At 42.9% G+C, this 53898-nt stretch overlaps 2 protein-coding genes across 7 annotated transcripts; one reads left to right on the top strand and one right to left on the bottom strand.

Moving 5' to 3' along the window:
- The first annotated feature begins 17636 nt into the window (after positions 1-17636).
- LOC1272556 (uncharacterized) lies at positions 17637-39529 on the top strand. 6 transcript variants are annotated; one of them, XM_061654421.1, is made up of 9 exons: positions 19265-19499; positions 19581-19729; positions 28270-30128; positions 36593-37035; positions 37130-37739; positions 38138-38248; positions 38326-38565; positions 38632-38740; positions 38816-39529. In XM_061654421.1, exons 3-9 carry the CDS (start codon positions 28626-28628, stop codon positions 39136-39138), a joined length of 3339 nt encoding a protein of 1112 aa, XP_061510405.1. In that variant the 5' UTR covers positions 19265-19499; positions 19581-19729; positions 28270-28625; the 3' UTR covers positions 39139-39529. The 6 variants fall into 6 exon arrangements, with proteins under 6 accessions (XP_061510408.1, XP_061510410.1, XP_061510405.1 ...); XM_061654424.1 differs by lacking the exons at positions 19265-19499; positions 19581-19729 and adding an exon at positions 17637-17752; XM_061654426.1 differs by lacking the exons at positions 19265-19499; positions 19581-19729 and adding an exon at positions 17768-17860.
- A 191-nt stretch (positions 39530-39720) lies between these two features.
- LOC4577685 (tsukushi) lies at positions 39721-44483 on the bottom strand. Its single transcript, XM_061654427.1, has 2 exons — positions 44313-44483; positions 39721-42887 (listed from the first exon to the last, which is right to left on the bottom strand). The coding sequence occupies exons 1-2, from the start codon at positions 44330-44332 to the stop codon at positions 41687-41689; spliced, it is 1221 nt and encodes a 406-aa protein (XP_061510411.1). The 5' UTR covers positions 44333-44483; the 3' UTR covers positions 39721-41686.
- Between the last annotated feature and the right edge of the window lie 9415 nt (positions 44484-53898).

Here is a 53898-nt window from a genome sequence, read left to right as displayed (position 1 = left end):
CCGTTTCGGTGGCCGTTTCGTTAGGGTATGGAATGAAAATTAGTCGTTTCACAGGGCTTCCCTAATGAGCCACGGCCGGGCCGTTTCACTTTCGGGCAAGCGGATAAAGCCATCTTTTAGCAGCCACAATCAGTTCGGCCGTCCTGGGTGGTGTTTTATTTTTTGCGCGAGTAGTTTAGCAAACGACGTGACGCTTGCTATCAACAAGGTAGGTGCCTCGGGGGAAGGGAATAGGATGGGAACACATGACTTTAACAACCATACCACCCGAGCCCCGTGATTAAGACGAGCAAATGCACACTCGCAGCGCAGACAACTTTCGAGCGCACAGGGGGCTACTTGTTTATTCAGTGGAATAGGTGATGAGTAGAAATTTCCGTTACCCTTTCCCGAGGGAAAGTGCGAAGAACAGAGGAGTCGCTGTATGTTGCTGTCTGTATCCTGTCCGGTTGATTTGCATAGATGCAGGAGCATGTTAGAAATATGTGTCAGGGGGAGCTCCGCAAAGGAGAAGGATTATGTGTTTGCACAGATTTCAGGAGCTTCGGTTGTGGTTGTATCTCAAATAACCGGTACATGGTTCCGAACACAGGGCATCGAAAACAAGAGTGTTAAGCCCCGCGTGTCATCATCAGTGCTTTGTGTCATAAAAAATGTGCAGTAAACCCTCTCTTACCTCAAGCACTTTAAAAAGTCACACTCTTTACAACTTTAGCGGCATAGTTTTTGCCGTACTTTGAGGGTTGAGTGCCCTCGTTCATTCGCGGTGCAATTATTCCACAGCGCGGATGAATGCTCACCTTTCAGACACTTGTCAACGGGTGAAGAAAAATGGCATTACGTCAGTGCTCGCGCGCTCGGGTGGGGTAGTGCAAAATACTACACAAATATAAATACAACCCCCTTCGGCTCGGCCGCGGGTTCCAGCACAATTGTGTGCAAACAAAGTCATGTAATGCAAAAAATAAGTCGCGCCCGTAGGCCGGCTGCCTCGCGGCAAGGTAGCGCGGGATCTCCCACTAAGCGCTCGGTGCTGGTGGTGTGTCTGACGCTGTGTGGGGCACACACACCGGACGCTGGCTGACCTTCGCCAAGTGGTGGGGGCCTAGCCGCTAGGGTGGATTTTATTTTTGTTTGTCCCGGCACCGATCGAATGAACTGCTTTAGCTATTTATCTCGTTAGCACGGTGCGCCAACTGGAACTAGATTTAGTACAGTGCAGTGCTCGGTGTGGCAGTTTTTAGGTGGCATTATCGCAACATGCTGTATTTTATGGATTAGAATTTATTGGTTTGGACTTTCAATCTTTCAAAATTACTTTCAATTGTCATTTTTAATGAGTAATTTCCTGTGAATTGCTGCAGGAATCGCTATAGAGCGGGCGCTGCATATTGATATATGTCTCTGTTAAGCGCAACTCTCAACACGAACGATATATGTAGATTTTTTCATTTTGTTAAAACAGTATTTCAAACGGTAGCTAAACAATTTTATAGCGATATCAATCGATTTTAAAAGCCAAGTGATTGTTGAATCAGATAAGAAAGGGTATAAATGGAAATATTAAAGGCTAAGGCCAGAACCTGAAATTGAAGTGTCAAATAATATCATTTTAAGATGTTCTGAAAATCACTAGCTATAAAATAAACCACAATACATGACGCAAGTAAAAACTAAAGTCCGTACCAAAACTTTAGGTTTGTGTTTTTATTGCTTATATATTGCAGCATTTGAAGCGATTCCTTATTTTTGACGCACTTTAGTATGTCGTGCGTGTTCAATATCAACCAAACACAACAACCATCGAATACGTTGGCGATGCTGGCCGGCCAGTAGAGTAGTACCACATTTTAGCGTGTATAACGACCCCATTTTAGGTTTATAATGATAAAAATCGGATTGTGGGGGTCGTTGACACGAGTAGTAACGTTTCGATTACACTTGAGACAATAAATTCGATTATACACAGAGACAGACAATTTGTAAAGACAGAGTATAAGGTAAACTTCATTAAAAACTGTTCCCTTATAACTGCTTTACTGTACTGTTATAAACATAACACTTTCGTGATTTAATCTTCCTAAACGTTTAAGTATTTTTTTCAATTTTACTCCTCTATTCCAGCGGTCGACAGAGTCCAGTCTGCGGGCCAAATGCGGCCTACCGCGACATTCAAACCGGCCCGCGAAAGCAATCGCTAGATTTTGAAAAATGAGAAGAACCTATTAATATACAAATTAGTGAATATCTTTTAGTAAGAGCAAGATTTGATATCGTCAACCTCTTCAAACTATGATTACTAAAATATGGGTTGACGGCCTAATCAATATGGTCATACTTGAGGTTAAATTTCTCGTCTGTATAAATAACATTGCTTTTACTTGATATTGAGATGAATATAATAAAAAAACTGATTGTTTTATATGAGTACGACAATTACATTGCTTGTTACATGTACTGCGATTGTCAAAGCCATTTTGTATTAGGAATCAGCAATCAATTTGTTTAACATGGAATTATTTGTTCGAAAAGCATGTTGATAGTTTCTAAACATACGTTTGTCTCAATGATTTTTCAGCCATCAAGGCTTTTGTACCGTTCGTAAAATATCAGTTATAATTTTTGCTGTTGGGAGGAGAGGTTCATCAATAAGTGATCCCCGCTAATCTTTCTTTGTTGTTTTGACTGATCCTTAACTAATCTTTACAAAAAGCTTTCATAAGTTGAATTACCAATTTCAAACCTCTAATTATATAATTACAGAAAAATAACAATATCGACAATCGAATTGTTTGATATAATAAACCAATTACAGTGGGACGTCATTTATCCGGATAGCTTTTATCTGGCTGTCCGTATATCCGTGTTGTTGAGAAATGATAATTCAATACAATGATGACATTGCGTGCTGAAAAGGATATTCGAAGAAATCGTAATCGGAGCATTATTTCTTTCTTCTTTGGCACAACAACCGATATCGGTCAACCCACTAGTGAAGTGAGCTTGACTTTCAGTGACTTATTGTTACCATTGCAGGATAGTCAGTCCTACGTATGGGAGCACGGTCTATTTGGGGCTTGAACCCATGACGGGCTTGTTATTGAGTCGTTCGAGTTCGGAGCATAGCACATATAAATTTCATGGCAAATTTGTTTACATTGAACAAATTAGAAGTTCATTAAAACTGACTGTATTTTGTTAAAAAATAATACTTTTTTTACAAACTTCAATTTCTGATAAAAAAAATGCTAAGACCGATTATCCGTGTTATTCAAGCATCGGGGTAGAGCATCGGTTTTCGATGAGTCTGGATAACTATTGTTCCATTTTATTTTGTTTCTACAATTTTATAATATGTTAAAATTTAAGCGTGAAAATAAAAAAAAATGACCCGCAACTCTTTGCCATTTCTCAATGTTGTCCCTTTACCTGAACAGTTTGCCGACCGCTGCTCTATTCAAATGATAAAACTGTGAGCTAAAGCAAAGACACCCGTAGAGCATTTGTCACGTACTGTGCGCGACCACCCTTCATCAACTCGGCGATTGATGCTGGGTATTCAGCTGCGCTGCAGTGTCGTAGTCGATTTTGCATCCATTTTTTGAGCTGACTAGGCATTTTCCATTGATTGATGGGCTGATGTGAGGCTTGTATGGCTTTACGTGTCAAATTTCGTACTTCCTCCCATTGCATCACCTCTGTTCGATTCGTTTTAATGAGACAAAGTAAGCAAGCAACGCGCCCCTTTCGTCAGAGTATTTTGTGGCACAAAAACAAAACAAAACACTGTCCCTTTGGTACGGTTTTTACTAACGACGAGAAGCGGAAGTGATCATGGGCGCCACTAGAGTCGCAGATGCACCCCAGTGGGAGAGAAAGAGTTGGGTGTGTGTGTGTGTTAGAGTGAACATGTGGATTTTGTATGTTGATCAGTAGCATGAGCGGTTTGCTAGAACAGGTTGCAGTCATACGGTCGCCGGAGCCCGTGAGATGGAACTAATATTTTTCTTTGCTTGTCTGTAAAAGTGGGACACTTGAGATGAGGCCACTTGGTGCTGGATCTGGATCTGGATGGAGATTGCTGGCGGGTGAAACTAACCGGATGAGTTTCCAGCTTCGCTTAGCGTAAACAGCTTTCTTCTTTGCGTAAACTGGTTTCCTGCTCTTGTATCTTCTCCTGAAGCTGCTCGGTGCTGATTAGCTTGTTTGTGTGAAAATGACTAGTATCGGTGCCTTTTTTTAAACATACAGAGATTAATTGTGCTTAAGTTGTAATGAGCCAAACGAGATGGTCTAAATCATCTTAAATGGTGTAAATAAAGTAAATAACAAAGAAATAAAGTAAACAAAATTTATGTTGGGCATGTCTTGTCACTCTTAAAACAAGAACATTCCGTAAACTCGCGGTGTTTTTTATTCGACTCCATAAAGAAAATGTTAATTTTTTTTTATCGCTGCAACGATGCATCTTCGCCTGAATGTCTGAATTATAAATGTCGGCTTGACCTTAACAGAAAGGAAATCCGGCGTACTCTACGACGGTGTGGTTAGCGGTAGTAGCTTTGCTCGTGTGATATTTCCGCTTTCCGATGACGGAAACCACCGCCATAACCAGCGATGTTGATTCACTTGATATTGAGAAAACTCACATGAAGAAAACGCATTAGTTAATGAAATCGTGCTTCGAACAGCTCACGCCTTATAAAGCAAAGCAGCATCCTTTCCAGGCGAAGGCAGCATTGGCTACAGCGAAACCATAGAAAGACAGCAACAGTTAACAGACAACGAACCTCCGCGGCATCGAAAGAGTGCGTAGGACAAAGCCAAAGGTGTTTTTTGTCAGCTGCATTTGCACTAAAAGCTTGGTATAGTGACACAAAGAAGCAGTAAGCGTATCACCGGGCGTGATGAACTTTGTGCGTGCATAAAAGCAATCCATCGTTGATTGCTCTCCGGTTCGAAGGGCCAAATGCACTGCGGCCAAAGCACATAACTCAGGGAAATATGCTTTCATGTGTTGTCTAGTTCCACGTGCTTTTTTGTATGGCAGCAGTAGGCAACTTCTGTGTGTCGTTCAAAGGGACCATGGCGTTGGTACGTGATTTTATATGCCCACATTAGACCTCCAAAAGGTTTTCGTTGAATAGCTGTATTGTCTGTGCGGTTGTATGCGCCGTTTTATCATACACACACGAATTGTGTGACACGGTACGGGATCACCAAGGGTGGGTTACTACGATGATGAATGTTCGTCCGCTCTATACGCGCGTGGCAGTATCTAATCTAAGTGCAAAAGACATAATGACGGAAGAAAACTCTACCCCCGTACACTTCCTGGTGATGGTTGGCAGGAGTTGGTGACATCTTAAGTGATTCAGTGTGCTTCTTATCATTCCATTTTTTACACACAAAGGATAGTTATGGTGCTAGAGAGAAAGTGGTTTAGATTATTGCTTTCAATGCGGCCCGAGCCAAATGCACACGGATGGAATATTTAAAGACAGTAGATTTATTACACTGTTTGCTAGTACGCGACAGGCGGATTTTGGTATCTTTTGCTTTTTAACCGTGATGGTATTTGTAATTGTAGCTTTAAAAAGGGAATATGTGTCTACTTTTTAAGATGTTGGAAGGAGTTTGGGGTAAACGATACAAACAAATGTTATCGCATTCTAGCACATTGACACATTTGAATAAATTTAAACAGTGTAGCGCTCATACTAGAAAACCAAATAATTTGGCATTTGTTTGTTTTGGTATGTCTTGAAAATTGTCTGCTGCTCAACCTCAAGGATAACATAAAAGCTGCTTTTTCTTTTCATAAATGATATGAAACTTTTAATAACAGTAAATATTGCCTGACATATCTTGTAATCATTTTCAGTTATAACTTGTTATTGTTGTTCTTGTTATTTGTTTTCTAATCGTAAAGCGATATAAGAGAAAATTGCAATTGCAGAGCCTTCTTTTATTCATACCATGATAAGTTTTAGCTACTAACTTACAGCTTGATAAACAAATTCCTTCTAAGTGTGTTATGCCAATAAATAATACTTTGTTTTAGTAGTATTTGAATCTGAAACATCCGTTTAATGAATCGTGCATGCTGAATTAGTAAAGTATCTTGAGCATGAAGTTGTTTGCTGTTGTAATCCGCATTGATATAAAGCCTTACGACTTATTAAATGCGAAACTATTATACATGTTTCTGCATGATATTTCACACAGCCAGAAAGAACGCCAAGGCTATGTTGCTAAAATCTTTTACCTTAAGGAGTGCAAAATTGTGTCTTCTGGTATATGTATTCAGTGCATACCGTTAACAAACCCATGCCAGTCGTTCTTGTGCCACAACAAAACAATGTACTTTTTATTTTGCTTTCAACCCTTAAGCTAATCACACCATGGTAACAAATAACGGTACGTTTTTGCCGCCCCGGCTCAACTCGTCCATGCTTGACCGGCCACAGTCCTGTCCGGTGCTGTGCGGTTCAACAATTTCGGCAAATGAATTTTACATGAAGGTCAGCAAGAGGGTGCGCTTTGGTGTAAGCAGGTCGCCCAAGGAAGCGGCCAAAGCCGTGTGGCAATAAATCAAACCCGCAATCTTAAGGCCGGGCTACATTGATCGTACTCTCTGGTGTAATTTTGATTTTCACTAGCGCTCCTGGCGGCGGCTGACCGAAGCTTTTTGCCAAACAATTTACAGGCGCTTCAGAAAATACGTTATTTTTCCATGTTTTTTACTTTAACTGGACTGAAAAAACTTTGTAATTGATAGATGAATATGTTGTGCAAGTATTTCAGCCATTTTCGCATCAAAAAACGGTGAAAAAACAACTTAAATTTGAAATCCGGCACGACCATTCCCTTGAAGACCAAAAAAAGCTTCCACCAGCCGCCGCCAGATGCGCTAGTGAATATCGAAATTACACTACGGAGTACGATCAATGTAGCCCGGCCTTTAGAATACGAATAAGCGAAACCAAAACCATGGCAAGCGCCTCTCGGTCCGTGAGCCTGGCGCAGACTAGCTTCATTAGGTGAAGGTGAAAAGAGATTCAATGTCTTTTTTAACGCGAGATCATCACTTTTTCTTCTCGCTTACGGTGTGCTTGCGCCGGGTATTGTTTGCGGTTGATTTAGTTTCGTCTGTGTTCATGCGATCAGGCACTACGCTACGCTAAACATTTAATACTGAGCAAATAGAGCGCTCAAAGTGTGCATCAACTCCCCTTCCTACTGCTCTGGCCCCTCTGGGTACGATCAAGTAACGATTTCAGATTTCAGTACCACTTTAATGCATGGGACGTCGATTAAAACGAACGACGAACCTTCATTATGCTGGTGAGTGCGAACGTCCGATCAAAAAAACACTTTCCATTGCACCTTTCTTTGATGATGAAGTAGTAGTTGCTTGGTTGATTTGGTAGCCGACGGGTGAAGCAGTAATGGTGTTGAGGAATAATGCTCACATAACACATTATTTGCTGGTGGCCGGTCGTTTCGGTTTCAAACGTTCGTTAGTATTTTGCGGCCCTCCATCGGTGGAAGGGCTGTATACTAATTCGATCGTATCGTTTCGTTGAGCCGCAGCTAGTGAAGCGCCTTCACCGAGATCTAATTACCATCGTTATGTAAACCGCAGCTAGGGGTGCATTTTCTGTCGCTAGTGTCCCTTTCATCGCCAGCTTGAAGGGCTTGAAGATGACACTTCAACCCGGTGCAGGAAAAACAAAACAAAAGGATCCCGTGTTGTCAAATAAACAATTTCACTCTTCACTTAGATTTGAACCGCTTGAGACATGGTGAGACCGGGCAATTATTATTACTATTTTCCACGACCTCACAATGCTTGCCTGCCCGAGTGGTTGGATGCCCACATAAGATGGTCCAGTATTATGCTCATAAACGCATTTAAAAGGCACCTTTGTTTGGGGCTGTAGTTGGGGGGGGGGGGGGGGGGGGGGGGGGGGGGGGGGGTGGAGCGAGTAAAATACTTCAAATTACAACCATCTTCAATTTTGTGTGATTTAAGCAGCTTTTTCTCGCTGTGTGCGCAATTATATCATCAACTCCCCAGTCCAACTTCCCCAACGCCTCATTCTCCGATGAAGGGTATGCTGCATTGTGCATATCTCATATCGCAAAGTGGGTTGAAGGGGGCAGTTTTTCCGATTCCCAGCGGATATGATAAACCTTCGAGAGAGGGTTTCAATTAGCAGCAATTCGTTGTTTCCTCGTTGTTGAGCGTTTTTTTGTTGCTGTCTGTCTGTATTCGAATCCGAATGATCTGCATCCCCCTGCCTTGTCTCCCTTTTCGACTGCTGCAATCAATTTGGACTTCCTGCTTTATCTGTCGGTGGGCCATACGGTTAAACGAGCCGAAAGCGCTCGAGTGAAGGAATGATTCCGTTCCGCATGCTCGGGATTCTTATGACGCAGATTTCACAGCCATTATTGTGATTCATCTGCGGCGGTGGCCAGTTCAAAGAACTTTCTATGATGCGAGTGGCGCGGGCGAAAGCGATCGTTGATGGGTGGTACAGAAATAGCAGCCACCCATAAACGGTTAGCGTCTAGCCAAAGGCCCAAAAGCACATAAATCGATCGTAGTTGTTGGAGAGATAAAAGAGAATGAGTTTATTTGTGGGTGTGTTTTTTCCTTACTGAAAACCCTGTTTTGTGTGATGTATAGATCGGTTTGAAAACAGAAAATAGAATGGAAAAATGTATGGCGCGGGAATATTGACCGATGGAGCGCTATTAATGAATCGAGCATTTAAAGATAGACGTCAACTTTCCTGTAGAGGCTTTAGTAACTTTCAGTTTATTTTTGTTTGAAATGATACAAAAAGATTTAGTAAACGAGAGTGTTACAACGCACCGCACGGCTGTTGAACGAAAGGTATGCCATTCAATTGAAAATGCACTCTCTACACAAGTGGCTTGCACCGAGGGAGAGAGTAATTTGTATGCAAATGATACGATTGTTTGAATCGGTAGCGGGTTTGAGCCAGCGGTATCTGGCAGCCGCGGAATGCTGAGCCGCAATGAATTGATCGGTAGTGGAAAATCGTGGCACGCACCGCGTTTTCTTCCGTTCAACATTTCACGGCTTTCATACGGCCGCCGGGTGGAACGTCTTTTTTTGTGTTGGTATGCAGCGCGCAACGTAACCGATCGAATATGGGGTGGGTCGTTTTTCTTTGCCCCGAACGTGGCCGCGTTTGAAATGGAACCACAAATAATGTGCACCCGTTTTATGAAAGCCCATTTTAGGTTGTCACAAAAACTGTATATGTGAGTGCGTGTTATTGGTAATGTTTTTTTTTGTACAAAGCATTTTCATGTTGAATGAATAGGGAAAAAATATTATCGTTTTACGATAGCGTTGAGTAAAAATGATAAAATACCTTTTTGTGGATAGCTGTTGTAGTGAGTTCCAAAAACGAACGTTAAAAAAAGGACGGTTAGCTCTCTGTTTACGTGTAAATTAACAAATAATTGTCAGACCTAATATGGGCAAAAATGGACACATTTACACTGATTTCCGCGTCAGTTTCTAATGTTAACGTCATTTTTCAACGGTTGTAAGGTGTTTTTTTCACACAAACAAATATATGACTGATATAGTAAAATTTATCCCATGCTTTAAATAACACGGTTGCCATTGTCAACGACTCGAAAAATAGTGTATAAATCCTTTCGCCGGGCAGCTATTAATACAATACAATAAATCATTTTAATTAATACGTTTTATCTTATTGATATATGAGAGATTTGCTTAAACATTTTACAACAGTTTTTAGAAACCAAAATTTGTCTCTGTGAAAACATTTCTCTCTTATTGTCACTGCTGCTTTGGCAAAACAAAAAAAAATCCCTCGCAGAAGCTTACGAAACTTTTCCATACACCTTTTTCCAGTTTCTGTCACTGATGACATGATCCTCGATTTTATTTTACGTATCTTTTGTTTTGCTTCTCGCATGATTTCCGATTTATGTTACGCTCACCAGCTCGATTGCTTTTCCCGCCAAAGTAGTAACCATTTTCCATCCCGCGTGTTGTGCTGTTAAAATAGAAACACTTTCACTGGCAGTTTAAATTCCAAATTCCCACCGGTACTTCCAGTGTCGTTCCGTTCGTTTAAGATAGACTAGATTTAGGAACCTAAGAATGAACATTGTTATGTATCTAAAATTACATAGATTTTAGCTCACTTATCACATGAAATCGGTTACTAATTTGCATATCGAAACGTTTTTCGAGCTTGCATGGTCCCGCATCAACCGGGCCTGTTACGAAATTGATGAAAGATTTGCTACCGGGTCGGACAGGTTTGAAACGAAACATACGTTTTTCTTACCGAAACGATTGTCCTACTTTATAACGAACAACAACCCAAAAAAACGAGATGAATTGGCTTCATTCGTGAGATCGATGGGCAGGCCAAAATAATAAACGCGGATGAGACGTTACCATTGCTAACCTCTCAAATGGAAAGAAAACAAACGGGCATAGAATTGGAGATCGTTCAACCGTGATACGTGCTACCGACTCGCGATCGATTGTGCCATCGGGCCCAGAAGAAGAACCTTCTGGTCGTTAGACTTAAACGAATGACATATTTCCGGCGGTTTGAAGGTGGGTCGTAAAAAAACAGCGACCGATTCATTACGAAACGTTGCTCTCTTAATGGGTGCGTGGGGGCGTGTAGGAAATTGGTAGAATATTTTTGGTTAATTGTTGCTTTTTATATCCATAAGACGAAATATTCAAGGAAGTCAGTTTACCGGTGGGTTTTAGATTTTAACTCAATAAATACGAGCACGTTGTTGTGTTTGAATTATGCTGAGATTTTGAAATTGAGTAAAAACATTTGAAGTGGTTTTGTACTGCTTTATTTAAGAGAATATTATTCATAAAGAGAAAACTTTAAAATTAAATCTGAATAGAGAGGAGTTCATTTATTTACTACATTAAACGTTATTTATGGCTAGTTTTATATTTTATATTACCATTTGAAATTTTATTTTATATGCGCAATAAAATGCAATAATATTTAAAAAAAATCCTTTAACATCAATCAAAAACACATGAGGTAGTTGTACCCGGGAACGTTATAAATTTAGTAATATGGTAACTTTTTTTTCTAAGACATCGTTGAGATAGTGAAAATATGGCCGAAGTCGTAATAATATTAATTCTAATAAACATCGTTGTCATAATCTTATTATTATATATTATTATATGTTATACATGTCACCGTTATACATCATAATTCCCGATTAGCTTGTCCATCGCAATAAATGTTACACAATATGTTTCATAGCACAAAAGCATTGCACACGCTGTCGTTTCTCAGTAATAATAATTTTAAGAACCAACTCCCTTCACTTTGTGTCCTTTGCATATTTGTTGAATTGTTGGCTGCTGATAAAAGTGTCAAATCATTTAACCTCCTGTACACTAACACACCCACATAAACATCACTGCAACACGTGTACGAACCTGTACAAGACTCGACCCATTCCCCCCCACCGTGGCAAAGTGCACATTAATGGCAATGTTTCTCATATTTGTTTTTCATTTTTTTCATGCTTCCACCACCCCACCCACCCGCCTAACATACACAAAAAAGGTGATGATTTCACGCTCGGAATCGATGCTGAATCTGCTGCCGATCAGCGTTGCAACGAAGGTAAGTGGATGGGTTAAGTAACGTCATAGCACACTCACAAACACACCCGCTCAATCAATCACGCTTTCGTAGTCATCGCTCGAAATGCAGGTTACATTAGATGTGTTCGTTTACTCGTTCTAACTACCTTCCGTTCCGTTCTGGTGTGTAATTTTCCCCGGTGATACGTTTTTTTCTGATTGCGGTGTTCTAGTTTGCTGCAAACCACATGATCGTGAAACGCGTTTGACAAGTTCATTAAGGTCAGACGGTGTGGTAGAATGCAGTTGACGTGCGGTTACCGTTTAACGGTAGTGAAAGGTTAGCACACACAGGAAAGGCTAGCAGGTTGCCTTCTTTTTATTTAATCGCTTCGTAAACGGCTGATGTTAGCGTGTGTTATTTTTTATAAAGAAATAGGATCGATCAATTGTTTCATATTGCATCGTATGATTATTTGATTTTAACATGATAATTACCTGCAATGCTTTAGTAGATGAGTTTCTAAACAAACTTGCAACTCATCAAAAAACGGTAGAAAATCAGTGTCTAAAAATGGTATTTCAATTTGATTTTCTAATTTCCTAAAGATCTCATATGGCATGAAGCAATCCAAAACGCCTAAAACTATGCAATATGCATCTCAAAATAACTTTAAATGTGCGTTTCATTACTCGTTTCAGAATTTACAACACATAATTTTTTGAGTACAAGTATTTTGGCTGACGGCCCTTCTCAAACAAGAAATTCACTTATGGTACACTTGAAACAAGTACTTAACAATAACACCCCCTATAACGCTTGTTAAAGCTGAATGAATTTCCTTGTTGCCTATCGCTCCTACCCCATCTGGCCGGTGATTAGCTCGTGACTAATGTCTAAGCACTTGACGCTGATAGATGATCAATCCGTTTAGCGATCGTTCCGGGGATAAAACGCGAGGAAAATCACTCTCGATCTTGTTTTTTCGCACACGATCGCACAAAAAGAATAACCAGGAAAATCTCCGCTAACAGAGTCAGGGCGGGCAAAACGCTTGCTCAGCTGCATAATGCACACGCAATACGACGTTCAGGGGGAATTCTGGGCGATGTGCATTATCGCTGCATAAAACAAAAAAAGAGCGCACAAAACAAAAACTACAAATAAGTTCATTGTTGGCTGTGTTGCATAATTGCACAAGCAATGGCAACCCCCACGACGGTGCACAGACTGCGTAGACTGCATTGCTGGTATAGGTGGTGGTGCAGTACGCGCGAATGTTTTTATGTAATGTGTCGATGTCGACGTCCTTTGTCTCAGTGTGCGGGATACGCGGGGAGGCAAGGGGGTGTACAGCCCCGGGCAAGGGAGCTGGAGCGATCAAAGTTGAAGGTCTTGCTCGGCTACGAGGCGGGCTCGATTGTTTCTTCTCACCGTTGAGCCCTTCCACGGATGGGCGGCTGACAAAAATGTCGGCAATTCCACGCACTTTCGCTTCTATCCGCCGATACCGCCTTGCTGCGCATTCGCTTTCCCACGGAAGTGTGCGTTGTTCGTCCGATGATGCCGGCGAAATCGGACGAGCCCACCCCGGTGGCTCTGAACCCGATTTGCAACACGGGTAGGAAACGCTGGCAGGAGAGGAGAGGAGTCGTACGTACAGGAAGGGATTGACGGGTGAAGAAAAATTGGCAAAACCCTGTACCGCTAATTATTGAAGATCGAACCGCGGCGCGAATAAAACACACAACAAAAAAGCTTTACACACACCCTCGAGGGCCTGCACGACACTCGTATGTTGTCTGTGGTGTGCGCCTTGTGCTCACTATGCGAGTGTTTATTTTATTTTCGTTTGCCTGTTTTTTCGGGACGTGCACGCAAAATACAACTGGGTCAAGCGCCTTGCAAGGCATACTTGAATAGAGTTAATATATCGATGATGAACTGCAGCTCGCTGAGGAGCTGAGGGGAAGTAGGACGACGAACCTAGCTCATTTGCATTTCGATACTTGCTAAGGGTTCGGGAGAGCGATGGGACACTTGAATAAGGGGACCAACTGTGTTTTTGTATGATTTTACATCCGCTTCAGGAGGAAGGTGATGAGATTGATTTTTTTTATTCTAAATTTAACATGAAATTCATGTTTTTTATTATAAAAGTTACAATTTTTTATAATAACTGATTGGGTTTTTGAAAAACACATCTATTAACAAGTATGCTAGTAAAATATTGAATAGGTAATAGAAGGTTACATAGATTATTATTTTTTGATAATAAAGTATGATTTGCTCAAACATTGCATCAAAATACAAAATAGCACATAATTCAAACAATCCAATAAATTGCTACGGCACGCTGGTCAGATGATCTGCGTCCAACATATGTTTACGCTATTGTTCCATAGATGGCGCTGCACCAGTTGTAGCCAGGGGAGGCTAACTTCACACGGCTGAGCGAATCGCAGTTTCATGTGGTGTAAATATGAAACCGGATTTTGTTAGTTTGAAAGTACAATAAATGTTGTTTTATCATATTTGATTGTATAATTAAAAAAAGTTAAAGAAACCTTATTAGAATAATTTATGCCTAATTTTAAAGTGAATGTCAACATTTTGATATACTTGAACAAATTTGCCTTTTTTTGCTATGAAGTTACTTGTTATTTTTATTTAATAATACTAATTTTTCATGCATTTCAGCTATTATAAAACAATTTTGATATGAAAAAAACCTGTCATTGTAATAAAATAATCGATACAAACCATTTTTAAATAAACTTCAAAATGCATGGACTCTTAAATATGACGAAAGCCCGGAAAAGATGTTATGTTTTTATTATTCAATTTTTTTTATGCCCTAGAATTATGGTTCTATCATATCAGCCTCTACAACTCTTCTAAATTTTTGTATAGCTTATTATTAAATGTTGAGAAGTCATACTAATGTGAAGAATGTAAAACGAATTAACATTTATTGTTTTGTTTTGTTTTTTTACCATTTCAAATACTAGGTATGTACGAAAAACACAATATTAGAGTAACATTTAGTTCAAATTACCGTCGGATATAAATCCAATCTGTTCAAAATATCATCTGTTCAAGGTTAACTGCTGTCCATTACCCCACTACCTTGTCCGCAAATAACAATAAAGAGTAATAAAAAAAGTACTCCACATAGAGCTAGCGAAAAACTAAATCAATCTAATCCGCCGATCGATCGCTCGCACGCGATGTGGGGGTTGCCTGCATAGAGTGAGTGCTTAAAATTAAACGCACCGACCACCAGCCACCATCTCAGTGGTAGATCGGCTCCACTGCCACCCTTTATAGCGAACGTATCTTGTCCCGTTGGTCCACGCAGCGGTGGGAAAATCGATTACACTTTGCTGCCCTTGACGACTTGACGACAAGGTACGAATTTTCCGTGTTACCGAATTACCGTTGCCCCCACGACGGTAAGACGCGACGCAGAGATGCCGTTTAAAATTAGATTAGCGCCAATTTGTCACGCGCCTGAGTGCTACTGCGCTCAAAGTCAGTCTAAAGTCCTACGCACCGGCGTACCGCCGGTTGACCGTGGGAATCGTACGCCGTTTGCCCTTTTTTGGATGCAGTTTGGATGCAGCTCGGGTGCAACAGTGAAGGATAAATGGGGGTGAAAGTTTTAGTAGCGAGTTTTCTCCCCACTCGTGGAAATTCAACGCATGCAGGCCAGCCTTCCTTTTTTTCCCGGAGACTATTCTCGCCCTTGTACACAGGCTGTAGATCGCGCACGGATACAATTTCCAACGCAACTTGTCTGCTACGATCAACGTTCGTGGAAAGTAATTCAATAGGGGAAATTGAAGCCGACAGGTGTGTTTGGTACGGGGAAAAGTGATTTCATTACATCCGAAAATCGATCACGGACCTGTGGGCGCATATGAACGCAGATAGGTTTCAATTCACTGTTTCTATTTAAAATGGAAATCGATCTTGTTAGTGGCCGAGAGGAAAAGTAATCGATGAACAGTAAACAGGAAATTTAAGAAAAATCCATACGATGTTAGGATCAAGCTGTACTTCTTGCGCATGGTAGGATTTATATTTGTGTCGTTTCATACGTTTAATTTTCATTCTTTGGATATTTTAAAACTTTTCAGCATTAAGTTTATACCGGAGTACTCTGGCGTAGTTTTTTCGAAACATATTTAATTTTTTTATGAAGTTAAAAAGTTGAAGATCTCTAAAATATTTAAACATTTTAGGTCATGTTCTTCGAATGAAAATTCGCTAAACATTGACATTGTATAAAGCACATGTTATTAATTTCACACACTGAAGAAAAGCAAGCATTTAGAGATTTGAGAAATAGCTACGATCGCGAAAAATTGTGGAATATTATGCTATCATGTAAGAGGTATTTTTGATTTTTTTTATAGAATGAAATGTTATGTTTGGCTAGAATCTGCCGTAGGCGATGTTTTTGTTCACTAACTTCAGTTTACAGATCACCCTCACGTGTTTATTTGCGTTTGGTTCAAAAGTTTGTTTATCATTTAAATTCAAACCCAAAAAAACTGGTGCACATATACCCGAATTACCGCCCACGCTTTTGCCACAACCGTCAAGAAACACTGACGGACTCCACGCCGGAAGCTTCCATAAAAAAAAAAACCGGCTATAAATAATATTACCCACCCGGGGCACGGGAGTGAAAGTAATCGATCATTGCGATGTTATCCTGCTGCTACTGTGATTTTATGACTCCCGCTATCACCTATCGGTATCTGGCAACATTATCTAAGAAGGTGGTTAGATTTTCAATTTACGAGTCTGCGCGACTGAAGGTACTGTTGGCTTATCTACGGATGGAGCGCGTACGTTGATTGCACGTTGCGAAACTTGAGGAAACAGCGTAATCGCCAATACTAGCGCTGGTTGGTGCAAAAATCAACTCACCACGCAATTGCAATTGCTCCAATAAAACTTACCGAATACTTTGGAGGCAGGTGCAGCTAAAAAAACACCAAGGCTTGTTAAACATTCAACCCATTTTCGGCGAGGCACAGGTTGCTCAAGCAAACGAGCGCGGGAGAAAAGCAAACAGCGATAAATAATGCAGCGAGAGAGGAAAACACCATCGAGGTATCCTCCACATATCGCGCAGTGCCTTACGGGACTCAAGAACCGTGAACGAGCACGTGATCAAAAAGCTCGATCCATTGATCTCATTTCCCTTTGCCGCTTGCTCCCCTCTCGGTGAGATGATCATACGTTACACCGCCACCGAAGTCTCCGATTACTCATTCCGACTGATTTCAAGCGCGGTGTCCGAACGGTTCGAAGTTCGATTGCCGTTCCGGATCTGCTCCAGTTTGATCGGTCGATTCGCTTTTTGCCGTAGCACTTTGTTTGTGGTTTCTCACGTGCAACCCGACGTATTGGGGAAAGATTTTTAATTAAATCACAATCAACCACCCAACCGCACAACGCAACTCGGAGCGGTCCACCATCGATCTCGTTTTTAACCCATCGTGTCAGAAGATTTCGACAATAGAGATTGAGGGATGCGAGAGAGAGAGAAAAAAAAGAGATACTGAGATACATAGAGAGAGACAGAGAGAGAGAGCACCTGATCTACCCATCGCCTGCCGAATGTTGGACACCCCCATGGTCGGTGTTGGGTCGGTATCTCCCCATAATGCACTCGATAGCAGCCACCCCTCTACGCGAGGGTAGATATCCAAAAAAATGTATCAGAAAAAGAGAAAAACCAAGCCGCTCCACACCCCACGTTGTGAGATAGCCGAAAAAGAGCGGCCGCCTCTGTGCGATGAAGGTGTACATGGAGCTGCCCAAAACGGAGCGAGTCGCACCGGCCACGGTACGTTGCGAGTTTCGCGGGTGCGCAGTTAGTTCAGATTCGGAGGGCAGCTGGCCCAGTTGTCGGTGTTGTCGTGTCGAATTGTTCGTAGCCATCGTCCATTGTAACGGTAGCCGTGTTCGGTGTGTCTCGTCGAATGTCAACCGCCGGTTCGCGGTTCGGTCGGTGTGGATACTAATTCATTGTCAAACTCGTGTGTCGTGTCATGTAGTACTATCAGGTTTGCTGTTCTGAGCAGAAGTGCGAGAATTATATCTTTCGTGTGTGCTTGTGTGGCAGCGTGTTAGACACCTGGATAACTACCATCGTAATCAACTAGGCTTTAGTGGTGTGAAGTTTGAGTGACATATCTAATCTAGATAAAATAAATCTTATTCATTGCCCTACCGAGGGTATTATGGACCACCATTCTGGACCTAATCGAAAACAGTTACTCATTAACGCTCACGTGATCGACAGCAGCGTTTAGCTACCTTCGGAGACATGCTATAACTGTCATCTTCCGGCCGAGAAGTGTGTCAGTGAGCGATACACCTCACCGGTGATTACCGAGGGCGATATCTTGAGGCACGGCCCGTGGGTTTGATACCAAGATGCTAACCCACATTCATTGCACTACCAGTTGACTGCACCGGGTACCGCAGAACCAGGCCAGACCATAGCTCTAAGCATAAGCTTGTGAAATTCTGCTAACTGTACGGAAGTCCGGGTGGCTTCCACCGGGGTTGGTAAGCAACGGAATGCGCCAGCTGTTCAGTTGCTTATGTTAGCGCTCGTGAAGAATCAAAACATAGAACCCAAGGGATGGGAGGTAAAAACAGCCAAGAGGACGCATGCCTTTGATACCGACATTCTTGGTCATTGCTGATTGGAGCGCTTTTTAACCTGTTGCGGAAGCGTTGTGAGGTTGTTTGGAGAAAAAATAATGCTTCAGACCTCCTAGAATACATCGGTTCGTATCGTTAGGCCTTATAAAGTGGGAATGTGTTCACGGGAAGTGGGGTTCTCTTTCGCTAGATCAAGAAACAGCACCACACGGGAACGGGGCAAAATTTCACAAAACGTAAACAGAAACCCAAAGTAAAAACCAAACAAAAAAACAACAGCAACATAACCCTTTCACTGGTAGTGTCCAACGAGAGCGGTCGCAAAGCACGTTCGCAAACTGGGTGACGGTCGTCATTCAGTGTTGGCGCGCGCAGCACGAGCAGAACCGAAATTGGATTAAAAGTTGCCGCGTTTGCTTATGCAATCGCAACTGACCAAGTGGGTGTGTGTGTTTATGTTTATGTGGGACTCGTTTGCAGTTCTGCGGAGCGTACGGTTTTCCGACGTGTTTTTCCAACCCTACGCACATTGTGCGTACGGGAATGCTCTTATACCGGTTTCCCGGTTTTGTTCTCTTTCGTCTACTGGACTATGGGAGAAAAGAACATTGAGGATTTTTAGCAGTAAGTCTGCTCTGATTAAATATTCAAATAGTTAGCTTATTAATTTATTAAGCTCATAATTTCAAGGAAGTCTTTTAATTTTGAATATTTTAGGGACATGTATCAACAATGTATGTAATGACAATTGTAAAGTAAAAAAGATGTTTTAAGAACATTTAGAGATATTATTGTGAACTTTTCTACTTGTGTTTTGTAATATAGAGGATTCCTAATTGTTGCAAAGCACATACTTTTTAAAACAAATCCAGAACTGCTGGAACCATTTTTGACCACCTCACGGATCTGCTGTGCGATCGTTTCGTTCTACCCGGCCCCGTTCGCAGTACGCGCAGGATGCGCAGCGTGGCGCCATTCGTACGTTTTCGGCTTTCGGCTAACACGCTCCGGGCCACTAGGTGCTCGGCTCAGTGGTTCATCTTGGCATCATTCACCGCTCGCCTACCGTGTCGACTAGAATCGTACCAAGTGTGTCCGCGTGCGCTCTCGCGCCTGTCTTGCGGTTGTTGCGTGTGTAGTGTACGCTTGTGTTTGTGTGATTGTGTTAGAAATTAAATCCTTCGCAAAAGGAGTCATCTTAATTATCGTCTCTTATCATAGTGCAAACTGACGCAGCAAGGCAGCTGTAGGAATAGCAAAAAAAGAAGAAGAAGAAAGAAACACCTTTATCAGTGATAGCGTATATTGTGGTGGTTGTTTGTTTTATCTTGTGTGCTAGTGGAATGCAAACTGCCGTAGTGTGAGAATTGGTGTGTAAAAGATTTTAATTTCGCTGTCCGGCAAAGTGATTTTGGCGCATCCCCGTCATCCCGTGTCTCGTGGGCCTGGTTGGAGCTGGTCGGAAGAAAATGGAGTGCCGGTTTGCGTCACGCAGACTGTTTCGCTTTATCAAATATCATCAAACTGTTTTGAGTGTGCAATCGGCATACTGCCGCGGCACACTCTTCATTAGCGAAACGGTGTCGTGGATGGGAGTCGTTTTTTTTCTATTTTACTTCGCATAGCAAACGAAACGATCCAGACCGGAGATCATCTATGAACAGGTTTCGGTGTTTTTTTTTTTGGCTGAAGTCTAACGTTGATGTGTTTTTTTTTTTGTATGTTGCTTAATCGTACCACATTCGGTGTCACTTTCGCAAAGTTCCTCTGGAGCAAGATTATCCCAACAATGCTGTCCACGTTTCGATCTTGTGATGTTAAAGAGCATGTATGTATGTGCGTGTGTTACATAAATGCGTACACACCAAATACAATGTAGTCTTTTTTCGTCTGAGCACGTACATATGACGTTAGGACTGGAACGAGACTCTATTCAAAACAATCGGATGGAATGGTTGAAATGTTTCACGCTTTGGTTACAGCTTTCAAGAACAAGACCTAGAACCTTAAGTCGCCAAAAGATAACGCAACCGTTAATGTTACACGGCATGGGTGTGTAATAAATAACACTTTTAAACATTCGCTTTGGCGATGTACATAACGTGCGCTAGTTAACATCGTTTGCTAGTAGGTGTTAGAGCGAAGGACATGTCCAGTGCTAATTTTAACCTTCTCGAAACACCAGTCCGTGTCTAAAGTTTACGTGTATCTGTATACTTCACTTCGGTAGAAACATACAAAGGCAGGAGGCAGACGTTTTATCTCCCTACCAGTACCCTTGAAGTGGTGTTATCTTTTATGTCTCTTTAGCTGGCAAACAAGTATCTTTTGGGGTTGACACTTTGTAGCAGTTACTGTACAAGCAATGACTTTCCGGCATACGTTTAGCGCTGCGGTAGCAAATGAGAAATTAACTGTCATATTAGTGCCTATAGTAAAACTCTTCAGATGGTCATTTCCGGTTTCCATTGTTTTGCACAGGACCCTAAGAATTTGCAGTTTATTCTTATTAGTAGCTCCGACAGTGGACAGTCTTCCGCCCGGTGTCTAATCGAACGTAACCCGGTAGAAGGATTAGTGGCCAGTTCCTTTTCTCGCTAATCAGCTTTCTCGTGTAACGTGCGCCTCCAAGGTAAACCATGCGACCGGAGCCGTGGATCAGCCGTTAAACCGGCCCTATTCTATGACATTCGATGCTCAAAACTACCGGGGCACGACGTCCTCCAGTTGTCTGTAAATTAGATGTCAGACCAAGCGTTCGCCGAAAGCTGAACGGGGGATGGACGATGAAAAGCCTCATCAGTTACGGTCGCGAATTCGATTGGATTGCAGGAGCTTAATGAAAATAGGCGAAATGGGGGGGGGGGTGAGTGAGACAAGGAAAAAGTCGTTAATGTCTAGTATGTGTATGTGTGTGTGTGTATGTGGGTTGTTTTCCCCTCTGCGGTTCCTCCCTTTTCTTTTTTCCTCCTGCCAAGCTCTATTCTATGCTCAAACTTTCGTTAAATTGGTTTCGATTACCTCAGGGGTTAGCGATGAAAATGAAGGAAAAAATGGAATTAGCTATGCCAAAACGATTTCGCGATACACCGTAGCAGTTGTTGTTTTTTTGTAAGAACCGATTTGTCCTCATGCATTAGATTCATTGCAGGGAGGCTAAATTCATGTTATAGCTAATTGCCGAAACGATTGTACCTGATGACCGAGACATCGATATTGGATGGTAGAAAAGTTTGATGGGACTCACCAATAGAGTGTCTTTTATGTGAGATGTGTAGAATGAAAAATGAGTATGTGGAATCTAACTTATTTCTTGGAGAGTACATTTAAGGGTGATCTTCGAGATGTTTTTTTTTTTTAATTCCAGTTATCCAGAAGAAGATGCAAATGGTTCAAATTTCATTGGGCTCCAGGAAGCATAATCTTGCCCTTAAGTTGTGCCCGACTGCTACTTTGTCCAAATTTCCAGGTTTTCATTTAACAATTCTTTTGGAAAGCCCCTGCCAAAATGGAAACATAACAAACGTTACGAAAAACACCTCTTAGTTAATCCACGGTGACTTCGAAACGCCGAGAATTCATTTCACTCCCAATCAGGCTTGACGTGATTGCATTTTTCATTTCAAGCTTCCCGGATATTGATCATTACAATGGCCTCGAACCTCGAAAAGCGGGTTGCTGTGTGTAGTTCTTTGCCACCATTCCACACCACCCAAAAGCGTTCAGAGGTTGCCCGCGATGGGATTCTTGCACGACACCACTCCCGAACGCGGTAAAAGAAGAAATCTCCTCCGGCGGGAAATCGAGAAACGCTTAACCGGCCAACTAATTACTGCTGCCCCCGTTGCCAGTCCTTTGCGGCGGCCCATCATTATCGCATCGGAAATCCGAACGCTTCACAAGGAACGGCAGCGCTCGTCTATCTAATGCTCAGCCCTCGTCGCTTGATGCTTTTTCGCTGTAAACTCTCTATTATGGTTCCCTTTTCGGCTCATCTTATTATTTGGGGCTTATAAATGCGCGTAGGTGCACACAAAGCGGGCCTACGGCTAGACGCCACATCCCGGGAGATGGGTATATGTTGTGCAGGATGATTCGTCGCTTTTTCAGTTTCTCTCGCAAAATCAATAGTATTAAATAGAGAAAAAAAAAGAAAATCTCATCACTCCGATCGAACATGTTTGAATTATTAATCATCTCCCTTTCATCGGGCCTTTATCCGGCCCGGGCCAAATAGAAACGCGATCAAGCTTCCATACACACTTTTTTACACTGTACTTAACTAAATTTACCTTTGATGAGAGCTTTGTTTCACTGTTGTCTGTGTGGATTCGTTGGCAAACTTTGGGGCATCCAAGTGGGAGGTTTATTTTTCCAAAGCCCCTGCCGCCCATTAATTCGAACCGTTTCGAGGCCAAACTCTCACCTGCTCCGTGGAGGTTGGATTTTTGGGTGCCAAGGTTGTGTGTGTTTTTGATGTTGGAACCCGATCGATCTTTCGAAGATTTAAAGTCTGATGGGTTTTGGCACAATGGTCGGTGTGACGGGGTTTGCGGAGTTACCGAAGCCTAGCATTAAATGCAGTTTAGCATCAGTCCCAAGCGTTTCAGCCTGTTAATGTACCTGTTGATGCTGTAGTAAATAGTGAAAATAGCATTTAATAATACCCGTGACCTTCTTTGACAGAGGTTTGGTATGAGTATGATTTCATTTGCAGCTATTTTTAGGTGTATCCGCCCGTACGCAAATCCTCTTCTCCCCGTCCGCAAGCTTTCAAACTAATTTGCAATTATGTAGAGTAACTGCATGAAACTCATTGCTTTGTGGTGTAATGCATTTGTTATGAAGCTGAATGAAAGTGGATTTAGCACACTTTTTCGAAGAAGCAGAATCAATAGAACATTAGCCAGAGGAAGCGATGAAGCGCAGCCGCTAACGGCAAACGAAAGCATCACTCAGCAAAGTGTTTCCAATTGCACCCCCTACGAACTGCCCATAAACGAAAAAAAGAAAAAAACACTTACTTTTTGTTTTTGAATTGTACCAAATCAACCTACTGTTCGTAGAGAAATTACTTACAGTACATTATATATGCTGTATGGTACACGAATGACGCATTTCTGGGCAGCAGCTCCCGGAACTCGGAAAATCGTCCCAAACAACCAAGCAGCAAAAAAAATCAGTGCTAGAACGACAAAGAAAAAAGAAAAACTATTTAATTTTTACCACCCGACCAGATGTTTTTGAGCGTATCTGCGCGAATCCATCCCTAAAGCCGTCGGTTATGCGTGTGTTTTCATACCGCACTGTAGCATTCGTACTTTTGCCGATCGTGTTGCGTTCCCACACACAGGGAAATCGTTCGGGAACCGTTCCCATCCAGCTCCGGGATGAGCGTTGGGAAAGCACAGCTGAAAATCAGGGATCGACCAATGCTTAGACATTGCATCATTAGTTGGGTGTTAGGGGGTAGGGATGCGTCGTAGAGTGTAATTGAACCGCTGGCATCTCATCACCGACCGTGCTTTGCTTTCATTCGTTTATTATGAGCACCGTAATGCGTCAACATGATTGTTTAATAATAACCGAACGAATTGCGGCCACGAGTGGTGGGGTTGGGTTTTCAATTTCACATTCCGCTACCAGGCAGTCTGAGGCAGTTCATTAATTTCTGAGCTCCGAAACCTTCAATGTACTGAATGTGTGAATGATGGTCTGTTTGCATTAGATTTTGGTAATTCTTGAAGAAAATACTGGTTAAGCAACTTAACTTAATTTTCAGTTAGTCGAATACTTAGTTTTCATTGGGAAGAATTTAATCTGAAAGATACAAGAACATATGCAGAATCTTTGCAGTAAAAAAACCTCAAAACTATCTCATTGCCATTCCATGTGTGTGTGTTATAACTATCCTTGTATAACATTGAACTTTTACACGAAACAAATTTGCGACGCTCCATATCACCGTCACGAAACGTTACTAACGCAAGTGATTCAAATTAAGATCACGGATCAATACACCCTATCTTTGGCAGCATGAGCTACCCTACGAATGCGGCTCAATCTCATCGATGCGAGGCCACACCAAACACAGGTGCATCATGTCAACGGAAACAAACCCAACCCAATCATTCAATGGAAGAATGGAATTTGGACGGAATTTCTGATACGCCCGCTGAGTCTGATGATGCGCCACCAGTTACGAATGCTGAAGAATTAATCATGCGGCTAGACACGTGGGGGATAACTAATGTATAGCGTTAACTTAAAAGCAGGTTCGCTTTTTTGTTGCCGAACATTAAGATGGATGGTTGGTTTAGACATATTTACGCAACCTCGAAACATTTGGTGAACTCTAAGCGATTGTGAGCGCTTTTGTAAACTGATGATCTGATTTCGTGTCTTCCAAACGATCGGGGACGGAGTAAAAACGGATCATCATCATAATCATGATGACGCGTAGAGAAATAAACATTGATCGATGTTATTCGCACCAAAAAAGGGAAAAGAACGCCAAACATCGTACGAATGTGACTTGAGCACCATCAACCAGATAAGAGCGTAATGTTGAGTGTTTCAACGATGATTCAATTGGATTTGTCGTCGTGTACATCCATCATCACTTGAATCATGCTACGACACACATCGGTGGTGCCGTTATGGAAAAACATTCTCCATGTCGTATTTTTAATTTTTTCGATGACTCGCATCTTACGGAACGGTACCAGGCAGTCACTGGACTAAATTGGAAAAATGGAAAAACTCTTTCAAGCAGGTCTATGAACACGCTAAAACCACTTTACTCACACTCCAACTCACAACCTTTTGAAGTAGAAGCACTTTTTTAAAGGGGTGGGCAAAGGAAAGCTAGAATAGTGATATTTTGTGACTAAAATGAATAAAACCTGTATTCTTGTTTTTTCTCTCTCTTCTTCCCGCACTTTAAAACTCGTGAACATTCACGCCATAGCACTTTCACAGGAGCGCCAGCGAACCGAATGCAGGGCAGAAGGTAAATGAAGCCGAACCGGGCGGGTTCTCCCGATGAGATATGCATACCATAAATCTGAAGATTTAAATCGCTGTTGAATACCCCCGGTTCCGTTTTCTGTTGCTCAATGCTAGGTTTTGTTCCTAGCAATACTAGCTTTGATGCGTTTCGTTAGCGCTAAAGTAGAGGAGAAAGCGATCATTCGTTATGTTCTAACGTGCAGAGCTGATTTCTATAAACAAAAAAAAAACTTGGTAACACGAATGGAGCACGATTCTTCGTTTTCATGAGAACGAAGATCGCTGTACGACCGTGTTCCGCGTTTAAGCCGGATGATCTCCTGCTGTCAGACGCGGTGCATTCTTCGGTTGCTAGTGTTGTCAGCGACGATCTCACGCTATGCCCCAGTGCGAGACGAACCCATCAAACCTCACGTATTATCCCGATTTCTGAGAGTGTACATCGTCGGGGAGGTCGTACGACTCTCCCGCTCTGCGTAATTTGACATTCAGATTTAGCAGGCGCATTAGAATCACCCAACGCTCTGAGGAAACTCTGATTTTGGGAAGACATTAGACACACGCTCCACCAGTATTCAACTGGTGGTGGAGTGTGTGCGACGTCGCGTTCTCGATTCGTTCAGCTTCGTTAACCGATATTCTGTACTTGCCGGAACGCATCCCCTAAACCACCGTACCAATGGGTTATCAGCTAGAAATCATCCACATCTTGCTCTGTGTGGCGTTTGAAGTGTTCACGTACTGTGTGTTGTGCTTCAACCTGATACGCCACTACATTCAGCAGGGCCAGATACAGTACCAACTTCAACAGCAGCTCCAGAATCAGCTCCAGCTGAACGCTAACTGACCGGTGATCCATCATTATCCCGTACGTGGAGTTGCCTGTTTAGCTGTAGTAGCAGGGTCGAGTGCCTTCAAACGTAGCGGAGCACAGTTGGTTCTTTTTGAAACGTTCAGCTAGTGAGTGCTGTGCCAATGACTGAGTATAGGCGTCTTCTGATATTACCTAAGAGGTTACTTGGATGATCGTTAAGCATCTCAGCAACCACAGGAACATTCCACCCCGTGTTACGATAAGATCATTAGCGAGCGCACACCACCAGTGGCCATAATTATGGAATTTCAAACATTCCTCACCTGCAACGGTGGGGGCAGATTCGACTATATGAATTGTGGTTCAGTTTGGATGGAAATGAAAGGGGGCTTGTGAAAAGGGCGCTACAAACCCAGCATCGTTCACTCTTACGGTGGGGCAAGTGTTTTTTTCTCTAGTTGTTTCTTTTGACGAACCAAATTGAGTGTCAGCACTGGCAGCCAAAAATAACAGTTTTATTCGTGTGGCGGGAACCTCCAAGCAGTACCATTTTCATGCTGCTATTTTCGTGGGACTCTTTGACCGGCGGATGAGTGAGACCTGTCCCACCCGCAGCCAGACCGCCCCAAAACCTGGTGTGCGTTATGGTGTGTAACGTGCTCTCGCCCTTGCGCACAAGTGACCCTCCGGTTGGAGCGTGCGCAGAAACAAAATAGTCCATCACGGCTTTATTCTCGACGCCGTGGCATTGCGCCCGACCGCCGACCGACACGGGACACAAATGTGTGAAACTATTGGCAGATTGTTGCGGATGGAGGTCACGCGGGTGGCATTTTGTGACAGTTTTACGGTACGCTACATTGCCGCCGTCCGGTACTGGCTAATTGGTAGTGGTCGGTGCTTTACAGTGTCCATTTTTCCACTCGATAGGATAGCGATCTGTTGCCGAATTCTCTGGCGGCTGTGAAGCAATAGTGCGATCGTGGATTATAATCGTGAGAAGATTAACGTTATGGTTTTTTTTGCGCGGTTGGCGCTGTTTTGATTGTGTTTGATGGGTTGCAGTAGATCTGCAAGAATTGATCATTCTTTAGCACTTTACACCTTGAAAGCTAATTATTTGTTTGTACTGTTGGGAACTGCTGGCCACAGTAAAATCCACGGTACCGCCTAGACATCATTGTACGAGATAGTGCTCCACCTTCAGATTGCCAAACTTACTGCCACAAACAATTTCACTTTCGTTTCATCAATCTTTTTCAACTGCTCTTTTAACTGCTGTGCCTCCCCTTTGAAATGTGTTTCATTTTCACAGACTTCCGTTGCGAAAATGAGACAAGGTGTGGGTATCGTTTATAATTTCGCTTTCATCTAGCGATGGATTATATCTTGTTATATTTTTTCGGTTATGCCAACGGTTTACAGCCGGCCCCTTTATTATATCTCCCCGGCAAGCGAGCAAAAGTCAACATCACCAAAGCTTACCGGCTGTCAGCATTATCAGTGAGGCAAATTATCGTACCTCGGCCCGACTGCGCAGCCTATGTATGTGCTAAATTAATCCATGGATCAGATACTTTCCATCTTTCAAAGTCGCAGTCGAACTACAACGCCTCAGTGCTTCGCCTGTTGTTGCTGTCTATTTTGCAGTTGACGATAAATCATTCGCAAATTTTACATTTTTTCCGACGATTGTTGGTGCCTGCGTGTGTCGTGTGGCCGAACATGTGCATCCAAAATCATTATCACACACTCGGAGTTTCGTATGTTGATTTTGTTCCTAATGGACAGGTCGGACTCATTGTTGATGCATCGCTGAGTTCTACTGCGTTGCGCATATATTTGCGAACGTGTTGCTGGGATTTGGAAGCAACCGGTGAGACATGCCATTTTGCGCGTTTTTGTAGGATTTTTGTCTGCTTCTCTGCGTGTGTGATTCCGGCCGTTTTATTAGCACCCATCGTAATCCGACCCTCCAATCGAGCCCGACTGCTGCCGGGCGATTACGGGCCGACCACGTTTTCTAAAATAAAAACAGTGTGCTAGACGGATAAATAAAAGTGAAATTATTTCTTTAATTGATAGCCACTATCGCACCACAAACCGAGGAAGAAAACGTGCCAACGTGAACGGTACCTAAAGTTGGAAGAAAAATCTCTAGAAGAAAGAAGAAAAAGTGCGACAGAAAATGTGAAAAGCGGCACCGATCGCTGGTGGTATCTCCGCAAAGCTGCTCGAGCAGCGGTAGTGTCGGCGGTGTGGAAAACGAGCAGCAAGCAGTAGTGATAAGCGAACAAGTAGCGTATAGGAAAAGCAGTGAAAATGACGACGTTGTGAAAACGAACCCCCGCCTCCAATCCGTTTACTAGTGGAAGCGCGAAGTGAAAAGGAGCTTCCTTCACCTTTATATGCGTGTGTGTTTGTGAAGATCGGTTGTGAAGATGATGAAACGAAACTACGATGTGCAGCACGTGGCTGCGGCTGGCAGCCTGGCCGGCAGCAAGCACGGCAAGTCGTCGTCCAATCTGTTCGACAAGCTGAGCAAGCGCTACTCGGGCGTGATCGGTGCCCGGTTCCTGCGCAAAACGCCCGGCCGCAAGGGCGGCGTGGCGGAACCGCTGTCCGATAGCTACGACATGTGCGGCAACCGGTCGGATGACTTCCGGCCCGAGATCGGCGCACCGGTGCTTATCTCCAAGACGATGAAGTTCGATTTCGATACGGACTCGGAGGTGGAGCAGCTACCGCTGCCCAGTGTGCCAACGATCGGGGGGCGCGTGCGCTCGGTAGCGACACCGTCCACGTCAGAAGATAGCGAGAACGATGTGTTTGTGGATGCGAACAGCTCGCTGCCGAACTTTGGCGAGATCAAGTTTACCTTTCTGCCGGAAAGCAACAACAACTGTCGCAGCTTTCAGGACGAAAACGTGCGGCACAGCGGTGGTGGCCACATGCTGGAGAAGAGTCGTTCCAAGTCGGCGCACAACCTGCATCTGCATCATGCCGGGTCGGAGATGCGGCTTTCGCTTGCGAAGGCACCATCGTTGAATATATCGGCCAGCACGGCCAACGGTGCCATCGTAACACCACTGTCCGTACCGAACAGTCCGGCGGTGGAGAGTATTTACGACTTTCCGCGTAGCACCCGGTCGGACGGGATCCGGAAGCCGCACGGTGATTCGTCGTACGATCTGACGCGCTCCCATCACGTGCTGAACGAGATCAGTCTGTCGCTGGTGAGCGATGACAGCCACCTGTACCAAAACCTGCCCAGCCCGGCCGATGCCCGGTACGATGTGCCACCGGCGTCGTCCGGGCGTCGGCGTCGCGATTCGTCCGCCTCTTCCAGCAACTCGACGCAGGAGGAGGAGTTCGATCTGAAGTCGGCCAGCTTTCAAAGCTTGGCAGATGCTGGCCCCGGTGCCAATCAGCTAGCGGTATCGATGGACGAGCTGGACGAGCTGACGCGCCAGATCAATCAGTCGACGGTGGGGCTGGGCACGCCGCTTCCGGACAGTGATGAGTACTGCGAGCATCGGAAGCAGCTACATCCGTCCGAGCGGCGGCTGACGCTGATGAAGAACCGAAGCGTGTCCGGCAAGCACCTGATCGACTTTGACCGGCGGAAGGCAAAGATCACAAAGAAGTGGAGCGGCTTCAAGAGCTGGATCGGGGAGGAGCAGGGCCGCATACGCGAGGTGGTGCAGAAGCATGCCGCTATGCAGCGGGTCGGCGTGGAGTCGTCCGGTACGGGCGGTAAGGCGGTGAAGCGCGCTAACAGCGATCTCACCGCGAGCGATCAAGATTCGCGGCAGGATGTCGAGGGGACGGTGGTGACGACACCGGAATCGAGTGTCGTGCAGCGGGATCGCACGCTATCGTCGGAGGACCGGGAAGGTGCACGGACGATGCACCGGAAGAGTGCCAACGCAGAGATACTGGAGGTAATGTTCGTGTCTTTGCATGCAGTTGTTACTGAGATTGTTGCTACGCAGGTGCACCATAATTCTTGGAATCGCGTGACGGCCTAAAATGGTGCTATCAGATAATGGTTTTTTTTTATTATTTTTATCTATTATTTTGATATTCTGATAAAATCTTAATTCCGTGATCATGCTTTATTTTATTGATAACGAGTTTGCACACTTTGGGAAGTATATGGAATTCAAATTTCTTTGTAAGAAAACATGCTTCGAAGACCTACAACTTCAATGGGGAAATCAATACGCTTTATTGAATTATTTTTGCAGCGTTTTGTTTTGTTCACAAAAGCGTATATTCCATCCATGTGAATAATGATGATTGATCGTCTGCATTATGTACATTAACACCTATCATCAGCAGCCTGCCCATATCCGCACTGTAGCGATCCCTTTAATTGCCAATGTTCACGCTTCTTTGCTCAGTAAAATCAAATCAATTAGTGAACCTACCGAAGAGCGACCCACTGTTGATCAACGACCGAAGATGATCGGTTTCAAACTGAAATTCCATTTTGCAACAGTTTTCACAACAGCCAACACCCCACCGTGTTCGACCGGTTCGGGCAGCAGGGGCAGATGAATCGATAGGATGATAAATTAATGATGTGTGTTTGTTAGAAAACCCGTTCCTTGAGCATACATCGACTGATCTGTTTACGGCGAAAGCAAGACCTTTGAGCATGAGGATGTATTCGCAATAGATAGTAAAATGTGTGTCACTGGTTCGGTTGACTTTTTGGAATATGATATGCACTCGTTTCTGTTATATTTCTGTTATATAGTATGCATAACTTGATTAAGTTTCCTGAATGATTGACATAGTTTTAGAAGTTTGTTGTGGTATTTGAAAAGTTAAAAAAAAATCGCTCAACTGGAATACAAGTCGTAGAATGAAAAAGCATTAGTTTGTCCGATATAAGACATTTTTGTTCGTATGTGATACTACTCGAAAATACAGGAATTATACAGGATTATTAAATTTATCAAGTTGCGAGTTGCGGATAGACAATCTTTGCTACGGGGGACCGATTCGAAAGGGAGTCATATTCGTCCGAATTTTGTAGGAGATTTATATGTTGCTCAATTAAGCTTATTTTGAAAATATTTTATACCATTTAGATTAATAGTAATAAGTTGCTGAAGGTTAGTTGGTCCAATAGACATTTCATACAAAAATCTGCAAATTGTTTGAATATGATCTGTTTGCACTTGCAAATTAAATTTTTTATGTCATGTTTTCAATTATTTTGTTATGTTCAATTAAATGTTTCATTTCCACAATAATAATTCAAATATATTTTTTCAATACATCCAGCAAACTGAGGAAGAATGAACTTTAAATATTTATAATTCCTTTTTTATCGACGTATGGGACTAAAATGTCATGTTATTAGACCTACAAACAAAAATATTGATTGATTATTATTTATTTTATTATTATTTTAGCTCCACCAGCAATAAGCAACAGTTGATTTATAAAGAATCGGCTCAAACATCTTGTTTCAGTTTACATTCCATTAAGTTTACATTGTAAGGTAGATGTTATTAAGAGCTTATTAAGCGCTATTTATTGCACCCTATCGCAATGCTTGTTCCTGAGATTTCATAATACGTTTACAAGCCGGGAAGAAAAAAAAAAGAAAGTTTTTTTTTCTCGTACCTATTTACACCAGCAAACCGGCAAAACGTCTCCCGCTCTGGGGCGTCCTTGAATCCGATACGGCTTAAGGTGCGCTTACCGGTTTGCTTCTTTCCGCGTTCGCCGGGACGAACGGGATTGGAGCGACGAGATAAATGTTGGTTGCTGGTCGGGCACTCAGCTCAGGAAAGTTGTCCCGGCACGCACGCACGCGGCAACTTTCGATCGAGGCGCGACATTTGGCGGATTCGTCCTGAAACGGGAACGGGGAAGCGAACAGCGAAACAGCTCGGATCAAGGCCATAAAACGACGGTGCAGCAGGTTTCATGGTTGGTTAGACTGTGTGTGAATTTGTTTTTTTCCTTGCTCCACTCTTAAACGATCATTCGCACCGGAAAAAAGGTACTGTAGTGCGACGTTGTAGGGCCTTACGAGGGGGAAGTACCACGAATGTCACTCGGTGTGCGTGAGGATAGTGGTAGCTCTTGGTCGGTGAAATTCGTTCGTCCTATTTAAAACTGCTAACCTCAAAACCTTGTACGCGCGCGCGCTGAATGGGTTTAATTTTATTCTCGGTGTATATTGGACGCATATTTCTTGCTATAATTTGTCATTTCAAGCTCACCTCACACCTGTTGTGTGTTTGTTGCACCCCGTTCGACAAAACTGCATCTCTGACGTCATCGCTTTCGCTGACTTGTAAATATACGATCGTGCTCGATTTTTATATGAATAATTGGTGGATTGTTGCCCATGAAAGGAAAGTCAGTGATGTTTAAAGTATGTCAACCACAGCTTGTTTATACAATGCAGTAAATACTTAAATTATTAAATCAAAGTACACAAAGCTAGTATTTGTTTGTAAAATTAAAAATTTAAAAGAATGACTTAAATAGTAAATGCAAAATTAACCGATTGTTTAAATTAATCAAAACCGCACAACATCAAAATCGCACAATCGAAATAAAAATGCATTGTTTGAATTGCAATGCAACCGGTTCTTGACAAAATTAACAGCTTCTTTTTTAGTTCCAATGTTAAGAGAACAGAACGCATGTTGAGCAAATCGAATCAGAACCGTTATGTTAATAGCTCCTTTTTCTCTTTTACCAACTGCCATACCAAGCTTAGCATCTCGATCGTGAGCAAAAAAAAAAAAAATCATTGTTTATACTGCTTAACCCCTTTCTTTCGGTAATATTTAAGAAAACGATCGTTCATATTGTATATTATCCTCACAAATAAGATAACTGTAATTGTTTGCTGTGTTTTGCCGCTAATATCTTCTCTATTTGCTTTGGAGCAGGTTGGTCCGGTTCAAAATTCATCTATAATAGATGGCTTAGAAAAATATTAACTATAATTATACGTTGTGTAGATAATGTCTTAATGGTTAAGAATTCAGCTGAAATCCAATCGGACCCAAACCAATCCAAATTGAGTCATGAAACGAAACCTTTTCCCTCCACAATCGAAACCGAAACGTATCACGTCGGATCGAATGTCGAAGTAATTTGTTTATCCCGTGCTACCGTCTAACGATGGCAATTTGTTATTTGTCTCACACACGCACTGGATGCACGTGCCGCCGTATTTGTGCTTAAAGATCACCAACCTTTGGAGCTGCGCGGCTTTCCACCCATGCCCATGGCTTGGCATTTGCCGTGTGCTGTATTCACATGTTTGTTTGACTTGTAATTGGTGGGACGGACTACACGGTTGTATCTTACTATCTGATTGTAAGAGGAGGGCGCATAATTTGTTACCGAGCGGAACAGGCCACCGGGAACGTCACAGGTTAAGTTATGATTTTCTTGCGATAGTTAATCGTTAGTATGTTACGGAGGCAATAACATATATTTGATCATTTGCCTTTATCGGAGTTTTTACATATTGTGATTTATTTTAAATTTCTAGACTAGTGTATTGCTGTGGGGCATAGAATTATGATTATGAAAAATATGATTTTTTATTGACTTATTGAAGTTATCGCTTGGTTTGTAGCCCACCGCCACGCTTTATTCCATAATTTATATTACATTTATGCAAAATCCCAATATTATCAAAATGACATTACCCTACACCATCGACAATAGTGTACTACGAAAATCAACATATACAGCGCATTAAATATGTGTTCATAATTTGAAGCAAAACTTGAAGTGTACACAAGAACACACATTTTAGCTTGTATGGATTTTGTACTCCTTGGTGTGACTGTTGGTTCATCATTACAATATTCTTCAATTTATTCATTATTGTTATTTATTTGTTTATTCAATATAACAGCTTTTAGCCATATTACTACCACTTATCACGTAAATAAAGTTTGATATTGCAATATATTTCTTTCTAGCTAAATTATCTGATGCCAGGCGTTATTTTTGTTAATTTATTGTTTAACCACTAGTTCAAATATTTTTTTATTTACTTAACATAAATCATTTTTCAAGTAATATAGCTGAAGCCATTTCTCTTGATAGGGTACAGTCGCGAACTCGAACGACTCAATAACATGCCCGTCATGGGTTCAAGCCTAGAATGGACCGTTCCCCCGTAGCAAGGATTGACTATCCGACTGCGTGGTAATTAATTAAGTCTCGAAAGCATGTTTAGGCCGTAAAAGTTTCAAGTTTTACGTTTTTTTTTTTTAATATAAAGTTTTTAACTAATGTAACCTATGTTTTATACATAACAACAACAACACCAACAACATTGTGGAAAACAGAGAAATTGAACTAATTTTTACAACAGATCGGAATTAGTTATAAACTAAACGTCCACCTTAAGCGGCATTAATCTCCGCTTGCAATCACGAACCGATCGCCTTTAATTACCTCACAACCACCCCTGCTTGTGACGGTTTTCATCACATCGTTTCTCAACCTTTATCACCACGATGAAGGAAGTTTCACCGGGGCACGCCTGCAAGACAGGAAGTACGCTCGATCGGCTACACAAGTCGTCAATGCTCCGGCTACACATTTTCCCATTAGCGCGTTTCGATCGTGAAGGGAATTGTTATTATTAGTATTTGGTCGCTGATCAATTGGGTTCGATGTCTACCGCAGAGCATCGGCGTACGCGCTTGGAATGTAATGCAGCACACAAAGTGTCTCTTAAAGACCTCACCCAACTTGGAAACAGGAAGTCCAAAAACGCAAACCCAACGTATCAAGTATTGTGTGTTACGCTTTTCTACGCCACCGTCAGCTACAAATTCAATTTACCTGAGATGCGAAAGTATTCTCCTAATTAAAACGTTCGTTGCGGACGCTGTTCGGCGCGTCTCTCGTATCGAGTGTACACAGGAGGTAATTCGTGCAAACGGCGCCGGGAAGTGGTTCAATCTATACCCAACGCATTTGTAATCCGTCATCTTGTGAGCTTGTTATTGATTGTCGATAAAGCAACTCCAAACAAAAAGAAACAGACCCTCGCAACAAATCAGTCCCGGTAAAACATGTGCTTGAAAACGTGTTTCAGCGCATTCCACTAGCGTTTGCTGTGTTGCAGTGGCAGGAAATGAGCCTAATGAAAACCGAGCGATCGGTGACGATCCACTGCGCTGCTGGATAGATACTATCGGACGGCTAACGCGTGTAAGATGAAGCGACGAAGAGTCGCAGTCAAAACAAACTGTTACTACTTTCTTTCGCACAGGCATTTCTTTATCATTTCCTGATTTGATGGAAAAACATATCCATCCTTAATGGGTAAGGAAAAACCAGACTGGTTACATTCACGTATTTATTTACAACCCTTCAAACACCAGAGAGAAGATTAGATTGAATGGACCCACTGTCACCCTACGGACGCTGCAAACAAATCTGGTAATATGCCACTTATTAATGGCCGTAAACAACAGTCTCTGCAAAAACGAACCCTCCGAAACGTCATTTCGAGCCACCAGGATGCACTATGGTGCTGTGTGGAAGTGTGCAACTCTTCCACCGAGCCGGAAGCATCCGTTAATGGGAAAACATTGTCCAATTGCCGTCAACGCGGCGTTATTTAGGAGTGATTGAAACGGGACTTGTTTGGAGCTGCACAACCGGGGTTAATTTGAACGGAACCGAGTTCAGTTGCGGTGCACACTATTGACGACCCGGTTGCCGGCGGTGACATTATTTGTCGGCTGGTAGTGCTTCTTTGGGTCTCCGCCATCAGCGTTACCAGTTTGATGCTACAGTGCTGCTCGTTTCGTACAGCCAGTGGTGCAATGGAAACCGGGTGCAAATATTACACGCTGTATCTGCGAGCGAAGGGTGTCTGGAGAGGGAGGAGGGATGTGTTGCATAACAATAAATGGCGACAAATTGTACAACTTGCTATGAAGAGGGCATTGGCTTAAAATGAACGCTTGAAATGGTTGGAATTATCATTAGAATGGATCTTAATTGTATCGGGGGTGTTTTTTCAACAGCTATTGTGGATGATTTTTTTGCTCTTGCCATTTAATATGCATCTTTTTATTTTATAATAAAATATGGTAACAAGTTTAGAACATCTAATCTGGTACTTCTCTTTAAAAAGTATATTTAGAAAAGCATGAATTAAAAAAGACCAAAGTAATGAATAAATCAATATATGAAACCCAGTAACAGAATGGCGAAACAAAATAAACTAAACAACAGAAAGTAATCAAATCAAGTGAATTAGATATTGGTTGACATTAGATATTAGTGAAAAATAGATATTGGTTTATTGTTGGGGTTTGTTGTATTACACAAATAATATTAAAATAACTAATTTAAACTTTTTTTTTAAATAATTTTCTTACAGGGACAAAATGGCTTCGAGGAAGTGCGCCGCTTCGTCAAGCAGGGTGGTGACTTTGGTAAGGATCTGGTAGCAATCCTGCACGAGCGCACCGAGATCGAGCAGCTGTACGCCAAATCCCTGTCCAAGATTGCCAACAAGCTGAACAAAGCGTGTCGCGACCTGCCCGGCACGATAGCCGAATCTTGGCGCTCCGTTTCGACCGAGCTGGAGGGGCGCAGTGAAGTGCACCGGCAGTTCTCCAACTCGCTGGCGGAGGAGGTGGTCAAACCGCTGAAGACAGTGATCGAAAATCAGCACAAAGCGCGCAAAACGATCGAAACCAACGTGGACAAATCGGCCCGCATACTGGCGGAGTGGCGGACGGCTGAGATAAAGGCGAAGAAGAACTCACACGGCGCGGCGCGCGAAAATGAGAAGCTGCAGGACGCTATGCTCGATGTGAAGTGAGTAGCGATTTGCGCCTTATTTATCAAGGGATTTATGTACATTTCATCAACCTAAAATTCGCGGTAAACTTTTTTCCCACTCTTCCAACAGGCTTCAGCGAACTCCCTCGATCGGACTGCTCCACAAGACAAGCGAGAAGGACGTGAAAGTGTCAGAGAAAGACAGCAGCAAGCTGGAGGGAAAGCGAAAGAAGGCCGAGGAGGCGGTCAAGAAGGCGGATGTAGAATATTACACGCTCTGCATCCGGGCAGAAAGGGCGCGTGTCGACTGGGAGATGTCTGTGCTGCGCGGCTCCTCCATGCTGCAAACGCTCGAAAGCCAACGGTTGGCCCAGTTCAAGACGTACGTCACCGATTACCTCAAGCTGTCGGCCGAGATGAGCCCGCTGCTGACGAAAACGATCGACCGGCTCAGCCCGCAGGTCGCCATGTGTAGCGTGGCCAAGGATCTGGACGTGCTGAAGAACATCCGGCGGGCGACGGAAGGACCGAGTGAGCAGCTGCTGCCCGACTTCTACTGTGAACACACGACCCTCGCCATGAACCGGGAGCGACGAAAACAGTCGCTGGTGAAGCTGCTCCAGCTGATCCGGCAAGATTTGGACCGGGAGCGACGCTCGCGCAATGGGCTGAAGGGTTTCTCCCAGACGCTGGACAAGAACGGTGAAAGCAATCAGAACATTGCCGACAAGCTCTATCACGTAAGTGTGTTCAAGAAGGAGATTTAATTTGATTTGAAGGAGACTATTATCCAGTAATTACGAAACGTCAAAAATGAGAAATTTTGACTCCATTTTCCCCTAATGGGTCAAAATTTAACGCTGCAAGAGATATGCTTTTATTAATTACCAGACGGTTGAGCTCCCCCCAAACCATTATGTTATTTCTCGGTTTTGTTGGTTTTGCAAAACCAATATTTTATATCAATTATAGATTTATTCTAGTTTTGTGTTCCGTAATCAGATTTCAAACTTCATTCCTACTTCCTTCTTAAGCTAGAAGGAACTCGTTATCCCCATGAGAGTTACGTAATAAATGGATGTGCCCCTAACTACGTTTATGTGTGATTAACCTTTTCTTTTTGCTTTGTTTTGCACAGATTCGATCGATGCTCACATATCTAGAAGGTGCGCGATATAAACTACAGTCAGCTCTTCTCGAACTCGATCACAAGCCACGTTCGAGCCATCCCTTAGCACAGCACATACAGGTAAGAGGCGTAGCTCTCAAACTTATTTCGAAGGTACACTAGATGTTAATGTCTTTCTTTTCTTCACACAATTGTAGATCACGCGAGATCGCACCGGCCTGCAAACAAGCGTACTGAAGGTTCCGTTATGGCTAAAGCACGAACAGGACGACCAAGAGGGTACGCAAGAGCCTGTAACAGCCAACGGCCAAACGACAATTCTCAGTTCCGACGACAGCTCTGATCAGGGATGTTTGGACATTAAAAACGATACGCTCATCAAACACATCGTGCACAAGTACGCACGGAATGGATGCAACGGGGACGAAGGACAATATGTAAGTAATGCTGGAACTGGTATACAAATATGAAGAGGTCCTTAATGCATTCTTGAACAATTTTAGACAACAACTAAGGCTGGCAAATCGGTACATCAGGACGATCATCATCACGGTCCGGCCTGGGATCGAGGCGTTGCCGATGGAGTCTCCAACCAACCCGACTCCGATTTTGGTAAGTTTTGTAGAAATTCCACGCAGCAATAGTAGCACACCCGTTACACTTAATCTCACTCTCGCTCACTTGTAGATGAGTTCTCCTCCCAAGACGAAGACGAAGATCGTTGCTCGGTGGCACCGAAACAGATGCTCGAAAACGGTTGCCATCCGGCACTGGCGAACGGGGCGAGCCCAGCGTCCGTTGACCATCCGGACGCTGTTGCCGGCCAGCCGGTCATATTGGGCCGCTGCCGAGCCTTATTTAACTACACACCAAAGCTTTACGACGAGCTGGAGCTGCAGCCGGGCGATATTCTCGAAGTGCACATCAAGCAGGAGGACGGCTGGTGGCTCGGAGCGCTTCGCGGCCAGATTGGCATCTTTCCGGCAACGTACGTGGAGGAGATACCGTAGCGACATGCAGGTTGGTGCGGTGTAAATAGCTCGTGTTGTATTTGTAAAAGTGAAGCAGGAAAGCAGAGAACGCAATACGCATTATTGATTTTAACGAAGGCAGCGCAGTATGTGTACCATAGAGAAAGAATAGCTAATGTAGTACTATCGAAAGCAATCTCTCCTACTAGGAATATGGTTTGAGGGCGCAACCTGGTAACAGACTGGAGTGAGTAAAATATCTATCGAAGTGCGTGAATGGATCGAATGTACATAAGCGCAGGTTGTGGATAGAATGTTTCGAGATATGACGAAAAGCAAAGAAAACTATCAAACGCACACGGTTTCGCGAAGTACACGATAGGATGTTGAGAGGAAGCGAATAAAGTGAGTAAAAGATTTATATTTAAAATTCGGAAAAATATTATACTACTAAGTTGATAATATCATAAATTAATTATTAATTTCATAACATTTAAACATACATAAGAATTAGAGAATGTATTAGATTTCAGTTTCATCATGTGATACTTACCCATAACTATAACCGTCAATAGCTTTCTCAATTTCATTTATCTCCATTCAAACATCCTTACGGTGATGTAAGATTTTAAAACGATTTACTTCTACCACGATAAAGCATGAGAGTACAGTGAATATTGGGAATACTGCCTGAAATAGAACGGCACTAGAAATGGTAGCAATTGCGCGTACGGATTCAGCTCGCTAGCACCAATAATACGCAATATAATCACAAAAATGGCCATAATGTGCTGAAGGATCTGAATGGCCCTGCCATGGCACAAGCAGCTCTGCAGCTTACCTACAAAAGCGTTAGTGATCTTCCTTCTTTCTTTTTTGTTTAAAGACGGATTCTTGCAGAACGTGACAGTGGTTCAAAGTGTTCGAAAAGCGATCGAGCGCGTGCTTCTAGCTATATAGGATGACAGTTTGTTTTGCTCCAACACTTGTTCCCCCCATCCCGTGCAGTAAATCCATTTCTCCATCCATTTTAAACACCACCGGTTTGCGCGAAAATTGCGCGCCACTCGTTCGTTACGTCCCATTACAAACATTTGCAACATTGGTGTTGGTGTCGATGCACGATCGCGCTGTTGTTAACCTTCGTTCTTCTACGTTCGCTTGTTACATGTTGGCTTCGGTTCGATTCCGACCTAAGAGCACTTGGCCTCACTATAGCACCGTCGTCGTTACGTTTTTATGCCGACAAAATTAGTCGTCGCTGTCTTGTCGCACTCTTCCCCAAAATCCGTAGCGCTTACGCTCACACATACGCAAAAAAAAGCTTGTCCAAAAATTGCTGTATGTGTTTTAAAATCGTTGTATGAAATTGCAGCACGAACTGGCAGGCGTTCAGGGCTGCCCTTCTGTCGCGATATCATCAATAGCAATGCTATGTTACTGGTTGGCTTCCTACGACTAAATGTTAATGAGATGTTACTGAATACTTGATAATTGTTAGCTCTTTTCTGTGGGTGTGTTTATGTGTGTATGTATTTCGCCTGCAACTTACCACTCTAAAAGTCTAGTTTTCTATCATGCTCCTACACTGAGTCACGTGGCGTACAATTGTGAGAGTGTTAGGGGCGCCAATTTGTTGGGCATTTTCTTCATCATTCTATGACGGTCCTAGCCGGTGAGTTAAGTTTTGGTACTGATGGAACGGTAGTCCATGCCAAGCCACGAGCTGTTCCTGGGAGAATATAAGTATTCTCCGTTCTACATTTATTATCCACGCGATGCAAAACTGTGTGTGTTTTTGTTTTCTTATTTTCTTATTTTTAATTTTACAACGACGCAGATGCATTTACACACACACAATTTGGAAAGAAATACTTAATGTCCTTTCCTCCTTTCTAATTGCAATCTTATTGCCTTCCGTTGCAAACCGATTTAGAACATACTTCATTCACCCTGTTTGGCTAGCTTCTGATGAGTGTTATCATCTCTTAATGCTTTCTAGAAAACTTGCATGTGTGTATGTGCGGTATGTTGCACTGTTGACATTGACTGGAAAGGACTTTGATATTTGGCGAAGGGTGCGCACACCGTTTACACCGTAATTATGGTTCGATCATCTACGAGAAGCTAATGATGTGGAAAAAGTGTTATTTAATACCTGTAAGCTCATTACTACTGTTGGTGGTCTGTAGATTGGGCAACGTGAACGAAAGCAGTCATAGTTAACGCTTGAAACTAGAAGAAAACAAGTAGCAACCACTACGACGACACACACGGACCGTTCGAAAATGTTAACTGTTGTTGCTAAAAGAAAATAATGATAACAAATAAAGAAGCTTGTTTAGCAATCAAGTACATCGGGTAAACACTAATCAGTGTACGAAGGCTTAATGCGCGTTGTTTCCAAATCGCAACCTTTGATACCGATTCGTGGTGGTGTGTATCCTGTATAGGTATCGAGCTTTGAATTGTGTGTGTTGCGCAAAAAAAAAGCCAGACGAAGACATCAAACCAATGACATGATCCGGAGGGTAGTGTTCAGCATGTTCCTGCAAATGACTCATGATGAGGTAATAGCCTACCCGGATTAGTAATTCAATTTCATAAGGGTCAACACCACCGCCGCCAGACCGGCTAGCAGCCAGCTGTTGCCTAACGGAGCCATCGAAGCCATGCTGTGGCCATCGTCCGTTTTGGCTGGAGGACCGCCGGCTGTGGGAGCAGCCATGGTCGTGGTCGACACCGTACTCGTCCCCAGTTCAGCACTGCCGGCACCCGTACGCACGGCCGTATTTTCCGCGGGTGACTCGCTCGTTGCCAAGCTAGCCGGGGGAGTCCGTGGAGTAACTGTGCCGGCATATCTCTGGGTCATGCTGTCTGCCATGCAGCACAAACCCTGCTCCTTGTCAAAACCCAACAGGCAGCGAACGTTCGGGTTGGCGACGGGCGTCTCGATGCCCTCCTTCTTGAAGTGCTTCAGCATCAGGGTCAGCAGTTTGCACGGGAATTCGTTGCCCTCGAGGTAGATCTGCTTCAGCTGGGGATTGTTTTTCGTCAGCTGCAGCACATCCAGTTCCCGTAGCTGATTGTAGGCGAGTCGCAAGATCTGCAGTGACTTGAACGGTGCAAACACCTTCACGCTCAAGTACGAGGGTGGCAGGTTGTTGCTGGACAGGTCGAGCAGTTCCAGCGCGGGCAGTGAGACTTCCTGCTCGTTCTCGAGATGATGCGCTCCGACGTCGGAGAGTAGCAGATGGCGCAGCCCGTCCATACCCTTGAACCGGCCCAGCTCGATCGTGTCATCGATCGGCAGCTCCCTGTTGCCGCTCAGGCTCAGTATCTCCAGCTTGGCCAGTCGTGTCAGGTTGGAAATATCGTGCAGCCGGTTCGAGTCGAGTATTAGCTCGAGCATGGTCGTGGTGTCGCGCGTCTGGTGCACAATCACCTGCGAGATCTGGTTGTCCGAAGCGTACAGTCGCTCCAGCTTCGCCGGTATGACCACGGAGCTGAGATTTGCGTTCGGTACACTCAGCGACCGGAGGTTCGGAAATGCATTCAGCAGCTCGGCCGGGATGCGGTCGAGCGTGCTGTCCTCGAACGCCACATGTTGTACCTTGGCGTTCGGTGCCTTAAACGTGATGCCGGTCATACTGGTGGTATATACGACATTGCGGAACATGCACACACTTTCGTCCTCGCGTTTCTCTATCGCACATTCGAACGTTTGGTCGGCGACGGTAGATGAAACTAGCAGCAGTACGGTGCCGAACATCAATGCAACCAGTTGGCTGAAAGGATTGTACCAATGGGATAACTATTAACAAACTATTGAGATGCAGTGAATGCTTTAAAAACCCGTATAAACCATGGTCTGGACAGTGTTCTCGGCCGCATACACTGCCACAACACAGTGCAGCGTGTTTATTCCGCTCCACTGTCGGTAAAATAAACATGCCGCACACATGTATGCCGGCACATACGGCACGAAACCAATCGAACCGATCGCGCCCCAAACTGTAAATTATACTCGTTTGACCGGGTCAAGTGTGCATTTTTGACTAACGTAGGTATGCTTTAAAAACGGTCGCACAAAAAAAGACTATAAAATGGGTTGGCCGAGATTGGCAATCATTTGTACTAAGATTCTGTCCGCGTTGGGTGCAACCGTTAGCGAGTTTAGTGCAGCAGGAACGGAGAAGGAAAATATATATCCCATTACACAAGCGCTAGAGGCATGAGAATTGTAAATGTAAAGATGATGAACGAATATCGTTTGAAATAGTAAACAGATAATTATCACCTCAAGGCGGTTTCGAACGATTCGCTGTCGTAGAAAATGCCATGGAGAACTGCAATAAAGAGTTGGCCCAAATTGGCTAGTTTGAAAATATGATTCATTCATTAACACAAATCTTAATCGTTATTGATTAAAAATGCATAGAACGCGCAATGCTTTTCGTGTTCGGTTGCCCGTTAGAAAGACAAAGCTCTCTTTAATAGAATTTGTGAAAAAAACCCATTCCACTCCTACATTTCAATAACTTAACATGAACAGGAAGTCAAAAAAGAAAGAAAGCAAAACGCATACATAATAAAGCGGCACGAAATCGCCTTACTGCGTTTTCTTTCTGGTTTTATTTTGCTTGTTTAACAGCAAAACTTCAATGGCTACTGTGTTGCATTTTTCCCCTTGAAGAGGAAAACTCAACACAGACAAAAAAAGTGGAAAAATCTTCAACGCACTCATCGCTTGCTTTCTCTCAGACACGTTGACAAGCAACACGGTACGAAGACGTCCTATAGACGTCGGCGCGGCTTTCAAAAACCAAAACACACCAAAACGTGACAGCCGAGTGTTGGCCGTTTTGGGTGAGGGAAAATCTGTCTAAGCACGCCCGGTTGTACGCAAGCGTGGAAATTCTTTCGCTTTTCTTCCCGACGATAGCCGGCTGCCGGGACTATGGTAATAGTATGTGTGTTGGCATATTCTTTGCAAATTAGCACCGAACCGCAAATTGATAGCTTCAACCGTCTCGTCAGCATACAATCGACTGCATACCACCACCACCACCACCCTGTCAAGTGTGCCCGTCTAGGGAGTGCAGTAGCACCGATAACACCAGTATAGAACGTTCTACTTTTTGTAAAAACACTTGCACAAATCGCTATCACATTTGTTAAAACATCCACTTCTCCAATGGGGTGGTACTTACCAACATGTTTGGGGAATCATTTTTCAGCTCTATTCAAACCGGATGCTTTTGGGGATATCTGAGATCGGGTGCGACACACTTACGCTCTAGTGGACGGTTCACTGTAGATTGAAAAGATGTCTGGTAGAGGATACCAGAACGAACCCTACCCAATCGCACAGTGAGTGGTTCTGAACAAACAGTGGACTAAAAATAGTCGATTGCAGTTGATCGGGATTTTGATGTGGATAGTGGAGTGCATTGTTGTCTTGGTTTTAGAACATTTAACGGCGATGCGAAAATGCAATGCTTATTTGAAGGGAGATTTAATAATATACAGTATGACCTCAATGGTTGCGATACTAGTGGATTTGCACTCGATAGTTGAGTTGTTTGACCGACCGCAAATGTGATGAATAAAAACGACACAGAAATAAAATGGTTCAGAAACCTTTGTGCACCAAATTGAAATGCACCAAATTGAAATGATTCTTAGTTCCATGACAACCATGCTAGTGTTTCCTTCTGTGAAAACTACCTCGTTGGTTGGTTGACTACCCAACTATTGAGGTGCCATTTAGTGAATAACCCGACTAATAAAAAATAATCTGAATCAGTCAGTGAGGTTATAATGTATTTAATTACAACAGGGATGTTCTTTCCCATTATAGATTTTCCAATTAACTTTCATATTTTTTTGAAATTCAAAAAACCAACTACGTAATTCCAGTAATAACGTAATTCCAAAGAAAAGGTTTCAATCTTTAGGCTTAAACTAAGAAAAATCTATCATATGAGCTTTTTATCTCTTCTAAGTTGATTTGAAATGTGAATATTTGTAACATTTTTTGAAAATGAACCGATTTTGATAAATTTATACGATTTGAAAAGGAAATTTATTCAACCTTATAAAAACATTTGGGTTGTTTTTCTTTATTTCAAAGTTTACAAAAACTATGGTCAAAATTGAAAAAACCTTCATGAAAATTTTAAACTTTTTTAATTTTGACTTGATGGCATAAAAAAGGCGTAGAGTAGTGTTGTCTCATATATGTCGCATAATAGTGTAATATATATATGCTATCAATCTGTGAAGAAATATTCTGCGAAAGTTTGCGAACGCGAATTTTATTGAAGTTTTTTCATATCAACTTTTTTCTAAAAACAGGCTCATGCGTAACGAAGCGGCGCCATAAGTACGTGGTGTAGCGGATTTCGTGTATTCTAGAAAAGTCGTGTTCTTGATAACCTGATATTTGATTGCAACAAAAAATGTTTCTTTAATTAACTACTTAACACCACTGTACTGTATTTCTGTTCCAATTCTTATCGAACATGTAAGTTTCTTTTCTAGTCTAACTTTTTAATTAAACATAATGAAGCAAACCAATAACACATACCCTTTGGTCAGTGGTAAACAAATACCGGTGTTATTCTAAATTTTAAGATAATTTCTTACAGTCTGAAATTACAGGATATTTTGACATTTTATTTTCAAAATAAAAGAAAAAATGTACAAAATTTATTAAATTGTTCAAAAATCCCTTAAACGCTAATTTATGTAGCTCCACCTGGTGTTTTGGATGCAAAATTCATATTCTATGTAATATACTATCATGATACTTGACTACAAGCTATAAAAATCAACAATTTATGTATAATAATTTTATCCCTACATTTTTTTCGAAACTACCCACTGTGCTGCGGCATAACGAACGAATCAATAAATTAAATCAACAAATGCAGTCATCGATGCACCAAGGAGTGGTCGTAAAAAAAACAAAATTACAAACATCTTAATTCATACATTCAATTATTAAAATAGGGAAGACTTCGTTACTTAATCTTAAAAAGTGTAGTTTTATTCGGTATACAAATGTGTTCCATGTTCATGTTCTAAAACCGTTCGTTCTAGTGCTACAACTACTTGTCACCAGATGGCGCCATAGAAAAATACCCGACAAATAGGGTTGGCCTTCCAATTAGAGATGATAATTGAGTGCCCGTAGAGATTTTAAGCTTTAGGTCACTCTTTGAATATTCACACAAATACATATCATTTCAATAATTATATAGTATTATCGGGTTCTACTCTCTCACGCTCTGTGCCGATTAGTGACTTACTCGTTAAGCCTGGATTTCAGTTCCGTTGGAATTGAACGTGAAATTTTGGGGATCATTATAGTTAGTCTTTTTTTCAAATATATTACACTCAAGTTGGTTATTTAGTTTATGATATTTTTCACTGTGTAATAATTTCCGCACAACAGATTATGGACCCAGAAGTACTGTCAAACAAGTGTTAAATTCTCGAAAATTTGAATCTTGAAGAAACTTGGCTTTCGAAAGTAGGCCTCATGAAGATTTTAAGGTGGATTATGTAAAAGGCAAATTGTTGGATGAAGGAAGACGTCGAGCTGATGGTGCATATGAAGATAAAGCATTACTATCTGGAGAAAAGTACAACACGAAATTTTGGAAGGACAAGAAACTAATAACCAATAAGAAAAAGCAGTTCCATTATTGTGAGAAGAATAATAAAAGACTGTAGAAAATGGGCTGAAGACAAAATAAGTAAGCTAGATGGTGAAAGTGTCAACGTCGCTAACAAAGACAAATTTCCTATTTGTTCATTGGAGAAGGGTGCATGATGCAGGTGTATCCGAAGCTGCAAATTGGTTTCCATGGATGGAAACGGCACACGCTAGAAAGTTTCCTTGGACAGGGTGTACCATGTACCATCTCTGACGACAAACCTGTTATCAGTAAGTAAAATAATCGATGAAGGATTCGGAGTGCTTTTCGATAGGTTGGGATGTCGTGTCCTGAAAGGGAAGCAAGTATTGCTGATGATTACACTCAAGTTGGTTATTTAGTTTCTGCTCTTTTTCACTGTGTAATAACTCCGCTCAACACGCAACTACCACAGCAAGTCCAGGGATCGGAACAGCTGCCCACAGCATTAATATAGTGACTAAAACCACCCAACTTCCGAGACATCACAGTCCTGAATGCTGCCTACAAGATCCTGTCCCGAATACTCTTCTGCAGACTTTCGCCCCTTGATACTGATTTCGTCGGCAGCTCCATCAAGCTGGATTTGTTGGAGGCAAATCGACCACCGATCAAATCTTTATTCTACGGCAGATCCTCCAGAAATTCCGAGAGCACCAGATCCCTATGCACCACCAGTTCATCGACTTCAAGGCGCCCTACGATACCATAGATCGGAATGAGCTGTCAAACACCATGCAGCAGTACGGATTCCCTGGGTAGCTGATACGGCTGTTGAGGGCCACTATGGACGGGGTGCAGTGCAAAGTGAGAGTAACGAACATGCTTTCGGAATCATTCGAATCTCACCGGGGTTTGAGGCAAGGGGACGGACTCTCCTGTTTGCTGTTCAACATCGCTCTGGAAGGTGTCATGCGAAGGGCGGGGCACGATTTTCGGAGAAATCCGGGGCACGATTTTCACCCGATCTTTCCAATTCCTTGGCTTCGCTGATGACATCGACATTATCGGACATACAACTGCGGCGGTTTGCGAAGCGTACACCCGACTGAAACGCGAGGCCGAAAGGATTGGATTGAGGATCAATGCGACGAAGACAAAGTACCTGCTTCTCGGGGGCTCTGTACGTGATAGAGGCCGACTCGGAAGCAGACTATCAGTTGATGGCGACGATCTCGAGGTGGTAGAGGAGTTCTGCTACCTTGGTACGATCGTAACTTCGGACAACAACGTAAGCAGCGAAATCCGAAGGCGCATAACAGGTTGGCTGATAAGTCCCCGGTCTAACAAAGAAAAACACATTTTTTTGTCAAAATTCGTTTTTATTATTCAACATAGTTCCCTTCAAGAGCGATACAACGATTATAACGACCTTCCAATTGTTTGATACCATTTTGGTAGTACTCCTTCGGTTTTGCCTCAAAATAGGCCTCAGTTTCGGCAACCACCTCTTCATTGCAGCCAAATTTTTTCCCTGCGAGCATCCTTTTGAGGTCTGAGAACAAGAAAAAGTCGCTGGGGGCCAGATCTGGAGAATACGGTGGGTGGGGAAGCAATTCGAAGCCCAATTCATGAATTTTTGCCATCGTTCTCAATGACTTGTGGCACGGTGCGTTATCTTGGTGGAACAACACAACACAAAAGTTGCTTGACAAAAGACGCTCTGTCTCACAAACTAATTGACATACAGACGTCAAATTTTGACACGAATCATTTGAAGGTTGGTACTATATAAAAATAATATACATTTAATACTAGCGGCGCCATCTATGTGTCAGACCGGGGACTTATCAGCCAACCTGTTATTTCAGGGAAGTCGTGCCTACTACAGGCTCCACAAACTCCTGCGATCCAGAAGACTCCAGCAACACCGAAATATATCGTACACTGATTCGTCCGGTAGTCCTCTACGAGTACGAGTCTTGGACTATGCTAACGGAGGACGCCAATGCACTCGCCATTTTCGAACGGCGGGTGCTAAGGACTATCTTTGGCAGTGTGCGCGAGCAGGGTGTGTGGAGAAGGAACCACGAGCTAGCTGAGCTGTTTGGCGGTGCTGATATCCTGACGGTCATCAAAGCCGGAAGGCTGGTGCACGTGATGAGGATGCCAGACTCATGCCCCACCAGGAAGGTGCTCGTCAGCGACCCGTTCGGCATGAGGCGTAGAGGAGCACAGCGAGCTCGTTGGTTGGATCAGGAGGAGTCGAAACTTTCGGAGATCGGATGCAGCCGTGGTTGGAGGACTGCAGCCCAGGACCGTGTTTCCTGGACGGATTGGCGACCTGGATATGTCTACTAGACGTGCTCATACATGAGCAGGCAAAGAAGAAGAAGAAAACCACACCATAAATGCAACATGTAAAGAAAATTACCTATATTTTGTTGAAGCAGGCATGTATTTTAAGTGCTGCATCCAAGATCCATGAAAAAGAACAGGGCTAATTACATAAATTCTATATTCTATGGCTGATTCAATAAAAGGATCTCATTTATCATTCGTCACCGAGTTATAAGCAAAAGATGGTATGCATATTAAACTTGTTTGTATTGATTGGATATTTCATTTTACTCTCAGTGTTTAATTGAAAGCCGGTCTCGTGGTACAGTCGTCAACTCGAACGACTTAACATATAGTAGACTATGAATAAGTAACTTTAATAAGTTATGAAGAAATATAAATAAGTTACTGTTTTACCTCTGAACAAAAGGATATGGGAACAGGAACGAAATATTTCTGAATTACTGAAAATTGAAAAAGTTCAGGTCCCCGAATCAAAAAGATCGAATTATAGCAGTTGGAAGTTCAGTACCGAACTACTGCTAATTCGCGAGGAAGTGCTATGCAAATAATTCGCAAGGTAGGACAAGCCTGGACGTTGTTGCTGCCGAAGATCAACGAGTGTGAGCGACAATCGGGCTGCTGATGGAGACTAACCAGCACGGGCGCATCAAGCCGACAAAAACGGATCGTGAAGCGAGAGACAAGCTGCAACATAATTTCGAGCAGCCGTCGCTCACCTTTAAAGTATCGTATTTGTGACATCTGATCGCCAAACGATACTGCAAGGGAAACATAGAAAAGTACGTTAACGAAATACATTTTCGAACTTTTCTCTGTGGCAGGATTGAGATTGGATAAAAAACTTCAAATTGCGCTGGTGCAGAGTAGCCTTTAAAATCGTTCAACTCCACCCCAGGCAAGTGTTTTTCGCGAGAAAAGGAGTGAAAATTATACATTCATAGCAAAAAGAACTGGTATATATGGAAGCTGGATCGTCGACTTAGGGGCAACATACTACATGTATGCTGATTGATAATCTTTCCTGGGCCTAGACGAAAACAAGACCGAAAAAGTCACGCTGGCAGGCTGGAAAACGACAACTACAAAAGGAAAAGGAACGTGTCTAATAGATTTATGCAATCTGGAAGGTAACGTACAAACTCTTATGCTTTCATACACGTTGTATGTACCAGCACTGGATGCAAACCAAAACACCAAGAGTGGAAAGGTGATTTTTGATAACTGTTGAATTATCAAGGGATAGGATGCTACTGCTGTGGCGTTTGTGTCCGACGGGTTGTACTGCATTAAGAACCCCTATAACGCGATGAAGGTAGACCAACACAAGCATACCAACAATTGCCAGCACATGTGGTATCGGAAGTTGGGTCTTCGTGACAACGATGCTGTTCAAGAGCTGTTTAGGAGAAATTTGGTCATCGGTGGAGAAATCGACGACTGTAGCATTTGGACCGAATGTGAGAGTTTCAAAACTCCCGTTTCTGAAACAGTCAAAAAGGCAATCGAAGCAACCGTTGGACCAGATCCACCAGATGTGTGTGGATTGATGAAAAATGTTAATCCAGGAGGATGTGTACTTCCTGACGGTCATCAACGAACTCGCTATATAACTGTGTATTTTTTGCATTAAAAATTCGATGCTGAGGAAAAATTAAGGGACTTCGTGATGGAAGTCCAGACCATATTCGGCCGGCCACCGAAGGTTATTTGCTTTGACAACTTTGACAACTGGTTATTTGGAGGTAAGTTGAAGAACATGAATTTGGGGTGATTCTTGAAGCAAGAGGGCATCAGGCAACAGTTTTCGACACTACATACACCGCAACAGAACGGAAACGCAGAACGAAAAAACCGTTCGTTTTACGAAATGGCGCGATGCATGCTGTTGGATGCAGGGTTACCAACTAAGTTCTGGGCGGAGGCAGTGAATAGTGCAAATTACCTACGAAACTGATTGGCAATAAAAGCGATTGATGGTACGCCATATGAAGTGATAGTGATAATCGAAAATACACTAGCCAGTACGGACAATGTCCCTCGGCATTAATGCCGGCGCAAGCATAATCATGATTTTTTTTTTTCTGGCTGTGAACAGTGCTACCAAATGCCACTGTTTCAGTCACCAACACTCATGACTGAAACGAAACTCAAATCAGCTCACGTACCCATCCAAGGCCGAAAATACACGGACCGGAATTTCGCGGCCGCGGAATTCCGCTTGCTGAAAAATGTATGGATATGACAGTTCGGGAAAGTTGCTGTTGACACTTTGTATATGGGTTTGACAGCAGGCAGAATTCTGCGGCCGCTAAATTCCGGTCCGTGTATTTTCGGCCTAAGATGATCAGTGACGAGACTCAAACAGTTTTAGGATCAATTACATGCTTACATTTTGTTTAGCACCCAACTCTTTGTCACGACATTTTCTGTCGGTGATAATCACGACATTCTTGGATATACTTGGTGTGTGGGCTCAAGCAACAAAACGAGCATGCTTTCTCCCTCTGTCTGTTTTGATTATCTTTCGGGTCTAACAGAGCGAGAAAACATGCTTATTCTGTTTCTATGGACCATTTCTATGGAGTTGGGTGCACACAATGTCACCAAGCATGTAATGGTCACAATAACTGTTTGAATCTCACTTCTGATCATTCACAAAAATAGTCATAAGAACCTTAAGGTGGAACATGGACCAGCCTCTAACATATCAAACTAGACGGCTGCTTCTAGGTTTGCAGTCCTTAGAGAGATGTAGGGAAGTAGCACAAGCAGTTTTTGTAGCAAAGTTAATAAAAGGCGAAATTGATGCTCCCGAGCTTCTTCTTAAGGTCAAATTGTAAGCCACTGACCACGCACTACGTCCTCGGAATTTTCAGATCAAAATAGACCGGGCCCGTACTTACAGAGGAGCTCATGATCCAATTATTTCAATGTGTAAAGGTTTCATTAAATTCTACTGCTTTTTTGAATTCAATTTTTACTATACATCCCACCCGATCTGCGTTCTTCCGAAGAAGTCCTTGACGATTTGCATGAGAGTGTTAGTTTCGTTGCTGGCAAACTGAAACCAAATGATCTTATGGTGTTACTTGGTGATTTTAATTCACCATCACTCTCCTGGCAACCGTCGGCATCGTGCGTTAATCACTTCATTCCTACTGGTGTATCTCGTGAAAATGTTTCTCTGCTTGATGGAATGTCGGTAAACGGTTTGCTGCAATTATCTGGCATAAAAAATATACGCAGAAGACAATTGGACCTTCTATTTGCCAATGCTGCCTTCTTGGAGCGCTGCTCCCCCGTCATAGCTTCACCTGTTCCACTCGTCGCGCTAGACAATCATCATCTTGCTCTTGAGACAAGTGTGATCCTTACGCACTCTCGCCCTGCATCCTCTCAACGAATACCTACGGCTCGTATGTTCAATTTTAGGAAGCTGGACTACCAAAAGCTTCATCTCATTTTAGCCGATACCCATTGGTCCTTTATTGATGCTGACTGTGACATAAATCAAGCTGTAGCAGCGTTTACTAATGTAATCACTTCCGCCTTCCCTTCCTGCTATCCTCTCCATAAGACCCGCTCCTAATCCTAAGTGGTCGAACAGAGCTTTACGTCTATTAAAATCGGACAAAAACCGCGCTCAACGCGCCTACCGTTTAAATAATACTTTACACAATCTTTGTGTATATAAATATGCGGCTAAGGCTTATCGTCTTCTTAATCGCCATCTGTATCGCTACATCCGGCGTCTTCAAATGCGGCTCTCTATTGATCCTGGGTCATTCTTTCGTTTTGCGAACTCTCGGCGAGGCTCTGCTAGCCTTCCATCCCCCCTGTTTCTTGATCTGTCCTCTGCTACATCCAATCCTGATATATGTAATCTGTTTGCCAAACATTTCTCTAGTGTATTTGTCGATCCCAGTTCTTTTAAGGTTCCTTTGGACGTAGGCTTGCCTTACACGCCCTCTGATGTTATATCATGTAATTCAGTCGTTGTAAGTGAAAGCCTAGTAAAATCCGCTTTATCCAAACTTAAAACTTCGTTTTCACCAGGCCCCGATGGCATCCCTGTCTGTGTCAATGGAAACTAGCTTGGCTTGTTCCCATTTATACGAAAGGTGACCGCACACTAGCATCAAACTACAGAGGCACTTCTATTATTTGTGCGTGTTCTAAAATTCTCGAGTCAATTGTCCATTTATTTTTTATGCCTTGTGTAAAAAATTATATTTCTACGGAACAACATGGCTTTATGCCCCATCGCTCAGTGTCCACCAACCTAATGTGTTTTTTGTCTTCTCTATATCATAACCTGTCTAGTGGTAAGCAAGTAGACACTGTCTATACTGATTTCAAAGCGGCATTTGACAGTATACCTCTATCATTACTTGTTGCTAAGCTTCGAAAGCTAGGTTTCGGTGGCTCTATATTGCCGTGGTTCAACTCCTATCTTGAGAATCGTTCATATGTAGTTAAAATCTGTGGCTCTTTCTCTGAATGTTTTCTTAGTTCTTCGGGTGTCCCACAAGGTAGTGTCCTTAGTCCCTTACTGTTCATTCTCTTCCTCAATGACTGTACTTCGATCCTTCTTCCTAACGGCTTCTTGCTATATGCGGATGACGTTAAAATTTTTCTTCCTGTATCTTCTACAGCTGATTGTCTAGTTCTTCAATCCTGGCTCTGTAAATTCTCTACATGGTACAATGCTTCTAACGGTTTAGTCCTGTGTCCTGAAAAATGTTCTGTCTTGTCTTTCTTCCGATCCTCTACAACAGCTGTGTCAAAC

This window comes from Anopheles gambiae, chromosome 3 (assembly GCF_943734735.2).
Source record: "Anopheles gambiae chromosome 3, idAnoGambNW_F1_1, whole genome shotgun sequence".
Taxonomy (NCBI): Eukaryota; Metazoa; Arthropoda; class Insecta; order Diptera; family Culicidae; genus Anopheles; species Anopheles gambiae.
This window is presented reverse-complemented; position numbering and strand designations above follow the sequence as displayed.

What these genes read in the sequence shown, in the direction of transcription:
- LOC4577685 (XM_061654427.1), bottom strand. Translation starts at nt 44,332, where the DNA reads ATGATTCCCCAAACATGTTG. An exon ending in ATGATTCCCCAAACATGTTG is followed by an intron (nt 42,888 to 44,312) that starts GTAAGTACCACC and finishes CAATCCTTTCAG; the next exon opens with CCAACTGGTTGCATTGATGT.
- LOC1272556 (XM_061654424.1), top strand. Translation starts at nt 28,626, where the DNA reads ATGATGAAACGAAACTACGATGTGCAGCACGTGGCTGCGGCTGGCAGC. An exon ending in CCAACGCAGAGATACTGGAG is followed by an intron (nt 30,129 to 36,592) that starts GTAATGTTCGTG and finishes ATTTTCTTACAG; the next exon opens with GGACAAAATGGCTTCGAGGA. An exon ending in TTGCCGACAAGCTCTATCAC is followed by an intron (nt 37,740 to 38,137) that starts GTAAGTGTGTTC and finishes TGTTTTGCACAG; the next exon opens with ATTCGATCGATGCTCACATA.